The 72,089-nt window shown below is 35.1% G+C and overlaps 1 protein-coding gene across 2 annotated transcripts; it reads left to right on the top strand.

Moving 5' to 3' along the window:
- The first annotated feature begins 28,157 nt into the window (after nt 1-28,157).
- On the top strand, nt 28,158-46,613 carry LOC131609146 (E3 ubiquitin-protein ligase BRE1-like 1). Of its 2 annotated transcripts, XR_009285964.1 has the most exons (20): nt 28,158-28,691; nt 29,671-29,832; nt 29,955-30,039; nt 33,383-33,610; nt 33,703-33,864; nt 36,626-36,819; nt 36,909-36,992; nt 38,506-38,625; nt 38,737-38,923; nt 39,017-39,177; nt 39,259-39,330; nt 40,944-41,020; nt 41,280-41,474; nt 42,551-42,623; nt 42,755-42,841; nt 43,456-43,593; nt 43,669-43,871; nt 43,957-44,122; nt 45,907-46,130; nt 46,244-46,613. XR_009285964.1 is itself a non-coding variant. In XM_058880803.1 (19 exons), the coding sequence occupies exons 1-19, from the start codon at nt 28,581-28,583 to the stop codon at nt 46,036-46,038; spliced, it is 2,637 nt and encodes an 878-aa protein (XP_058736786.1). In that variant the 5' UTR covers nt 28,159-28,580; the 3' UTR covers nt 46,039-46,613. The 2 variants fall into 2 exon arrangements, 1 of the variants encoding a protein (XP_058736786.1); XM_058880803.1 differs by having other exon boundaries at nt 28,159-28,691; nt 45,907-46,613.
- Nucleotides 46,614-72,089: the final 25,476 nt, after the last annotated feature.

Below are 72,089 nucleotides of genomic sequence, written 5' to 3'. Positions count from 1 at the left end.
TAAGGAGGTTTGCTGCCAAATTCTTTCTAAGCAATGGAACCTTATACAAACGCAACCATGACTCGACTTTACTTCGTTGTGTAAACAAGAAGGAAGCAGAACAGATCATGGAAGAAATACACAATGGTGCCTTCGGTACTCATTCCAGTGGACATACAATGGCTAAAAAGATCCTTAGAGCAGGTTATTACTGGTCTACCATGGAAACAGACTGCCATCATCACTCCCGAACATGTCACAAATGCTAGATATACGCTGACAAAGTACATGTACCTCCAGTTCCATTAAGCGCCCTGACGGCTCCTTGGCCTTTTGCAATGTGGGGTATTGATATGATTGGAGAAATCAAACCTACTGCCTCCAACGGACATCGCTTTATCCTGGTCGCTATTGACTACTTCACAAAGTGGGTAGAAGCAGCTTCATTTGCTTCTGTCACCAAGAATGTGGTGGCCCGGTTCATCAAATACAATCTCATTTGTCGGTACGGCATCCCTGAACGGATTATCACGGACAATGGCACAAATCTAAACAACAGAATGATTACTGAACTTTGCACACAGTACAAGATCAAGCATCGTAATTCTTCTCCATATCGACCAAAGATGAACGGCGCGGTGGAAGCTGCCAACAAGAACATCAAGAAAATCATACAAAAAAAATGACAGTAACCTACAAAGACTGGCATGAGATGTTGCCTTTTGCCCTTCATGGTTATCGCACATCTGCGCGTACTTCAACAGGGGCAACTCCATTCTCCTTAGTCTATGGTATGGAGGCAGTTCTTCCAATTGAAATTAAGATTCCTTCCCTAAGGATTATGAAAGAAGCCAATCTAGACGAAGACGATTGGATTCAAACACGGTTGGACCAGATAAACTTGATTGATGAGAAAAGGCTCGCAGCTATTTGTCATGGTCAGCTATACCAAAAGCGTATGATCAAAGCCTTCAACAAAAAAGTCAAAAGTCAAGCATACCAAACTGGTGGCTTGGTTGTCAAACGCATCATCTTACCACAAGGTGATCCCAGAGGCAAATGGACTCCCACCTACGAGGGACCATTCATAATCAAGAAAATATTCTCCGGCGGCGCCATGTTGCTTACGACCATGGATGGCGAGGATTTCCCACACCCTGTGAATGCTGACATAGTCAAAAAATACTTCTCTTAAAAAGAAAAAAAAACAGCTCGCTAAGTTGAAAACCTGAAAGGGCAACTTAGGCAAAAAATGAGCGTCTCGGTGGATTGAAAACCCGAAAGGGCGGTCCAGGCAAAAATTAGAGACTAAACAAATATTATCCCGGTAGGCTGAAAACCTGAAAGGGCAGCCTAGGCAAAAGTTAGGGAATGAAGCATACAACTGTGTTCCGTTCATCCGCCTACTCACCATCAAGATTCAACACCTCAAAGACACCGATCAGTCCAATCACTTTCTTCCAACAAGTGAGGGATGAGATGCTCGAAGACAGATTGGCAATAGCAGAGTTGAAACTTGACTGGATCGTTTTCACATAGCTATTTATCTTCATAAATATTTTCCAAAACTTTCTGACAATTTCCTACTTCTAGGATTGTTGTCTCCCTGTGCTAACCAGCCTATCATGGCTCTTTTTCAAAAATCAATGCAGCTTAGGCTCAAATATCACCATTTTTCACTTTTTCTGTTTTAAATACGTAAGCGTCCCAATGATAATTTTGAATGAGCATGTGCATTTGAATATGATTGATGTTTACCAGGAAAAACAGGAATAGCATTCAGGAAATGTCCCAATTATCTGGACATCATTCCATCAGAAGAAAACCACCAAGAGAAACGCATTTCTCAGCAAATTCCTCAAAAAGATTTTCTCTTCAAAAGAAGTCTTATTCCCCAGCAGGGTTGTTCCAGATTGCTATCTTCAGAAGGTGTGATCCCCGCACCCGGACTTGGTCAGATAGTGCATCGGAGGATTATGCATCTTCCTCATTCCCATTTGAAAGGGCATCAGAACTTCCAGCTACCTTTCATTCTCAAGAGATATTCAAAGATCCTTCAACAGAATACCAGGGTTCTCAAAGAATTTCCCCAGCCAAGGGTACTCAAACAAGACAAAAGATCATCAACGATCACAATATAGTCATATCCAGATGACTGGCGGAAATTTATTTTCCCAAATAAAAGCTCGACATCTCACATTCATATTCACATTCACATATTCACATTCATACATCATATTCATACATCATGCATCATGCGCATATTCATACGCATATTCATACACAACATCACATGCATATTTCTCCGGGAATATCTCACATTTACATGCATCATAAACATTGCATATCACTAACTTGATTTTTCAGGTAGACGGATATCTTCAACAAAGATGTTCTCAATCACATGCAGTGTTCACCTGAATTCCATGAACAGTTCTCTCAGATATAATCAAGCCGAAGATTCATTCTGATCACTTACCAACTCAAAAACAGACATCACAGATCTAAAGTTGATACCTCAGACGGTTCCAGAACGATCTAGCATCAAAGATCTAAAGCGATACCTCAGACGGTTCCAGAACGATCTAACATTGCAGATCTAAAGCGATACCTCAGACGGTTCCAGAACGATCTAACATTGCAGATCTAAAGCGATACCTCAGACGGTTCCAGAACGATCTAACATTGCAGATCTAAAGCGATACCTCAGACGGTTCCAGAACGATCTAACATTGTAGATCTAAAGCGATACCTCAGACGGTTCCAGAACGATTTAACATTGCAGATCTAAAGCGATACCTCAGACGGTTCCAGAACGATTTAACATTGCAGATCTAAAGCGATACCTCAGACGGTTCCACAATGATCAACTTCCAAAATCTAAATCGGAAAAACTTTGGACAAGTTCCGTAACGATTATCCTCCAAGACTTAAAGCGGTAACCTCGGACGGTTCCAAAACAGTCAACACAAAGACTTTCAAATCCTTCATCAAGATATAATCAATGGATTCATTCTGATGGACAAACCCTCAACCCATTTACCAGGTGGCATCTGAAAGCCCATCTCAGGTAATGTGTCAATCTGCCAACAACATTTCGCAGACGACATTCAAATGCAACTTCCAACATCTCTTCTGATCAAGGTAAGTGCAAATTTTCAGGGCATCTAAATATTCAATCATCTTCTACCTTCAGATTTCAGACAATCTCTTCAGGTTTAAGAAGATTGAATAGGGGCAACTGTTATACCCCAAAATTTGCCCACATCTTTTTTCAAGAAAACTCCAATCTGAAAATTAAGAGTCTCATATGATCATGGATTTTTATTTCAACAAATATCCTGACATATGAAATACTTAGTTTTTAGAATTTTTCTTATACAGTAATTTGGCCTGCAGTTGAATTTATTCTTACGCAAACGCCAAATACTGTTTATTACTTCACACATGCTATTTATTTATTTACAGATAAATAGTACTGACACAATTGGTACAGAGTTAAATCTTTTTGCAGGCGCAGAATCAGGAAACTCAGACTGTACTGGCATACAGTAAATATTAGTTATTTATTATGTCTGTGTTTTTTTAACAAGTCATGTAAATAAACTTTCATTTTTCACATAAAACAAAAACAAAAACAACAAAAAAGAAAATTAACTTTGACTGTTGATTTTTCACTTTAAACTGCTGCGTCAATACCTGAACAGTCAGTTGACAGCCAAACTGCTGGCAGTACAATTCTCAGTGTTTTGTACCATCAATCAAATCAATCTTTCACAATTCAAAATTCCAAGATCTTTGTGCTAGAAGTCTTCTGAATATCACGCGATTAGTAGAGACTCAACACTGCACAAAAATCAGGTACGCTTAACTGTCTCCTACACAAACAGTCCCTAATCAGGGTTTTTCTTGTTTTTACAGGAGCAACAAGTTTTTGAGAGCTCAAATGGATTTCATACACATCCATATATCTCAAAGTACCATCATACAAATTTTCAAACTTCAATTCACTCAGACGCACCGTCAGCAGCTCAAACAGTCAACAGACGACCCGTTTGACCAAAAAGTCAACAGACAGTCAAAAATGAATTTTTTTGTCAAAGTCCATATTTTGTCAAAGGATTCATCATTTGATCATTGGATAATCAAAATTCATCAAGGAAAGATCAAAAATCAACAAAACCCTAAGATTCAAAATTAGGGTTTTTGCCTGAAAAGTCAACTCAACTTTAACTGATCATAACTCTCTCATCCTTCATCCAAAAAATTCAAACCAAATCTTGTTTTGAAGGAAATTTAATTATCTTTCAAATGCCATTGATCCCATGGTCATTGGATTCACCATTTGAAAAATATGATCAAAGACATTACAGGTCATTTTCAAAGTCAACAAAAAGACACTTTTTTCAAAAGGACACACAAGGAGCACCAAAAATCATTTTGACATGAGACCAAAGACATTGGTTAGAGGACTCTTTGAGGTTTCCAAAAAGTGCAAGATCTCCTTCATATGACAAAAATTGAGGGATTTACACCTTGTTGAAGTTGGCTAAATTTTGGGAAAATACATGAAATCAACATTGCTCAAAAATGTATTTTTTCCAAATGGGGCCAAGTTTTCAGCATTCAAACATCATTTCCATGATGTTATGGGCCTCCCACGACCAAGACAAGGCCCACACCTTTTTTATCCATTTTTGGCATAATTTTATCTTATTTTAAGATTAAATTAAAAGGAAAATGGATGGATAATGGGTAGCTTGATTTCCAAGCATGACTCACCCAAGGAATCTTCATCTTTCTGCAGAGAATTGAAGAGCAAGGCAGATGCATTGAAGACAAGAGGACTTGGTCAATAATTCAAAGCTTTTTTAATATAAAAAATGCAAGAATTCCACAAAGGCAACTAGTTGCTTTTTAGCTTCAATTCTAAGCACTCAATGCTTATAAATAGGCTAGCATGCTTCAGTAACATAAGGGGACACGAATCAGAGACAAAGCCTTGCTCATATACACTTGTAATCACTTGAAAAAATTCAAAGAAAATTCAAATTCGAGTTTTTAATTTCAGTCCATTTCAATACAAACTAAGCACTCAAACATCATCTCTGAGCTTCACTGAAACAATTCCAATCATTTCCAAGTCTTAAACCTCATTGAATCGAGCTATATAGGCCACGGTTTGTTCAAACTAAAACCAACTTATATCTCATAACACACGCATATTTAACAAGATGTAGATGCATAATTGTGTTTGGTTTGAAGCTCTGGTCGTTTCTGGAGCTTCAATTGGATTTTAATGGCTGTTTGTAGCATATACCATTTTAGGGTTTTCTTAGCTCAAAATTAGGGTTCTTCATTAGGGCCAAAATTAAAACAAATTAAGGGCAGGGTTACATTCAGTGGAACAAGACGAATCCAATGGTACCATCGCGCCTGATTTCTATGCTCGTTTACCCCTATTCGTTATTTTGCAGGTATGAAGCTCATCAATTACAGCGCTCTTTCATAAAAGCGCTGTAAAAGGCCCTAGCGAGAGGTTGAAGATGATGAGGTGTCCCCACCTCATTGGACAGCCAGCGCGCGTACTTTTTTAAAATTTCCTCTAATTCTGTGCTTTGCAGGTGTACTGATCACCACGTGCCTCAATTTCTTGACCATCTGATCTCATTTAATGAATCATCCAACGCGCCAGATCAAACAATCCTTATCATGGACCCTCAATCCAACCACACATGATCAGTATCCTTTTATTTTCTATTTTATTTTAATTTCTTTGTTAAATTAATTAAAAATAGTTTTAAAAATCCAAAAAATACACAAAAAATATTTTTAGACTTCTAAAATAATATATTATTTTCTGAAATAAAAATATTTTATTTTTCTTCAAAATTTCAATATTTTGCATAATTAATTAGTATATATTTATATATTTGCTTTTTAATTATTCTAACCAATCAAAAAATCATAAAAAAATTGTTCTTTATGTTAAATATTGTTTATATATTATAAACTAATTTTGTACATATTTTGAATAATTTTATCTTTAAGTTTTAATTATTGGTATAATTATTTGTATAATTATGTTTTAATTAACTTAAATCAATTTCAAATCAATTCCAAAAATTCCAAAAAAATTAGTTTTGTTTTAAAATTAATTGACAAATATTTTGTACATATTTTAAACTTAATTTCTAGGTTTAAATCTATTTTCATCTTTTTTCTTCATTTTAATTTAATTAATCATGCATTAATCATAATTAAAATAAATCATAAAAAATCCAAAAAAACATGCCTTTTATTTTTCTTGCAATTTAAATTCCTAGATAAATGTATAGGATGTCAAATTCATGTAAATAGGCTAGTTTACATTTCCTGCACAATCGATGTAATAGCGTAGATTTACTTTCAGCATTTTACATTTCCGCATTTTAATTTCCAGCAAATATAAACTGCGTGTATGTCAAAGATAAAATTGAACCGTTAGATCACTAACTTCAAAGATAAAATATCTGAATACAAACACAATCACACTTGCACCTCTTAAGGTAATCCCTTCTCATTCTTTTCAAAATCAAAGTCAAAATTCTACTATTTTGAGTACAAAATCGAACCTTGCGTTTATATCCGGTGAAAGGATAGATTTTTAAAGGAAATAGGATAAAGACCTTACAACTCAGGGTAGACCTCCTAGTTTGCTTGCTCAAATCAAAACAAACAAAATTCTCATACACTGTTGTTTTTCAAAACAAAACTTTCAAAAAAAGACAATACTTTGTATACATCCAAACACGGATTATTACAAAGTTAACGTTCCTTTCAAAACATCTTTCGAAAGATAAACAAGCATTTTGTATACATCCACACACGGATCATTACAAAATTCAATTTACAAAAGTATTTGAAACCACATATGAGCAATTTCAGAGCAATTGAAAAGTGATCAAAAAACAAGTGAGCTAAGCAAACTTAAGAGCCCATGGATAACCATGGATACAAAGGGTGCTAACACCTTCCCTTTGTATAACCTACCCCCTTACCCAGAATTTCTTAAAGGTCTTTTTTCTGTTTCTTTTATAAACCTTTCCTTAATTGGATAAAATAAAAGGTCGGTGGTGACTCTGTGAATTTTCAAAAATGCGAAAGCATTAAGCGATAAAAAAGAGTCAGTTCACGTATCTCTACAGAACAGAGGTATGGCCCGGGATTAAAAAATCGGAGGTCCACAGATACCTTTTGCTTATTAGAATTTAATTGTTTTGTTACATAGTTTAGTTCTAATTCTTAGATGAAATGCCATGAAAAACAATATTCTTGTTAGATTTTATTTTAGAATTCAATTAGAATTTTGTTTCTATAATTTTGCGTGCTAGTCTTGTTTATTTACGAATTTTGGTTCTCATTTCGTTTCATAATGCAATTGTGCGACTTTGTTCGCGTTTTCTTGTTATTTCTAATAAGTGTGTTAGCTTGTGCGAGGAACTTTGAGCACGATATCTGATGGATGCGCTTGGCTTTGTGTCTCGCTTTATTTGTGGGACACGACATTATTCTCCTGATTGCTTTTCGTTCGTCTCCCTGTGCGAGTCACGATTCATATATGCTTGTTGTTGCTTGCCTGTTGCGACTTTTTCTTGCAGGTGTATTATTCAGATGTGCCAATACACATTCCGAATTGACGCGCGATTTATATTCGTGTTGTCTTTGCACTTTGATGATGCTTATTTCGTCTATCAGATTTCTGATGCTTGATGTTAGCTCGTTCACGCGTTCTCTGGGTTTCTTAGTTCTGCTTGCGTTGCTAGCTCATTACGGATTTTCTATCAGTTCGGTATGGTCTCCTTGTCCCTTTTACTTATTCTCGCACCATATCTTGCCATGAGAAGTAGGGTAGGCATGCAGCATCATATTTGCCATGAGAAATAGGACCTAGGCATTCATCAGGCCAAGCCCTCGAAAGAGGCTCTGTTTTTGTTTGTTTATTATTTCCAGTCTATTTTTCTTGTTCACCCGTCTCGGAGGACTTTCCCCGTGGACGGGAGCTTCGAAGGACTTTCCTCGTTAGCTAGAACGTTTATTTTTTGTCTTGTCCAACCGTCTCGGAGGACTTTCCCCGTGGACGGTGGCTTCAGAGAACTTTCCCTATTAGCTAGAACGTTTATTTTTTGTCTTGTTCACCCGTCTCGGAGGACTTTCCCCATGGACGGTAGCTTCGGAGGACTTTCCCCGTTAGCTAGAACGTTTATTTCCAGTTATTTTCTTGTTCAACCGTCTCGGAGGACTTTCCCCGTGGACGGTGGCTTCGGAGGACTTTCCCCGTTAGCTATAACGTCTCCCTAGTTCCCAGGTCACTACTTCGGTAGTTTGCTTGCTTTACCAGCCGAGCTCGTTTGTGTGTTGCATTTGCATTGATTACTACTTCGGTAGTTTGTTTGTTTCTCGAGCGGAGCTCGATTGTATGCCATATGGTTGTGATGCTTGTTCACTATCTCCTTATCTGCTATGCCTGTTATTATGATATCTTTGTGATGCTTGTTCACTATCTCTTTATTTGTTATGCCTGTTAGTATGATATCACTTGTGATGCCTGCTCACACACTCGCATTCGTGTATGCCTGTTACATGTTTGTCTTTCTATCTACGATGCATGTTCGTATGATATCTCTGTGATACTTGTTCGCATGTTCTTATCTGTAATTCCTGTTCACATGCCATGTTTGCTAGGATCTTTGTGATGCTCCTTGTTTGCATGCTCCCTTAGGGTGCTCGGTTCCGTTTCGCTAGGAGACGCGAATCGAGATAGAAACAAAAACTTTTGAGCCGAACTACGGCGCTTTGATATCTCCATTGCACGTTGGAGGTACGTAGGCACAGGGTATGAACGCCCTAGCGAGCGAACTTTTATTTTTTTTTGTTCTGTTCAACCTTTTTCCTTTATCTTGTTTGCCTACTATTTGCCTGTTTCCTGTTATCTGCTTATCTTTCCATTGCATGTTTTCCTTATCACTTTGCATGATACACACACACACACACCCTTCGATTAAAAAATGGCAAGAATGGATCCTGTGGAGTACCACAGACGGGAGGGGTGCTAATACCTTCCCCTCACGTAACAGACACCCTTACCCTTTCTCTGAGACTTGTGTTATTATTTGGTTTTCTTCGATATTTTCCATTCCTGTGTGTAGGATAAATATATGTTCGATGGCGACTTCATTGTTTTGTTTCGATGAGTTTTCCAGTTGCTTCACCCCTGCAATATTTTTTTTTGGATTACCCCCGTAAGCGTGCAATTTAAACACCAAATATGGGGGAAAAATCAAACAAAAAATATTACAGGGGATAAACTTTACATTTAAGGAGCAAAAGAGATAGTATTTTTATATTTTAAGGGGGTGTTTAAAAAAAATATTACAGAGAGAAAAAACAAATTTCGCCAATATTACAATTTTTTATATATTTAACCCTATAATATGTGTATAAGCAATTTATATAAATTAAATTGGTAAAGTATTTAATAATTTTGTATTCTACATTTAAAAAATGAGACTATGTTAAAATGAAAAAAATGATTATTATAATTCATATATATTATTTAAAGAGAAAAAATAATATTTATATACTTTACACTGTAATCAATAAACTGTAATCAATAAGAAACATGTATTTTGTCAAATTATACTTTTAACTTTAAAATGATAATATAACATCATAAATATAAATTTTTAAATTAATTGTATGTGTAATGAGTATCTTTAAGACATTTTTTCATTCCACCCCATGAGTCTCTTACGCACCACCGAATTGATAAAAATGTCTTCGATTTTCCGTAGATGCATCTTCGGAAGCACCTTTTTTTTGTTTAACGTTGTTTTGTTTCATAGTTCCACTTACAGAACTCTTCCATAGATGCATCTACAGAACAAACCCATACTAAAAAACCAGAACAACAACATTTGTAACGATAAAAGATCCATTCATTGATTAAAATCGGCATTGATTAAAAGATACACAGAAATTTCCAACAGAAAATTAAGAAAACTAAGAGATCTAAAAAATTACAAGAGCTAAAACAATGTCATCTGATCCATGCATCATTATAACGGAATTAACATCGCCTTCCACGTCATCCCACCAACGTTCATTTTCTCCGGTATCAGACGAGGTCCGTGTTCTAAGCCTCTAGATCTTTCTGATGACTTCGTCGGGTTTGTACCCCCCCTCTAAAAAAGACATCAGAGCCCTCTTGAGTTGATCGAAGGAATGGATGTTTCAAAATTTAACCGGCATGGGGGGTTTGACGGGAGAGAAAACAACATGTCCATCCCTTATAAGATAAACCGGTTCAGGATCAGGACACTTGGATGATGTTTGTTGCCCTGAACATGGCCTTACGTGAGCCATTTTTATGTCTGTGTTTGTGTGTAATGCAACCCTAGAAACCCCAACTTTATAGAAGCCTTTGGTGAATATGGACCACACAATCTGTCACAGAATGTTCCGTAAATATATCCACTGAAGGTTCATAGATTTCTCCGTTCCGTAGATGCATCTACGATAAACACCCATAATTTTAAATATCAGACCCTTCCATAGATACATCTACGAAAATTTCCCTGTTAGTTTTTTTAACATTATTCAATGCAATAACAGCAGCAACAGTAGTAGTAGTAGTAGTAGTAGTAGTAGTAGTAGTAGAAGGAAAAAACACAAAAACATAAACACAAACACAAAAAGGATTATATTTCAACGTCATAGAGTGCATATATTACACTTTGAAATTAGAAAAATACATCAAAAGAACTGTTGCCAACTAAATCTATTGGAGGTTCTAATATTGACTTTTCGGCATTTGATTCCTTTTTGATGTTGTTCAACCTTTCGAAATTGTGCATCCTATCCACAAAATGATCCGACCACGTATTGACTGCTTTGGTATGATGAAATGCTTATTCTGGTGACGTAGGTGGTATGTAACATCCTGGTTTCAAGTAAACTTGCACAAAATGTTTCGATTTTGCGAGCCATCCAACACACATAATACGATCATTTGGATTTGTAGGAGGTGTAGTGCGAAGCGGAAAAAAGGTTTCCGAAAAACCATAACGCATCAAGTCAATGCATACCATGTCATATGCGCATGCAATAAGATATCCCATTTTCGGGAATCTCATCCATTTTGAAGACAGTGAGTAAGCGCCCAACCAAGGAACAAGAGCTTCGTGAACCGATTCAAATATATCTTCGTCTCCAAATACCCACGTGAACGAGTTTTTATGGTTCATCAACTATTCGATAAGTTCATGACGGATAAGCTTATGGTCATCTTCTCCCTTACCAAGCAAAGCCGATACAATCCGGAATCCGCAATTACCGTCCCCTACCACATTGACGATCCGGTCGATGTATTTGTGCATAAAAATTGGCATCTCGTCGATGAATGGAATTTTTAAAGCAATATGCACCTCTTTGATTGATGGAATTTTTGGAGCAATATGTACCTCTTTGATTGATGGAATTTTTGTTGCAATAGGTGTGGGAGTCAAAACTTTCGGAGCAATAGGTTTTGGAGGCGGTTTGCTAATGTGAGCTCCTTTGTTTGAATTTTTTTGAGATTTAGGAGTAGGTGAGTCGGGAAAGAGTTTGTCGACGTGCTCACAATATGAAGGAGACTGTGTAGTCAAGTTGCCATTCGGCGTAGGCTTCACTTTCTTCGGAGTACCCTTTGTCTTAACTGTTGAAAAAAACAACTCAGGGATTGTACCGTAGATGCACCTAAGGAAGTGTTCTTCCTCAACACGTTCCATAAATGCATCTACGGAAGCAGCGTAACTTATTTTTCACACAAATTAGTTGCATAATGTGAACAATGTAGTGGTTAAAGTTGAATATTTACCTGAAATTCAGACTCCTCTTGTGAAGGATAGAAAAGTACTTAGAAAGGGGGGTTTGAACAAGTGTGACTTTAAAAACTCTTAAGATAAAAACAATGAACACAGTTATTTTTATCTTGGTTCGTTGTTAACGAAACTACTCCAGTCCACCCCCTTAGAGTGATTTACCTCAACTGAGGATTTAATCCATTAATCAATCTTGATTACAATGGTTTTCCACTTAGATACCCTCTAAGTCTTCAAGAGTATATTGATCACAACTTGATCACTCTAGGAAATCACCACTTAGAAAACTTCTAAGTCTTCTAGAGTCTACTGATCTAACTGATCACTCTAGGAACCTTTTACAATCAATGTAAAATAAATGTTTACAAGAGTATGAATTTGCTTCTTAGAAAGCTATAATCACAACAGTGATATTTCTCTTAAGTTCTAAGCTTAACACTCACTAAATATTACAAGAGATGTGAGGTTGAAGATGAAGTTCGTGAGTTTTGAATTTAGCAGCGTTTCAGTATTTTTGCAAGAGTTGTGTTACTACTTCTGATCATAACTTCCATATTTATAGGCGTTTGAGAAGATGACCGTTGGGTTGCATTTAATGCATTGCGTGAATAGTACAACACTGCATTTAATGTTTCACACTTTTGTCAACTACCTCGAGCCATGTTTTTGTTGCTTTTACTGACTTTGCCTTTTGTAGCTTCTAACGTTCCTTTTGTCAGTCAGAGATTAGACTTAATAGCCTGTCATCTTGTACTTGCTTCTGAACTGAGATTGTAGATACAATGTTTGAATATCAGAGTCATTTAGCTTGGTGCAGAGCATCTTCTTGTCTTCTGACTTTGAAGTGCTTGAGCGTGATACCATAAGAACTTCAGTGCTTCTGCTTCTGACTTCTTTTTCTTCTGATGCTTCATAGACCATGTTCTGATTCTGCTTGACCATCTTCTGATGTCTTGCGAGAGCATGTTCAGATGTTGCAATCTTGAACCTTCTGAGTCAGTGCTTCTGAGCGCTGAATTGTGCATACTCTTTATGTATTTCCTGAAATGGAAAATGCAAAGGATTAGAGTACCACATTGTCTTATACAAAATTCATATATATTGTTATCATCAAAACAAAAATATTGATCAAAACAAATCTTGTTCTAACAATCTCCCGCTTTTTGATGATGACAAAAACATATATAATTGATATGAATGCAATCAGAATATCAGATGACAAAAGACAATTACACAGATATAGCATAAGCATATGATCAGAATGTGTGAATATGTCTCCCCCTGAGATTAACAATCTCCCCCTTGAAATAAATACTAGAAGAATTTATAAATAAAAGAATTACCTGAGTATTTTTCCATTTCAGCAGAGACGTTCACTTTGCCTAGAACTTCAGAAAATTCAGAGCTTCTGCTTCTTGCTTCCATAGGACAACTTCAGAGCTTTGAATTTCTTCTTTGTTGCCATAACATGCTTGATTGAATCAGAACATTCTTGAATGTATTAGAGCATCATCAGAGCATCTTTACATCCTGAAATGTTTCAGAACATACTAGACAAAAATATCAAATCACGAATGTATCGGAACATTCTCAAGAAAGAACATGTATCAGAGCATTTAAGAGAAGAAAATGTATATGAGCATATTCTACAGAGAGAATATCAGAACATTCTTCTTGCTTCTGATCTTGAAGCTTCATAGAACTAAGCTTGCTTCAATTTTCCAAGAACATGCTTCTTTATAGAATTGCTTTTCCTCATGTATTTGCTTCTCATGTTGAGCTTTTTCAGAATATCTTCAATCTTGCAAAAAATCTCAAAGACATAGAACTTGCAAATAATGTTAGGAAATGTTGATACTTAATCCCAGCAACTGATATAATAAACCAAATCAATTATCATGTTTCTCCCCCTTTTTGTCATAACATCAAAAAGCATTAAAAGATTCAGATGATAAAAGACACATAAAGTGAAGAAAATAAAGATTTCATTAATTAAGAAATATATCAGAAGTACACAAGGGATAGAAGCAGATGCAAGAAAACAGATGCATAAAACAAGAAAACATCTAAGACCAAGATAGACTACGAATAGCCTAGCTTATTAGCTAACATGGCCAGAAGGTTTTTAATCTCAGTGGAGTCTTCTGTCTGCGTCTTCATGAAAGATCTGAACTCATTGTGTGTATCCTCATGCTTGTCCAAACGAGAAGCTAGATCAGTTTGATTCTGTTGAAGAGCCTTCATGGTGTTTATCAGCACAAAAGGTCTAGCAGAAGAAACATCAAAGCTATTGTTCATGAGAGGAGGATTCTCAGAGCAGCATTGACCATGAGAACATCGGCTTGATTTTCCTTAGCAGGAGATTGCTCAGCAGGATGATTCTCAGCATCTTGAGTCTCAGTATCAGCTTCTGATTCAGAAGCAACTTCAGCATAAACAGGAGCAGGGATAACATCATCTTGATTCTCAAGGGCCAGAAGGATATCAGCCAAATTCTGTGGAGGTGTAGGAGCAGCTGGTTTTGATGGATATTCAACTTCTGGATATACCATACTTGGTGCTTTAGTAGAGGGATTTTCCCTTAACCAGTTGAATATGGACTAAAAGTCTCCAGTCAGAACATGATAGTTAGGCTTCCACACGACCATAGCAAGAGGATGCACCTCTTCAAGCTCATCAGAATATTCCTTCTCTTCAAGAGATTTCCAGCTCCTGATGGGGTGATAGTACTTACCATCATCTAACTCCAAAAAGTAACTAGAAGGTCCATATGCATCAGCCAAGCATCTCTTCTGGATATTCAGAAAATCAGTCTGAACATCCTTGTCAAAGATTTTCCACAACTTGCCAGTAGCAACATGATCCATCTTGGAGTCATGAGCAGCTCTCAGAGTATCCAACCCTGTTCTGACCTTATACATTAGCAAGTCATAACAAGTATCAATAGAGGGTTCAGGAGGATTGAAGGTGAAACGATAGTCAGGGTAAAGAAGACTATAGGGTTTAGATTCTCTTGAGAATAGAGCAGAGGTGATAGAAGAGGTTAAGGAGGATGAAGAATCTGCGCTGGAGGTGGTTGAGAATATATTTTCAGAAGGAATTTGGGGAAAGTCAGCATTTAGTGGTTGAGGGTTTAGAACAAGTGTAGAAAGAAGTGGACGGTTTCTTTTTGTGGTGGTAGAAGAGGATGGAATTTCAGAAGGAGGTGGCTTTTTCTGAGGGGGAAGGTCAGAAGAATCTGTATGGTAAATTTTATGAATGAGCTTCTCAAACTGTTCAGAGGTTATGGGTATTTTGAGAGACTCTGTAGGTTTCTTCTGCTTCTTTGCTTACTTAGCATCAGGTCCTTCTTCTATGACCTTTCCTTTCAGCTTCTTTTCTTTCTTCTTCTTGTCTTTCTTTCTTAAATCATCCAGAGATGGAAGAGTTCTTCCTCGAATCCAGGCAGGATCAACAGAGGTTTGAGCTTTAACACATGACTTCAGATAGCGTTTAACAGATTTTTGTCTAGCTCTTCTTTGAACATGTGAGAGAAACTCACAACAGGAGTTCTTCTTGTCAGAATATCTGGAAACACTTTTGGAGGAGTGGTGACCTTTTCAATCAGCTGCATCCTTTTTAGAGACAGAGCATTCAGAATACTCCCTCGGATAGCAGTCAAGTTCTGAGGCGAGCTAGCTTCTCTCAAAATATCTATCAAGCCACTCTCAATCAGAATATCTGAAATCATTCTTCCAAAAGGAATAGTATTCTTCTTGAGTTTGGGATGCTTCTGACGTTCTTCATCTCTTGATTCTTCAATATTTGTCTTCAGATGTTGAAAAAGAATATGTGGTAGATTGACCCTCATGCCTTTTTTAATGCAGAATGATATATACTTCTGATCCTGATTGACATAGGTAGTAGAGTTTGATGGTTTTCTATGATAGAGAGATCCCAGAATGATCTTAGCCCATACTCTGCAGGAAGGCTTCAAGTCAGTAGTGTAGGGAGAGGCAATACCAGAAGAAAAAAACTCTCGATCAATTTTATCCCAATCAGTTCTTCCGTGAAGAGCACCAGTGGTTCCATCTATACCATCAAGACCATACAATTTCCTTATCAGCTTCTCAGTCACAACAACTTCATGCCCTAGCACAAAGGAGATGATGGCAGTTGAAGTAACCGTAGCATGTGTCCAGAATTCCTTAACCAATAAGGGATAAACTGGTCCAATCAACCTTTCAAAGAAATTTGACCATCCTTATACTAGCATTGCAGTTTTGGTTTTGAAATCATGTGCCATAAGATTTTCAAAATCCACCATTGTTTCGCAGAGAACCTCCAGTTCATCATAAGTAATCGAACAAGACTTCAAAGGAGGATTTGTAGATTTATTTTGTTGAACTTGATGTGACGATGATGCCTTGCGTTAAAAATTTGAAGATGAAGCCATGGATACACACTGAGATTAGGGTTTAGTAACTAGGGTTTATGCAAAACGAGAGAGATGAACAAATATAGACAACGAACAAAGAGAGAGAATGGAAAGAGATGAAATGTTATGGAGATGAGTTTATATAGGCACGGATTTGAAATGAAATGCAATATGATTCTGAAGGAACAAGATTACAGAGATTGAATCAGTTAGCATTTAATGATGAGTGACGTTAGGGTAAAACGTGATATTTGAAATGATTTGCACAGTTACCTAGGGCGGCGTCTCATCAACAACATGCATGCTTGTCTAATTAGAGTGAACACGTGTTCATCTTTTGGAATAGTTGGTGACAGCTGTTTTGCTTTAATAGAGATTCTGAATCAACTTAGACATATGAAACGTTAGGAATAACAGAATTAGAATATCTAACTGATCAACATTCAGAACTTCTTATAAGAAAATAAAACTGATCATTTCAAATCTAATCCATATATCAGAACTTCTCATCCTTTCATTCTGGGCATAAATCCATACTGATATTTTTCAGAATGAACTTAAACATATCTTCAGCAAGGGGTTTTGTAAAGATATCAGCCCATTTATGGTCAGTATTAACAAATTTTAAAGATAGAACACCCTTCTGAACATAGTCCCTAATGAAATGATGTTTAATCTCAATATGTTTAGCTTTGGAATGTACGATTGGATTCTTAGATAAACAAATAGCAGAAGTATTATCACAAAAAATAAGAATGTTACTCTCATATATCTGATAATCTTCTAGATGACTCTTCATCCAGAGCATCTGTGTACTACATCTAGCAGCAGCAACATATTATGCTTCTGTTGTAGAGAGGACAATTGTAGCTTGCTTCTTGCTGTACAAGGAGATCAGGTAACTTCCAAGAAATTGACAACTTCCAAAAGTACTTTTCCTTTCAACTCTATCTCCAGCGTAATCAACATCATAAACTCCTACTAAGTTGTATTCTTCAGATCTTCTGTAGACTAAACCAACATTAGTAGTACCTTTCAGATACCTCAGAATTCTCTTAACAGCTGTTAAGTGAGATTCTCTAGGATCTGATTGGAATCTTGCACACAGACAAACACTGAATAAAATATAAGGTCTAGAAGCAGTAAGATATAGAAGAGATCCAATCATACCTCTGTAGAGCTTCTGATCTACCTTCTTACTTACCTCATCCTTACCTAGAACACACGTTGGATGCATAGGAGTTTTTGCTTCTTTGCTTTCTGAAAGATTAAACTTCTTCAGAAGTTCTTTCACATACTTGGTCTGATAAACATAAGTTCCTTCAGAAGTTTGATTGATCTGGATCCCAAGGAAGTACTTGAGTTCTCCCATCATGCTCATTTCAAACTCAGCCTGCATAGACTTAGCAAACTCCTTTCTAAGTGTAGCATTAGAGGTTCCAAAGATAATATCATCAACATAAATTTGGCAAATTAAAAAAAATCCTTTTTAAAGGTTTTACAAAAGAGAGTAGTATCCACTTTTCCTCTAGTGAAACCATTATCCAGAGGGAAAGAACTTAATCTTTCATACCAAGCTCTAGGAGCTTGCTTCAGGCCATATAATGATTTCTTTAATTTGAAAACATGTTCTGGAGACTTAGAGTCTTCAAAACCAGGAGGTTAGTGGACATAAACTTCTTCATCTATATAACCATTTAAGAAGGCACTCTTAACATCCATCTGATACAGAGTGATGTTATGTTGAGTGGCAAAAGAAATTAATAAGCGAATAGATTCTAACCTGGCCACTGGTGCAAAGGTTTCAGTATAGTCAATACCTTCTTGCTGACTATAGCCCTGAGCAACCAGTCTGGCTTTGTTTCTTACAACTTCTCCTTTATCGCTTAACTTGGTTCTGAAGACCCACTTAGTTCCAATGATGTTAAATCCTTTTGGTATTGGAATAAGATCCCAAACATCATTCCTTGTAAACTGATTTAGTTCTTCTTGCATGACAATTATCCAATCAGCATCCCCCAGAGCTTGATCAACAGAAGTTGGCACAATAAGAGATACTAAACCAAGTTGACATTCTGAATTGTTCTTAAGAAATGCTCTTGTTCTGATAGGATCTTCTTTCTTCCCAATGATAACATCTTCTGAGTGAGCAGAGTTGAGTCTAGAAGATCTTCTGATAGTTGGCTCTTCAAAAATTCTAAGATTCTCTAATGAAGCAGCAACTTGATCTTCTGATATTTTGGTTATGGGTTCTTCAGAGTCTGAATTAGAGATTTCTATATCTGCAAAATTCTCAAACTGCTTTGGCTTTTCTAGACCAAGCTTATAATCAAATCTGATATTCATTGATTCTTCAACAACCAATGTTTCAGTATTGTATACTCTGTAGCCTTTAGAGCGTTAAGAATATCCAAGAAGGAAACACTTCTGTGCCTTAGAATCAAACTTATGCATACGATCTTTAGTGTTCAGAATATAACATATACATCCAAATGGATGGAAATAAAAAATGTTGGGCTTTCTGTTCTTCCACAATTCATAAGGAGTCTTATTAAGAATAGGTCTTATAGAGATTCTATTCTAAATATAACATGCAGTGTTTATTGCTTCTGCCCAGAAATGCTTAGCCATATTGGTTTCATTTATCATGGTTCTGGCCATTTCTTGTAGAGTCATATTCTTTCGCTCTATAACTCCATTTTGCTGTGGAGTTCTAGGGCAAGAGAAATCATGGGCAATACCATTTTCTTTGAAATAAATCTCAAATAATGTGTTCTCAAATTCGCCACCATGATCACTTCTGACCTTTATGATTTTACACTCTTTCTCAGATTGGATATGAGTGCAGAAGTCAAAGAACACTGTATGAGACTCATCCTCGTGTTTTAATAACCTTACCCATGTCCATCTGCTATAGTCGTCTACGATGACTAATCCATATTTCTTCCCTCTGATTGATGCAATTTTGACTGGGCCAAAAAGATCAATGTGCAGAAGTTCTAACGGCCTAGAGGAAGAGACAACATTCTTAGACTTGAATGCAGGTTTGGAAAACTTCCCTTTCTGACAAGCTTCGCAAAGAGCATCTGATTTATATTTCAGATTAGGGAGTCCTCTGAACAGATTAAGTTTGTTAATTTGAGAAATCTTTCTCAAACTAGCATGACCTAATCTTCTGTGCCAGACCCATTGCTCTTCACTAACAGACATAAGGCAAGTGACCTTCTGGTTCTTAAGATCTTGAAGATCAATCTTGTAAATGTTGTTCTTTCTCTTGCCTGTAAATAGGATTGAGCCATCCTTCTGATTAATAGCTTTACAAGACTTTTGATTAAATATTATGTCATAACCATTGTCACTTAACTGACTTATGGACAATAAGTTATGAGCTAATCCATCTACTAGCAGAACATTAGTTATGGAAGGAGAGTTACCAATACTTATGGTTCCAGAGCCAATAATCTTGCCCTTCTAGTTCCCTCCAAACTTAACTTCTCCAGAAGATTTAAGCACCAGGTCTTGGAACATAGACCTTTTTCCCGTCATGTGCCGCGAGCACCCAGAGTCCAGGTACCATGACATGTTTTCCTTTGTCTTCTTTGCTGCCAAGGATATCTGCAACAGGGATAATCTTTTCCTTAGGTACCCACAATTTCTTGGGTCCTTTCTTGTTAGTTCTCCTCAAGTTCTGATTGAACTTGGGTTTAGCATGAATTGATCATACAAGGGCTTGTATGTGATTTTCATATCATCCACAGATTCAAGTTTGTATGGGGTTTCACCCTCATAGCCTATGCTAACTCTCTTGTTTCCACTAACTGCATATATCATATAGGCAAGTTGACTTCTTCCAATACCTCTAGATAGAAACTTTCTAAAACTCAAGTCATATTCTTTAAGAATATTGTTCATACTTAGAATAGACTTTTCTGAACCAGAAGATGATTCAACATCTTTGGATAATTTTAAAACTTTTTTCTTTAGTTCAAAATTTTCTACTTCAAGCTTCTTAGTTTCAGATTCAAATAGCTTCTTCAGCTTTTTGTATTTGATACTAAGTTGAGCCTTGAGTTCCAGAATTTCAGTTAGACTAGAAACTAACTCTTCTCTAGATAGTTCAGAAAACACCTCTTCAGAATCTGAGTCTGATGTAGATTCTGATTCATCATCAACAGTGGCCATCAGCGCAATGTTTGCCTGCTCATCTTCAGATTCTGATTCTGATTCTGATGAATCTGAATCATCCCAAGTTGCCATAAGGCCTTTCTTCTTTTGAAACTTCTTCTTGGGCTTTTCCCTCTGAAGCTTTGGACACTCACTCTTGTAATGTCCTGGCTCCTTGAATTCAAAGCACGTGACCTTTTTTTTGTCAAATCTTCTGAGTCCAGAAGATTCTCCTCTATCAGGCCTTTTGGAATTTCTGAAGTTCTTGAACTTCCTTTGTTTACTCTTCCAAATTTGGTTTACCCTTCTGAAGATCATAGACAATTCATCTTCTTCTTCTGATTCTGACTCTTCAGAATCTTCTTATTCAGCCTGAAAAGCGTTAGTACATTTTTTATTATTTGATTTTAAAGCAAATGACTTACCTTTATTCTGAGGTTCATTAGCATCCAGATCTATTTCATGACTCCTCAGGGCACTGATCAACTCTTCAAGAGAGACTTCATTCAGATTCTTAGAAATCTTGAATGCAGTCACCATTGGGCCCCATCTTCTGGGCAAGCTTCTGATGATTTTCTTGACATGATCAGCCTTTGTGTATCCCTTGTCAAGCACTCTTAATCCATCAGTTAGAGTTTGAAATTTTGAGAACATTGCTTCAATGTTTTCATCATCCTCCATCTCGAAGGCTTCATACTTCTGGATTAATGCAAGAGCTTTTGTCTCCTTGACTTGGGCATTTCCTTCGTGAGTCATCTTTAAGGATTCAAAGATGTCACATGCAGTTTCTCTGTTTGATATCTTCTCATATTTAGCATGAGAAATAGCATTCAGCAGAATAGTCCTTGACTTGTGATGATTTTAGAATTGTTTCTTTTGATCATCACTCATTTCTTGTCTTGACATCTTTACTCCACTAGCATTTACAAGATGTCTGTAACCATCCACAAGTAGATCCCATAAATCACCATCTAGACCAAGAAAGTAACTTTCCAATCTATCTTTCCAGTATTCAAAGTTTTCACCATCAAATACTGGTGGTCTAGAATATCCATTTCCATTTCCATTGTTGTTTTGATCATTAGAAATAGGTGTAGCAGTTGATGCAGCTGTTGAAGGATCAACCATATTGACTTTGTGTTTTTCTCCCTGAATCTTTTTCTAACACGGTTAAGTGCTTGCACCTAGAACCGACGCTCTGATGCCAATTGAAGGATAGAAAAACACTTAGAAAGGGGGGTTTGAATAAGTGTGACTTTAAAAACTCTTAAGATAAAAACAATGAGCACAATTATTTTTATCCTGGTTCGTTGTTAACGAAACTACTCCAGTCCACCCCCTTAGAGTGATTTACCTCAACTGAGGATTTAATCCACTAATCAATCTTGATTACAATGGTTTTCCACTTAGATACCCTCTAAGTCTTCTAGAGTATACTGATCACAACTTGATCACTCTAGGAAATCACCACTTAGAAGACTTTTAAGTCTTCTAAAGTCTACTGATCTAACTGATCACTCTAGGAACCTTTTACAATCAATGTAAAATAAATGTTTACAAGAGTATGAATTTGCTTCTTAGAAAGCTATAATCACAACAGTGATATTTCTCTTAAGTTCTAAGCTTAACACTCACTAAATATTACAAGAGATGTGAGGTTGAAGATGAAGTTTGTGAGTTTTGAATTTAGCAGCGTTTTAGTATTTTTGCAAGAGTTGTGTTACTGCTTCTGATCAGAACTTCCATATTTATAGGCGTTTGAGAAGATGATCGTTGGGTTGCATTTAATGCATTGCGTGAATAGTACAACGCTGCATTTAATGTTTCACACTTTTGTCAACTACCTCGAGCCATGCTTTTGCTGCTTTTACTGACTTTGCCTTTTGTAGCTTCTAATGCTCCTTTTGTCAGTCAGAGATTATACTTAATAGCCTGTCATCTTGTACTTGCTTCTGATATGAGATTTGTAGATACAACGTTTGAATATCAGAGTCATTCAGCTTGGTGCAGAGCATATTCTTGTCTTCTGACTTTGAAGTGCTTGAGCGTGATACCATAAGAACTTCAGTGCTTATGCTTCTGACTTCTTGTTTTTCTGATGCTTCATAGACCATGTTCTGATTCTGCTTGACCATCTTCTGATGTCTTGCGAGAGCATGTTCTGATGTTGCAATCTTGAACCTTCTGAGTCAGTGCTTCTAAGCGCTGAATAATGCATACTCTTTATGTATTTCCTGAAATGGAAAATGCAAAGGATTAGAGTACCACATTGTCTTATACAAAATTCATATATATTGTTATCATCAAAACAAAAATATTGATCAAAACAAATCTTGTTCTAACATCTTGCTCCCTTTGATTTGTTGCACCAAAAAGTTTGAGTCTTGGAGTGAAATAAGGTATTGATGATGTAGGGTTTTTAGGGTGTGGAATATGGAGAGTTTGAATAAATGAAACAATGGAGGGAGTGATCATGCTGGTTCAAACTATATCAAACACTTCCGTAAATGCATCTACGGAATAATATGGCGCTAAGCCATTTCGTAGGCACACCTACGGGAAAATTCCTAAACTGATTTTGTTTGTATATTCCCCCACATATTCTAGTTTATTATACTTCCTTAAATGTATCTACGGAAGAAATCAATTTCTTTTGGATAAATGGGGTGTTTCCGGAAGTGCATCTACGAAAACAGGGGGTAAAAATGAAATTTTGCGCGGTGTGAAAGAGATCTATGAGGTGCATTGAGAAATTGTCATCTTTAAACTCAGATATAAAATAATACTATTTTGACTTAAATAGTCAGTTGGTCCCTGTAAGTTATCGCGTTTTTTATTTTCGTCTCTGTATCTTTTTTTTCTTGAAAATGATCCCTCAATGTTAAAATCTTTTTGGTCTTAGTCACTAAAGTTAAAATTCGCAGGAAAATCTAAAGAAAAATTCGCAGGAAACTGTCACACCCTAAATTTTGACCTAAGTTTTTTTTATCTGATTCATTCACATTAGCATTGATCAATTCATCTACATCAAGAATAAGTTTCGACTTCACATATCACATTTCAAGTTAGTATAAAAGTCGCGATGTATTGTCATCTTTTTTAGTAATAATTTTTATTTTTTGCATCAAAATCATTCATAATCATAATTTTCATCTTGAATTCAATTTTTACCATTGTATAATTTTCTTTTATAAATCAACTTGCATTTTCCTTTCAAAATTCTATTTAGAATTGATTTAATTTATTTAGTGTAAGTTAGATTTTTAAAAGAAAAATTATAGGAATATTGCAATTCATACATTAAGGACTTTCACACAATCTTTTGCTATTACATTTGAAATGAGGCCCATCCCACATCCATTGGCCCATTATACTACAAGACAAAAAAATTGTTGTTGTTGTTTCTTCAAATGCAGGAGCGTACCACCACCACTTGCCTACTCCACCAGTCTGCAGCAAATTCAAAAATTCCACTATCATTGTACCATATCACAGCTATTGTCCCCTTGATCTTATCCTGAATTCCCTATCAAAATTCTCATGAAAACCCTAATCTCTTCACTATATAAACACACTCTACACAAGCAAGAAGGGGGGGGAGCCACATACAATCATCTTACAGAACTTCTGCCAAACTATTCCCAAAACCTCTTTCAAAAACCTCAAAAAACACTCTCTGCAGAAACTCTCAAATACACTCCTAAACCTCTGCCCATCTTCAATACACCAACCATCAATCAACCACACCTTCCACAATAACCCTTCAACGTACACCCTCCATACCTTACCAGAACCGCAACACAACTGTTACACCTTCAAACCACACATCACTGAATCATCAACCTTATCTCACCATATTCAAACCTCTACGCCACAACCATCCCAAAGCTAACCTGCGTTCACACATCCTCATGCTAAACCTCACAAACCTTCAAACACTTCAAACCATAACCCTCTCAGCCACCCTCAACCTATCAACAACAACAGCAACACTCGAACCATTGCACCTCTGCAACACACACACCCGGTTCAACATACACACAACACACATAAGTAGAGAAGAAGACGAAGTGACAGAAAAAAATCATCCACGGAAGAAAAAGAAATACCTGTTAGTTTGTTATTTCCACATATTTCGCTTTTTATTTCGTTTTCAAATAACCTTGTAGTTGTAATCTCTGAAATCTTAATGAATTGGGGATTAGGGTTCTGCAAGGGATAAGGGTATTTTTTATGTGTGTTTGATTCTGTGCTGTCGTGATGTTTTGTTTGGTTGACGATTGAACTGTGAGAGACGAGAGCAATCGTGAGAATCGCGAGAGAGATATCGAGAGAGGTGGAGAGTTCAGGTATCCTTGTTGTTGTTGTTCTCGTTCCCAGAGAAATCAGAGGATATCGTGTGTGGAAAATAGAGTAACCAGGGTTTGCTTCAACCCGGTTCTGCAAGTTTAAAGGGTCTCGGGTTCATTGACCCGGTCTGAGTCTGACCCATTTTCTTGTTTCCTCTCCACTTAAAATCCGAACTGGGCCTGTGACATGGGCCTAAGTTTGTCTTCACTTCACCACCAATCAGTTTCAGCACACCCCCGGTGCTTATAAATTTGAACGGGCCTTATGCCATTGCTATAGCCTATCTCAATTTTTATTTATTTATTTATTTTAATATTCGTTTTGATTTTTATTTTTCATCTTTTGATTATTTTTTTTTTTATAAAAATCTAAAAAATGCATTTTCATCTCATAAAAGGACCGGAATATCTTCTTTAGATGTATGATTAGGATTTTTAAATAAACTTTGACTCAATGCCAAGTCTTTTTCAAATTAATCCCCGAGTTTCTTGACTTCTATCACTTTAAATAATTTCACAATAAATCTTGGTCAATATCAAGTATCTTTTCCAAACATCTTTTGTCACGATCAAAAAAAAAACTTCAAAAAAAAGTTTCTAATAATCGAATTGAGTTGAGTCCACAATGGATGAAAAGAAGGGTTTGTACGTACTTGTACAAGTTGTTCTAAAGCATTTGGGCGATGGCCGTTAAGCCTTTGTTTGAATGCTTAGATTCTATTAAGGACCCATTCAAACTCGATTTGCCTCTTTCTTTTACAAAAACTCTAAAAAATAATTTCAACTCATCAAATCATTCCTTTCCTCGCCCAAGTGCGAACCTTCTCATAACAAATCTTGGTCAATACCAAGTTCCTTTTTTCAATCAAAATTGCTTCTTACAATCGAACCGAGTTTTGTCTACAAATGGATGAATTTAGAAGGGTTTGTACGTACTTGTACAAGTTGTTCTAAAGCATTTAGGCGATGGCCGTTAAGCTTTTGTTTGAATGGTTGTGTCCCATTAAAGACTTCTCAAAACTCGAATCGTTTTAATCTCTTCAAGCATTTAGGCGATGACCGTTAAGCCTTTGTTTGAATGCTTGTATCCCATTCATCAAGCTCAATTTAGCAAATAATCTTTCAAGTATTTTAGGCGATGGCCGTTAAGCCATTGTTTAAATGCTTGAATTCCACTTTTTCATAAAACAATTTCAATTCAAAATCATCTTTTCTTTGCCCAAGTGCAAATCTCGCCCAAGTGCGAACCACATTCAAAAACTCATCTTCTCGCCCGAGTGCGATTAGACCCATTAAAATCTACCAACAAATTCATAGTTCTTTCGAACTACAATCGCTCTGATTCTTCCATTGAAGATATGTAGGCACAAAACTCAATTGTCGTGGCGAGCACACCAATAAAAAACATAAATTCGTAGCCCCGAACTACGAACGCTCTGACTTTCCCCATTGGGAATACGTAGGCACAAGATTCAAATATCTTGGCGAGCTCAATAATAAAAAACCCAAATCCCGTTTCTTTCTTGTCCACATAATAATTAGAACGCAAGTAGATAATAAGCTAACAATTGATCGCAAGAATAACTAAATGGGTCCCATCGAGTACGATGGAGGTAAGGGGTGCTAATACCTTCCCCTTACTTAACCGACTCCCGAACCCAATTTTGGTTGCGAAGACCATCTTTGTCCATTTCATTTCATTTGTGGGTTTTGTCAATATTTTCCCATTCCCTTTGGAATAAATAAAATTTGGTGGCGACTCTGTTTGTTACAATTTCGTGGCGATGATTTTTTGACCCACGACAGAAACCTGCAGATTTTCCTGCGAATCTATAATATAAGAAAATTTATTGTTATGGAAATCACAAAAATACCCTTTTGTTATCTTAGTCTAAATTATAAATTTAAGGACAAAAAATGTCTTTTGTTGGTTTTTCAAACTCACTTTTCACTTTCCAACTCACTTTTACTTTTTTACTTTTTACTTTTTCACTTTTTCACTTTTCACTTTTCCAACTCATTTTTCACTTTTTACTACATTATTATTATTTCTAATAAATTATTAATCAAAATGTTACAATATTGAATATTAACGGGAACATAAAGTTACTATTTAAAATAGTGAGTATTAACGGGAACATAAAGTTACATATCACAATATTGAATATTATGGGAACATGAAGTTATTGATCACAGTATTGAAAATTAACAGGAACCTGAAGTTAATGATTAAAATAGTAAATATTAACGGGAACATGAAGTTACTGATCACAATATTGAATATTAACGGGAATCTGAAGTTACTGATTAATTAAAATATTGAATATTAATGTGAACATGAAATTACTGATCAAAATAGTGAATATTAACGGAACATAAAGTTAATGATCACAATATTGAATATTAACGGGAACATAAAGTTACTGATCACAATATTGAATATTAACGGAAACTTAAAATTAGTGATCAAAATCTTGAATATTAACGGGAACATGAAGTTACTGATCACAATATTGAATATTAACGGGAACCTGAAGTTACTGATTAAAATATTGAATATTAACGGGAACATGAAGTTATTGATTAAAATATTTAATATTAACATGAACATGTAGTTACTGATCAAAATATTGAATATTAACGGGAACATGAAGTCTACTGATCTAAATATTTTGAAATTAACGACAGGAACATGGAGTTACCGATCAAAATATTGATTATTAACGGTAACATGAAGTTATAAAAGGTTGTTTAGACACAATTTAATTTTGGTGCTTTCAATTTTCTTCCTGAATTTTTTAAGACACAATTTAATGTTTATTATTCTTATTTTTTTCCACAAAATGTTAAGTACTTTTAATATATATTTTTTCTATTAAAATTATATATCTGAAACAAATGTGTTTCCGTACCAGAACCCGTCCGAACGCACGAGTTTGTTACTAGTTTTAGATTTAGGGACTACAACCGGAAAAAATTCAATATTTAAGGATTTTATCCAAAAAAAATACAGGGACAAAAATTAAAAACACACTAACGATCAACCGACTATTTAAGCCTACTATTTTTTTGATAAATAAGAATATTTTTAAATAATAACTTTAACTTATAAGACTAAATATCATATTTATTAAAATATGATATTTCTCAATTTGGTATTACCATAATTATAAAATTTCCGAAAAAAGAGTAAAAAGATACATATTCGTATAGAATCACAATTAATCAACTCAAACATGCTACATCCGTTTCGTTCACTCACGCGATTCACACATTGACCCCTTCCCACACGCATGAACTCACTTATGAAAAAGTACCCTCCAATACTCATCCAAATTACACTTTTACCATTCTTCCAAACAAAAATACAAAGTACCCACTTTAGTTCTCTCTCCCACTTCGTGTGTTTCTCAGAAAGAGAGAATATGCAAAGAAAGAACTTCTAGAGAGAGAAACAGTTAGGAGAGAGAAACAGATTGAAACCTTGTTGCAACAAACTCTCAAACTAGATAGATAGAAAAAGAGTAGTTTAGACGAGTTTATGTTTTTTGTTGTGATTTTTTTTTTCCAGTATTTTGGGTTTTTATTAGGTTGGGTTTGAATTAGGGTTTTTGGAATTGATTGATTAGGGTTTTGTTTTGTAATTGAAGTTTCTGATCGTGTTTAGGGATAACTTTGGTAGTTTGTGAGTGTTTTTTTTTCAATTTAGCTTTTTGAATGTTTTGTGATGAGTGAAGCTAGTGTTTTCTAGGGTTTGTGTGTGGGGTTTCAATGGGGAGTATGGGTGAGTATGCTAGAAAACGGCGTCACTTTAGCTCCTTGTCACCCACACCTGAACTTGCCAAGAAGTTACCATTCTTGCCTGTTTCTGAAGATAAAAAGGTAGCTAAGATTTCAAGTTTTTATATTTTGATGCTTGTGTTTAGTGTGGTTAATTGTTGCTTTTTGCTTGAATTTTACTTGTTGATTTATGTATAATGATTAAGTGGAAATTTGTATCTGTTAAGTTTTATTCTGAAAGTTGCTTATGTTTGATTTTACTTGGTTGCTCATTTATTTTTGTTTGACTAGATAGCTGCTTGCTAGTTCTTTGTTCTTCCATGAAGTCAAAGGTTTTTAAATCAAATTTTTTGTGAAAAATGGTTATGATTTTATATGATAAGTCATATCCTAAACCAATTGTTCTCGATCTCTATAATGATAGAGACCAGTAGTTTCTAGTACTAATTTTTGTAGTTGATCTGCCCTAGAGGTAAGACTTGTTTGATGTTTACCAAGTTATTTTACCGAAACACTCCCTGTCATCTGCCGAGTACACCTATTATCCGTCGGTTTCCCTTTTCTGGTTTCATTTTGCTTAGAATATAAGAAAAAGTTTTATTACGGCCTATCCTTTTGCTCCCACCATTTACTTTTCTAACCTAGGAGTTTAGGAGCCAAACTATGTTGTTGATTGGGAATTGATGAATTTGATGATTGATCAGTTACTCTTAGTTCCAAAGGTGGTAGTTTTACTAGTCTAAAGACTGGAAATTCTTTAACACCCTTAAATCATTCAATCCCGTGATTAGCAATGAACACTGCTGAGTAACTAGAGCAACAATGAGTGATTTAGTTTCATTGTTTATGTAGGATGATACTGATTTAGTTTCATTCCTTCATAAATTATTGCATTTGTATATATTTAATAATCCAAATCTTGTTAAAGATTTTTACCATATGGTAATGAAGGTCACTATATGTCATATATTTAATGCATCAGATAGATTTCATTTATGGATCTACCATATAAGCTGAGCTGTGCTAATAAGAAGTGTCACTATTTGTATTTGAACTTATGCATTCTCTTCTTATGTTTTAGCTTGATATTGCTGTACTTCAGTATCAAAATCAAAAGCTTACACAGAAATTAGAGACTCAGAAGTTAGAATATGCAACTTTTGAGAATAATTTTTTTCAACTGAAGGAGAGGCAACAGTCATATGATTCTACTATAGCAGTAGTCAAGAAGTCTTGGGAGCAGGTAGTTGGTTCAATTTCATTCTGGCTTCCTTCTGTAATATTATATGATTACCTTACTTTTTAGTTTTCTTATTGATTAACATCACTATGGTATACTAATTGTTGTCCATCTTCTAAGCATAGCTGGTTAATGATTTAGAGTCGCGTTCTGCACACACAAGGGAGTCTAACCGCAAAGCATATTCCAGATTTGTATCAAGTACAGATGGTGAGGATCATTTGCTCACGGCCTTTAATTTCTTTTGTTTTCTTGTTAGAAGAATATGTGATTTAATTATTTGTTTAATTGCATGTATTGCCACAATGCATTTTTTATGTTCATTAAATTTGAGCTTTGATTTTTCTCTTTGGCGGATAGGATTAAAAGTTTAATTTAAAGTTGCCTGATTATATAAATTAAGGGACATTGATTGCTAGCAAGTTCATTCTTAATAATATTTTGAAGAGCTTTCAGTGTTGGGTGTAGATTATCAATGCAAACACCAGTTGTATTATATACTTTACCCCTCGGGGTCTTCATTGTGGTCCTTCATGAAGTTACTTACAAGTTTCATTTTGCGTGCCCTATAATTTGAATTTTTGTCAGTATAATCATAAAAATAATTTAAACTACAATTTTGGAATCTTTATTTATTCAACAAACGAGTTAATCTATTTGCTTATCGCTAAGAAATATTTTCCAAGGAGCCAAACGACTTAATCTAATAGCACAGTTTTTTATACCATGCAAAAGCTAATTGTAGCTCCCAGTTGCCTTTATGTCTTGTAGAAATCCTGTTGGAACCTTAATGAGGTCAATACTTTGGCTTTTTGAAATTTTATATGGCCATGATGTTTAATTCTCATTAGGAAATTTTTGCTGTCCTATTAGGGGTTCAACTATTTGGGACGTGAACTTTATGCTATACAGGTTGTATTCGGTGGTTTAATAAATAATGATTAAATGTTGCTTCTATGATTTTACCACAGCATCCCGTGTTTGGCATTACTATTCATAGTGATTGTAATTCCTTTAAGGGTTAGAGCTTTAATTACAGTAGTTCTCATTTAAATTTGGACGTGTATAGATTTGATTGTAATCTGATGTTTCTTTTACAGAACATAATATGGAAATTTAACTTATTCACCAAGTTTGCTCATTATTTTTGTTCAAACCCAGCTCTTGACCTGGGATACATTTTTCTTGACTACTGATTTGTTTCTTTCAAAGTAAGGCATGTTGCTTTTCTTTTTTCATTTGCTGGCTTCGTTAGAAAATCTTTCTTATATATACCTTGTTACATCATGCCTTTGGTTATCAGTTGAGTCTTTCATAGTCACCGGTGTTTGTAATCTAATCCCCGGCTAACCACCAAGTACCGATCCAAGTTTCCTGATATATTGGCTTTACTCCTTGAATCTAACCTTAGGTTGTTAATGCGTAAAATGTTTGCTGATTTGCTAAAAGGATGGAAGCTAGTAAAATGGAATTGGATGATTTTAGGTTCTATTGTTCTAACTGTTTAAATTGGCTAGGATGGAATTGAATGGAACTTGCTGAATGCATTTCATTTTATTAAACTGCATTCCATACCCTTTTTCTTCCTCTCCAGTATTATGTGATGGAACCATCTTTTCTTCCTGTTACATTATAAAAATATTCAAACAATGGAATTGTCATTCATTATGTTTCATTTGAGTCCATTCCATTCCAATAAAGAAAATTTGTGATGGTCCTCCATCTGCCATCGATAGGTTAGGGTGTGCTTAGAAAGGTATTGTGGAGTGCCGCCCTGTTAGAAAGACGGTTTGATATAATTGCCCATATATTCAAGCAAATAAGGATATCTAAATAGAAAGATTTGACTTAATACTTATACTTATGATGGATGAGTGGACACTAAACATGAATGGATTAGTAACGAAAAGATTAGAGAGCAGGAAACACCTACTGCAGAAAATAATAGTCATGCCTTAGGTGATTTTGTATACATGGAGAAGTCTTGTGGAGGTACTTGCAAGTGGTTTAAGGTAGAAAGAGACTTAAGAGTTTTATAGGTAAACTATTAAGGAGGATTTAAATCTAAATCGTTGTCACCAAACATGCTTTATGATAGGACAGTTGACATTGTTTACCTATGTAGTTGACTCAACTAGTAGTAAAAGGCTTCAATGGTTGTAATGAGATTTTAGAGCAGCAATGCTAGATGCGTGCATGTATTATGTCATACTGCTTGCATGGAAATACTCACTGGTCCTTTGATTCCACGACCACGTCCAAAATAGCATTTCCACACCAAGCAAAACACTAGTATAATTAATAGCCATTCATTCATTTTTTCAATGTTTAGAACTATCATTTATGCCTTCTGTTAGTTGTTTACTGGCTATGAAGCCAAGTAGTGTGCAAGAAGTGAATTATTTGGTGCATAATTGTATAACCTTGAAATATTTCCAACAAAACTAGCACTGTTTTCACCTTGATTTACTTTATTGTTTAAAAATATATAATAGGAAACATTATTCACTTATTTATTGATGTGATTACTAGGAGACCAAATGGTTAGCTTAAGCTCATCACACATTTTCTTTTATATTATTTTTGGTAAATCTTTATATTCACTAATAACTAATAATGATAGTAATCAAGAGGTCCACATAAGTTAATGTATTCCACTGTGGATGAGATTTAAGTGAAAACAGATGATTAATTCCTGAAGGGTTCTTCCTCTGTTATCAATAGCATGCTTTATCATCGTAGAGCAGAGGATGTTTGCAATGTAAAATCAATAGGGTCTGTGATAGTATACTGTCTTGCACACATCTTTTGCAACAGTGAGCCCTTCAAAAACCCAGTGGTGCTTTCAGGAAAAGTTCCATTGGTTTGTTTTCCCCTCCTCCTGCGCAACCTATCTTTGTTGCTTTGTTTTCCATTCTAATAATCAATATCAAGTTGGTTGGGGACCACAATGTTGCTTTGTTTTGGGTCAGTTGCTACGCGCTGCCGTTCTGGTTGGGAATTGATGATTATGGGTTCTACCCTGTTACTGCTTCTTGTTACTATTTTTCGGTTACAAGAAAAAATGCAATAAGTCGAATATAGATAAAATTTATGGACAATTTGAATATTTTTCAAATTTTTTTCCTATCATGTTTTCCCTCTTCACTTCTTCCTTCCTTCAAACAAGCAGAAAATTTTAATTTCTGAAGTTCTCATTCTGTTGTATTTTCTTTGGTCATTCCAAATATAGTATCACAATATAAGTATTTTAAGATAGTTTTATATGCAGCAGAAAATCTTAGATGTATATGTTCTTAGGTTTATATTTCAATTATGCTTCATAATTCTTAATGGAGTTTTTTAATCCATCAATACTGCGTTCTACTCAAAGAGGCCTTTGGAAGTTTGAATTACCTTCAGTGATAAGTGCTTCAATACCTATCTTTCTTGAGGTTACAGTTTCTTTGCTTAAATTGCTGAATTTTTTGATATTACATTGGGATATGACATTAATTGTTTATATGTCGGGGAAGTATATCAGCTAATGAGGATTCTTTGATTTGTTTGCCAGATGGTAGTTCGTCTTCTGTTCAAGATGTTTTTCTTAGCCGACTTTTGCAAACTGGTGCAACTGAAAGTTCCTCATCTTCTCACTTCGCAAATGAGATGGAGCAACATAGAGAAATTACTGCTGAAAAAGCTAAAAGCATTTTGAATAATATATTGACATTTATTAATAACTTTCGGTGTTTAAAAGATGGATTTCATACTGCACTACTGAAAAAGCTTCGAGGAGATGGTAATCTATAAGTGCTTAATTATTGTATGTGATTAAGCCTTATTCTCAAAGTGAAGTCTCTTATCTTACTTGGTTACACTGCCTGTTTATAGTTTCATGTGGGCAGATGTTATCCAATGATCTGGAGGTGGAAAGTAAAAACTTGAGATTGACATTAAGTGAACTTCACTTAAAGCACAAGTCTTTAGCAAGTGTTTTCCGAATTCAGAGGGATCTGGATGCAAAAAATAAAGCCGAGCTTAAACAATTAAAAGGTAATTTCTCTCTACTATGATCTTAAGCAATCAATCTTATCCTCATATTGTAAGATATACCATGAAATCTATAAAGTGACATGTTTCAAGTACAAAATAGAAATAAAGTTGAAAAGTGTATAGAAATTTCAATGGCTGTAGAGTATGCATATGAAATCTATAAAGTGACTTGTGTACTTGAGTTATATTTTTGGTAAGAAGTTGAGGGTTTAATATGTTTGATACTCCCTCCGCTCCGTTATAAGTATTGATTTTTGGTTACTTCTTAATTGTCGTTTTCAAAGTTCAAGGTAGTATTAGTTATGGTTTTTGTGAGGATTATCCCCAAAGTAATCAAACACAATATCTTATGTAGGATCGGTAGCTGGTAGACTGGCGTAAGATCGTATAATTAGGATCGTAGCACGTCACATAAATTCTGACTAAAGCGCAAACTTGTAATTTCACATATACCCCATACAGAAATTTCAATGGCTGTAGAGTATGCATATGACCATGGTTGTGTTTACTTGAGTTATATTTTTGGTAAGAAGTTGAGGGTTTAATATGTTTGATACTCCCTCTGCTCCGTTTTAGGTATCGATTTTTGGTTACTTCCTAACTGTCGTTTTTAAAGTTCAAAGTAGTATTAGTTATGTTTTTTGTGAGGATTATCCCCATTGTAATCAAACACAATATCTTATGTAGGATCTGTAGCCGGTAGGCCGGCGTAAGATCGTAAAACTAGGATCGTAGCACGTCACATAAGTTCTGACTGAAGCCAAAACTTGTAATTTCACATATACTCCATCCGTTTAAAAATGAATGCTGTTTAAGGTTTTTTCACATAGATTAAGGAATACAATAAAGTAGTCCAAAGAAACTGCACTTCTATTAAATTTAACTTATTAATGTGTTGGAAGATGTGTAAATAATAATTAACGGTCATAAGTGAAAAAATATCATTCATTTCTACATTGAAAAGTGAGAATTAAATTCATAAACTACACTTATTTTGAAATGGAGGGAGTAAACACTTACAAAAGCATAAAAAATTATAATACACGGTCAAAATAACCTACAAAATCACAATATTCAATCAGTTCCATAAGTTAATAACAAAATGAAAGATAAAACAGAGTAGTTGCAAGGAGAAGATGTTAAACAAAATGAAAACAGTGATGAAGGACGGTGTCGCAGGGAGAAGAGGACGCCGTCGCAATGAGGACGGTTGGGGGCGACGATAGCAGATGGGTAGGACGGATTGTTGTAGTTGCAGAGAAAAATGGGGAAGGGGAACGTTGAAGTCGCAGAGAAAGGGAGAAAGCCGTCTGTGTTTTAGGGTTAGAGAATGGAACTCAGAATTTCATTTTAATTAAACCGTTTTTTCAAATAAAAACCTGACTTGGTCTGAAAGGCCCAACAAAATATTCCTGCTAAAAGATCTAGATCCCGACCATGCCTGCTACCAAGAACAGTTTTGCTGTGATTTTAGGATTCTGCGATCCTACGGCCCAACACACAATCTTGACTAACTTGATTATCTCTCTATTGATGAGAGGGGAAAAGGGTGAAATGAGATAATAAGTAATTAGGGGTATTATAGGCAAAAGAAAAATTATTTCTTGAAAATCAACAAACTTTATTAGCTTCCTTTAAATGCCAATTAAAAGGTAGTATTTTTTAGGGATTTGCCAAAATCCCGGTTGATTCTTGCCTGCTTTGCATGTGGTATATAATGCATCTTAATTAAATGACTTGGGATCTTTCAATAGAGTAAAGAAGAAAAAATTTACCAATCGTTAGTTGGTCCAGTGGTGATTGGCGCTGGACTTGGTAGGGAGAACCACGGTTCGATCCCCCGCAACTGCGATCGGAAGGGGGCTGAACCCACTTGTTGCCAGAACTGACCCGCGAATCGGATTAAACCGATGGTGAAAAACCTAAGAAGAAAAAAATCAATTATGGATATGATAAGACATCATTTGAAGTAGTAAAAATTATAACCTCACAAAAAAAGAAAACAGGACTTCAAATTCAACGGAAATAACAACTCACCTTGAGCTAAACACTGGAGTTATGTCATAATAGGGTGTTAATTCACATAAAATTTGAATGGGCAAAATTGCCTCCTTGTCTATACGTCATTACTTTTAAGTTCAAAAGATGTCAAGAAAAATTGTTGGAAAGTAGGGCACACGCCAAAGCAGGTCAAGGAAAACAACACGCACTGAGCTTGGGCATTATAAGCACATGTTGGTGGGTGAATAGACTCTTTTGCCTTCATCATTTAGATTAATAGCAGTGGGTCTCTTGCCCTTATACTATCGCTACAGAAGAGGCGTCTATGACTCACTCTTTGAGTGGGTGACTTAATTAAGTTTTTATTTTGTACAGGGTGCATTTTATGCTATATTTCACAATTTGAGATTCAAACCATGATTTTGAAAACCATGAACAAATGTATAAATAGTAGATGGTCTTAGGTCTATTAGAATTCCAATGGCACTTGAGCAAACTTAACTTTAGGAAAGAGGCTGGATATCATACAAACTGAGACCTAATAGAAGAATTGAATGATTTTGTTCATTCAAGTAGAGTAAAGTTTGAGTGCATAGGAACATTTGTAACATATATTATATAAACTATTACAATTCTGTTTGTTCTCTTTCTGAGGACAAGAGTGAAAAATTAATTTACTCCTAATAGTAATTTAAATTATGCTTTGAAGGTTGGCATTTAATATAAAATTCATTTTTCTTGCTCTCAATGACTTACTTAGGAGAACTGGAAAGCATGGTCTCAGAGTTAGAAGAAAACAATCACAAACTTGCAACTCTTATGGTAGAAAAGGATGCAGCCAAAGGGGCAGTTCTGCCAGTATTAACTGTTGGGAATACACACATTCCTAATGATAAGATCAGAGACAAACAAAAGGATTTACAAGATATGGAATCTACTTTGAAGGAGCTACTGGTATAATTTCTGATTTTTTAAATATATATTTTTTTTAATTTGGTTGTGTAATTTATTGGATATTTTATCTTAATTATTGAATTTCTTAGAACCAAGCTTCAACACGATTAGTGGAACTGAAAAGTCTTCATGAGGAAAGAATAAGGTTATTGCAGCAGTTGTGTGATCTACAGGTTTGTTTTCATTGTTTAATTCTCTACTTTGGTATTTTCACCCATATAGTTCCCTATCCCGCATCTGGAATCTGTCATGTAATATATTTTATATTTGTTAAATAATTAATGCTATATATGGACTATTTTTTACACCAATACTATACAGACTATAAGTTAATAAAAACTAAAAATAACAATTGAGTCTGGTTATTAAATAATTTAGTCTAGACATAGTTAATACTATACGTATACATTCTATTTAACTTCATATTTTTGTTACTATTTTATGAAGTATATACCCACTTCATAGTCACCGAATTCGCTTCCCTAACAAGGGAACTGTGAATTTGTTTGCTGGTACTGATTCACAGTACTTTTGCGGTTTGGTTCATCCAAATTCGTCTAGAATTTGCAGAAGACAACATAGCAGAAAGATGGAAGAGAGAACCGTAAAAAAATCTCACAGGTTTTACGTTTCCAGTTTTGAATTCCAGCTTTATTATTGCATATGAAGCAAGAAATCGGAAGGGGCAATTTCGTACTTGGTTTCCACACCCATCCTCTGATGAATTGCAGTGGAGAAGAACTGAAGGAAAGATGAGTGAAGAAGATGAAGGGTTTCTTTTGGAAGAAAAGAAGATGAAGGGTTAATTAATAAGAAACTCATATTATTTTTTTAAGGAAGGGACTCATTTATTTGGTAAAGATAATGTAGTGCTTTTTGACTGAAAAACTATTATTATTTTTGGTGACTGTCGGACAATCCATTTTCATGATGACTTCAGTATTCTCATAAAAATAGTGGCCAGTTTAGTATTTAATTATTTGTAAATTGATTGCTGTTTTTTAAATGAATGTTAACTACACTTATTATTTTTTTTTTTTTGAAAAAATGTTAATTACTCTTCTTGATAAGACATGCATAGATACCTGAAGTATTAATAGTAGTAAAAAAAATATTATTTTGAAATATGGAATCAAATCAGTGGAGGAAAAGAAATAATAATATGGTTCTGATTCTAGGCCCAAACCACTTATCACTTATTAGAGGCCCATGATTCACTTTATGTAAATAAAAATAAAATAAGAATTTAAACCCTAGCTAACAAGAGATACACGTCGTGAGTATTAATGTTGAAGAAGGTTGGAAGTGCTGAACTTGTCAGAAAATGCGAAAGATGATCGGAAAACCTGGATGGAGTGATTCCAGAGTGGAAAGAAGACTGTCGAAAAAAGTGAGGAAGTCTAGTTTACCTATTGTTTTTGAGCGTGCTCTTCCCCTTTCCTGGTATGATCTGTAGCACGCGCCCAACATTGTGATTTGGGCAGCGGCCTCTATGACCGAACCTTGAATATGCGGCGTTACTGCTGCAGTACAGTGTCCATTCTGCCCGCCTCTATAGTGCCACTATTTAGCACTATTGACACCCTAGGTTTTACTATTTTTTATTATTATGATGTTATACACATTTGTTTGTATATTTTCCTTTTCTATCACAGCATAATTTTTGACTTCAAATGATTACATCAGAACACATTGAAGAATTTGAAGTGTATTACCTCTTCCCATGCGTTCCAATTGGTTAAAGATCAGATAGAAAAATCAAAATCGGAAGTGCAGGAGTATCAGGCCTTATATGAGAAACTACAGGTTGTTACTGGTCGGTAGTTTCATTTGTTCCTTGTGATTGTTATCCCATTTGCTAGGATATATTTCTGATGATGACATTCCTGCTCCGGATTATGCTATATATACTTGTAGGCTGAGAAGGATAATCTTGCATGGAGGGAGAGGGAGTGGTACATTAAAAATGATTTAGCTGATCTTTTTCAAAGATCTGTGACTGTTTCTGATCTTAGAGTTGCTGATATACGCACTGAGATACAGAAAATTATCAAGCAAAAAAATGTGATTGAAAACAAGCTTAAAGAGGAAGCAAGAGAACAGGGTTGGTATTTCCCCTCTTTTGCTTGTAAAGCATGATATTCGACTCCTTTATGGTTATAATTATTGATGATGCATTTGCCTGCCTTCGCTTCAGGAAGGAAAGAAATTATTGCTGAATTTAAATCTCTGCTTTCTTCGTTTCCTGAGGAAATGGGATCCATGCAAAGTCAACTTAGCAAGTATAAAGAATCAGCTTCAGATCTCCATTCTCTGCGTGCAGATGTGCATTCTATTTCCGGTACTCTTGATCGGAAGGTTGGTGTTTGCTTACATGAACTGTACCTATTGGCAACATAATATCACAGTTCCTTATGAATGTTTGTTTCTAAATACCAGGTAAAAGAATGTGACACATTATCTGTTAGGTCTGCTGGTCAACTTGCTGAGATAAACAGACTGCTTGCTGTGGTATGTTGATCTTTTTGCTCTTGGAAAAAAAACAGTTATACTGGGTTGTTATTCTTCAAACTCGCCCCGTCCTATTTGTAATCTATTGTTGTTTCTTGAAATTTCTGTGACGTAGATGCCAGTATTATGTACCAATCATAACATAAAAAGGTTCTGCAATATAGCTTGTATTTTTATCATTGAAAGGTGTCATTTTTCCTTATTATTATTGAGTGTAAGTTACATGTTGTTAATAGTCTCTTAGTAGTGACTTTATGTGTAGGCAGCCGACACGTAGCTTCCAATTTCTTTGGGCCTGCAACCTTCTGCAGACATGGTGTTCCTCAAATATACCAGACTATGTTGAACAAATCTATATTTCTTTTTATCCACCTTCAATTTATCTTGTAATACTTGGAGGACCTTCCTCAAGTGAGTGACATGGATTTCCACATTTCGGCTGTAAATGAAAATGCCATCAAAGAAGTCCAGTACAAATTTCCTAAGAAGTAGCTTGAGTATTTCATTCGTGAATGATTGGAATGTAGATGGTTCCCCCTTTTTTTCAGAATATCAAGTAGATGGTGCACCTGATATTCCAAAAGTCATTACCAGACACATAGCGCCCTTCACGTTGTCCAAATAAAGTCTTCATAGCATCTTAGAAAACACTTTAGAATGCCTAGTTCAGAGCCCTATAGTCCACACAAAATCTCCACCTGTCATCCTTTTCCTTTACCAGGTTCATTGGACTAGAATATGAGTAATACATGTTCTAATAATGCTTGCTACCAATGCCTTATTCACTTAACCTTTCAGTCTCAACCTTTTGGTAGTTAGGGTACCTATTGGGTCTAATATTACGGGTATGGCTTGTGGTAATCCTTTGGGTGCTTTCGAAACATCTTCAACTCATGCCGAACCTCTTCTACAGCCTCTGACATTTCTTCTTTGCCAGAATAACCTGTTATGGCATTGCAGTCAACAATTAAACTCTGATCTTGTTTATCATTTTATTGAAACTACAGACACTATAGTCTATGCTGTATCAAAATATGCATTGTAATGTTAGGACCTGTGATCCGATTCTATAGGTTTTCTCTCATTCAACATTTTTCATTTGATAATAAATATTGATTGATGCCTCTATTATTAGTTCTGTCTTATGAAGAATAATTTTAATTACTATTTATAATGTATGTCAAGTCATATAAGTGGTTGCTGTCAGGTTTGAATGTATTGAAGGATAGAATTATCTAAGTTAGTAGAAGCCCCACTGTAACAGGTCTAAACCCTGTCACACTGAAGCGTTCCTCTCTAACTGAGCTGTGATCTAACTAACTGACTGACCGTCAGTCACTAAACTGGTTATAGCCAATCTCTCCCTATCCTTTAGGCATCCTTTAAATGGGATTAACCTCTATTGTAGTTGCAACAGATTTGATTCAATCAAATTTGAGAAGCTGAATAGAGCATTATGTTCATACATCTCCACACTTTCTGCATCTATGAATAATTGCAAATTACAGTTTTAGAAATTATATTAGTATGAGTATGAAGGCAGATAGAGGTGACTCTGTATTCCGTCTTTTCCTTTTCTTGTTATAATAAACTTTCCTTTGTTTTTGATACAGGTTCAAGATTTGCGAGTGACTCAGGATGAGATGAAGTTGATACTGCAAATGTATAGACACGAGACGATTGATTCAAGGTTTGAGTTTCAATTCTCAACTTGAATTCATATGATCTTCGAATTGTTCTAGTTTGTATTTTTTAAAACTTGGCTTTAACATTACAAGGAATATTCTTGACGCACAATTTCCAAAACTTAAGATAATAAATTTTTTGAAAAATGACATGTAAAAGCTATGACCATTTTTGTTTAGCCAATGACGAGGTAAAATGATGTGTCTCATCCTTAAGTGCATGAAGCAGGATATGTGGAACACTAACATAAATCTATGTCTCAGGGATGTCATGGAAGCAAGGGAAGCAGAATACAGAGCATGGGCACATGTTCAAAGTTTGAAATCATCTCTTGATGAGCACAACTTAGAACTTCGAGTTAAAACCGCAAATGAATCAGAAGCCAGATCACAGCAAAACCTTGCTGCAGCTGAAGCTGAGATCGCAGACATGAGACATAGATTAGATGATTCTAAAAGGTTAATCTCCATTTAAGTGTTATTAATTGAGAGTATCCTCTAATCTGATGTGCTACTCAGTTTTTTCCAATTGTTGCCTTAAGACACATATATCTATTTTATTTGCCTTGTGCATCTTTGATGAAGTGTTGCAAATGTTTGCATGTACTTTTGCTCTTCTATCTTTTTGGTTATTTGGTTTTGTTTGTCAAGAATAGAGATAGTTTATGATAGTTGGTTCATATGATCTTTTAATTTGTCCTCTCCTATCCTCATTATAGATTCATTGAATGAATTTTTTCATACCTAGTCTCTATTGATTATGGTTTCTAGAGTTGTTATTTAGGAAACATGGCCTCATATTTTTTATACGCTTTTCTGCAAAAGTTTTTGCATGCTTCCAATTATTGAAACCAAGTTACTTTGTCGTTTTTCCGTAAATGTTCATTATATGTTGAAGTTATAGGTTTTGGATTAAAGGAGAGAAATAACACGTACTTTGAATATTATTGATGATAGGTTCATACTAACATGATACAAAAGAATAACACTAGCCCCTATTTATAAAGATACAAGACTCATAATCATAAATAAACAAGAAAATAAAAAAACACATATAATGTTCATACCTAAGTAATATGGAAACTGTTAAGAGTTCAAAGTAGAGTTCAAATTTAAGAAGCTATTGTTTTTTATGTTTATGAGTACTTCCATCAAATCTTCCAATCCAAGGACAAAGATGGTTCAGGATAATAAGTCTTAAGATGGTTCAGGATAATAAGTCTTAAGATGGTTCAGGATAATAAGTCTTAAGAAATGTATCTACAGTCATTCTCATACCTTTGGAAGCATTGGAGTCTCTTCAGCAGAATAGTGACTTACGTTACACTTTGCTTTTCTTCGGTTGATGAATGCATTTTTAATTTTTTTCCGTAAGTAGACTCAAAATTGATGCACACAATGTGAAAGCATGTAAAAGATTTCATGAATCAATGTTTTCGATCTTCTGTTTTCAATTGTATGCTTTAGTTCTACGGTATAATTGCTAATAGTAATCACAGATAATTTTTCTAACGCATGCTGTTTGGTCTTTTCAGGGAGATGTGTAAAATGTCTGATATGTTGAGATCTAAAAATGAAGAAAATGAAGCCTACTTATCTGAAATAGAGGTTGAATTTCTTTTCTTGAAGGAACAGAATTCTTTCCACATGACACTTTTGTCTAATTATTCAGTTTGTAAAATTTTTCCATTTTTTACAATGTTACTATTTACCTATCTCGGCGGATGATTTCCCTACAGACTATTGGACAAGCATATGATGACATGCAAACCCAAAACCAACATCTGTTGCATCAGATTACTGAGAGAGATGATTACAATATTAAGGTATTTATCTTAAAATAGGTTGCACTGATATAAGTGTAATTTGAAAATCATTCTAATTTAATTTAACGTTTTTATCATTTTCATATAAACAAGACTCAAGTTTCAGTTTGGAAACCTGTAATTAGATATGGATAAGAATTTAAGATTTTTTCCGAATTTACGGAAAAAAATCCTCTTCTCCAGCTGTTATCGATAAACAATAGAAGATGAGCAGACAAGAATACGATGAACTAAATAGAAATGAAATTGAACAAGCTGACTAAGCAGCTCTTCAAGAGATGCATTATGTTGGGCATGCTCTCTTTTGTACTACAAAAAATTCCTTGCATATCAAATTTCATTCAATAACCATCAAAGGTTGTATGGTTGAGGGCTGACTGTAAAATCAAATGAAATATGGAGTATTTTAATTTTAAATTTGATTTCACAGCCAAAGAAAATTCTGGATTTGGGCTTGGTTCATGTCATATTGAAATAATCAGATATTATTTGCCTAGAGCAAATTAATTGAATTTGTGAATAATTATTTTTTACATGTGTATTTATGTTTTTTTATGGTGATATATGCTGTTTTTATTGGTTGCATTTTGATGTATGTTGCACCTCTATTGTAGCTTGTTTTAGAAGGTGTAAGGGCTAGACAAAAACAGGATTCTTTGATTTTGGAGAGGCGATTAATGGAACAAGAGAACCAGCAATCAAATGTATCCTTGAATTTATGCAATACCAAAGCTGCAAGAATTGAAGACCAGGTAGCTCGATCTTGATATAAATCATACGTTGTTAGTTGCGAATTTGGAATTGATTTCTGTTTACTTGATATACAGTCGAGGTTTTGCTCAGATCAGATTCAAAAACTTGAGGACAACAAACTTCAAAGTTCTGGCTGTTTGGAAAATACACAAAGAAGGCTATCAGATATTAGACCATCATCGCAACAGGTTAGGGAATCAGTGGTGGAACTGCAAGCTAGAATTACCAGTAGTCGGGTAACTCGTATGGAGTTACAGACCGAACTTGAGAAAGAAAGGTATTTAGTCTAGAATATATTCAAGTTATTCTCTTCAAATGTTACTAGTGCACAAAAGTTATGGAGTTTGTCTTTTTGTTACTAGGTTTGCCCAAAAAACAGTAGAGGAAGATCTGGAGGTTGCTAGGAGAAACTTGTCACAACTTAAAGCACAAAATGAGGATTCCTCGGTAACTGATAAGCTTCAACAGGAACTTGGAGAGTACAGGGAAATTGTTAAGTGCAGTATCTGTCGAGACAGGACAAAAGAGGTAACTTTTTCATTCCTGTTTGAGCTTTTAGATGAATTTATTGAAGTTTGTTAAGCTGCAACTGATGCTGGAGTATCAACAATGGGATATGCCTCAGTTGACTAACTGAGCTCCCTGTGGCCCTGTGAGTGGAAATCCCACGTGGAACATCATGTGTTTAGTGTCAAGCTGACGTCAGAATTGGAGTTACCTCCTTATAGGTTTCCTTTATTTTCCCATTTAGGAACACATTTCTTACATCAAACTGTTGCAACTCCTAACCATAATTGGAAGCAAGAGATCATATTACCCGAATTTTATTCATTTTGGAATTTGCAGTTAGGACAAACGTCTCTAAATAATCAATTCCGTTGGGTTTTTGTGAAACCTATGGCTACCAATCTTGCTCTATAAATCTTGATCAACCCATCAACTTACTTGACTATATACGACTCTAAGCCCATTTGCAACCAAAAGCTTTTTCCCTTTTGCCAAAGTAACTGACTCCCACGTTTTTATTCTTCTCCAATGTCTCCAACTCTATATCCATGGTCTGTTTCCAACTTTTATCCAGGACTACAAAGAGAGTTTTGGGTTTGTGAGCAGGTATGGTGGCTGTTTGGTACACTTATTATTTACTGTTTGGGTTTCTATTTCATTGTGAGGGTGGGTCTCTACTTCATTTTGAGTGATTGGACAAATATCCTGTAATGTTGAACAATCTGATGTTAAAAAGTTGGACTGTACTCTTGAGCGTGCATTGATTCAAGAATGGCTTTTTCCCTTTTCTGGAACACCATTTTTTTTCCAGATCTTGTATCAATTTCAGATTCATGTTCGGTTTCAGGCGATTAGAATAAAACAAGGTTGTTTTGATTTAGGCTGAGGTACATATCCTTAACTTCCCTTAAATTTTACCCCTGAAAATATTCGTGTGAAACAAGCTTCCTCCCCTGGAAAGGGTGCATCCTGTTACATCTCCAATGCCAGTCACAATTACAAGTGTACGATCTGCAGTAACTACTTATTGCTAGGAGTAGGGGAGAATCCAGAGAACTATTTAGGTATCATAAGGCTTGTGGCAATGTAGTCTTAAATCCAGACTAGGGTGAAAGGGATTTTTAAGAAGATAATAAATCTAAACAAAGGTGAAAAATATGTTTTACTCAGCCTTTTTGATCCACTGATAACCAGCTTAGATACCACTTGATAAGAATCCAAGTCCATGACGAATCCTCAATTATAAACTAGCTATTAAGGGGGAAGAACCAAGCCACATAAATACTCCACTGAGCATCCTCAATTATTAGGCACCCCATAATATTCAAGTCCCTATCACTCTGCACCATGTGCACTTTATTTTTATATTTTCCTGTGTAATATTGCAATACCTTTTTCTTTTCGCATTCTGATATTTGTCATTATAAATTGATTAACGTTTGAAGTTCTCTATCTTCCCCTTTCTCTTTTCATTTTTAAGATTAATTTTTCTATGAAACCAAATGAAAATTTATGGTTTCAGATATTTTTTGGGTGTATGTTTGTCTTTAATAAACTTAATTAAGCCTACAGTTGCATTATTTTAGATTGATATCAGTTCCGTCAACAAGGAAGAAATATTAATCCACAGATACTTCTTATACTTGGATAAAGCTACCATGTGATTTCCCCATTTCCTTAATTTATTTTGCTGCACTACTGTATGGTTGGATTGATTGTAAGCAATATGATCTATTGTGAATTAAAATTTGGAAAAATATATCTCCTTTTTGGGTGTTTCCTCATATTTTCAAATTTTTTGTTAGGTGGTAATTACAAAATGCTACCACTTGTTCTGCAACTCATGCATCCAAAAAATTGCTGGGAGTCGGCAGCGCAAATGTCCCCAATGTAGTGCATGCTTCGGGGCCAATGATATTAAGCCGGTTTATTTGTAACTATGTTCCACCGCTGAGATCAGGAACATTGGCAACAATCCTTGAGTGCCCTGTCTCCTTTTCTTTTGTACCATAAATGATTCTTTTTGCCGGTACTTGAAGTTTCTTAGTACCACATGTACTCTTTCTTGAATATGGGATGTTTGGCACTACTTTCATCGAAAAGAATTTGAAGCCACCAGAAAAGTGAAATCTGCCTTTGCAGGTTTATCATAATTCTTCTTCCAATGAGATTTGGAGAGGCCATGAAGGTTGTTGCTCTTTGACTGTACAATTAATATTTCAAAATATTGGTTGCCTGAATTGGCCATGATGGCTTTATGCCTTGGAAATTAACTCATAAGAGAGTAATGATCAATGTCTTACTCTTTAGATCAATAGTTCTTTTTGCTGCTGCTATGGCAGAAGTTCAAATTTTTGCTTCAGAGAGGCTTGTGTTGTACTTGTATATATCTTAGATTTATAAGGAGTTCGTTCAATTTTGGTTTATTATAGCTTGTAATCTTATACATGATATGCCAAAATATCATTGTAATTGATGTGTTGTAATCTATGAATGTTCATTTTATCTTTCATTATAGTTTTTATTCTAGATTATATCTTCCCGCTTGCATTTTTTTATATTGGTAAGTTGTTGGACTCTGAACCTTTCAACTCTGTTCAAAATGTGCAACTTGTTGAAATGGCTGTAATTCTTATACTTACCAATATGGGGTAAGTTAGTGTTTTAAAAGATATAAATGCGTTTTAGAGAAATGATTTTTTTTTGCCTATATAGTGGTGACATGACAGCTGATAGATATTTAATTATTTAATTGTTTGATTGAGGACTAGGTGAGTAAAAGAAATATGTCTGAAAGTCAATTTGAATGAATTTTAGTTTTCCTGAAGAATATTTTCGTAGTTGTACGTAGGGGTGGAAATAGGCCAGGCCAATAATAGAGGCCTATAGGCTAGCCTATATAGGCTCAGGTCAGACCACATTATTTTTAAATAGAAAAGACCTAGGCTTCTTTATAAGTCTATTTAGTTTAAAAGGTTAGGTCTCAGGCCCTTAAAAAAGCTTTAGCCTATTTAGTTTAAAAGGCTAGGTCTCAGGCCCTTAAAAAAGCTTTTTAAGCCTGCCTATTTAAATAAACAAGAATATTTTTTTTATGATCATTATATTATGTTGTACTTTTGAATTAAAATACATAAATAAAGTATAAAACTTAGTTATCTTGAAGAACTTGTGAAAATAAGATGAAAACACCATATGAACATTATTTTCGTAAGTTTTCTTAAGCAAATAATCTCCTAGAATTTATGCAAATACGTAAGTTAAAGTAAGTTAGTCTATTTAAACATTATTTTAATTGCATATTTACATATGTCTAAAATAAATAGGCTTTTATGTAGGCTAGAAGGCTACCCAGGCCTTAGAAAAGGCCAATCTCAGGCCTAAAAAATAAGCCTACGACAGGCTACAGGTCAGGCTTAGGCTTCGGTTTTTTTGATAGGCCAGACTTAGGCTTGGCAAAGCCTAGTTCGGCCCAGCCTATTTCCACCCCTAGTTGTACGTGAGAATACAATTGACTTCTTTTAATTGCTTTTCACATAGAAAGCATATTCGTTTTAAGTTATTAGGGAATTTTTAAATGCAACCCATGATTTTAGTGTACCCTGAAAAGAAATATATTATAGTGCCCCTAGATTTCTAGATGTAACTCTAGACACATTAAACGTTTACCGGAAAATCAACTTTTTTGGAGATGGAGATGTATATTTGAAATAATTTTAGATGGCTTGATGTAGGAAGGCTAGCCACGCGTATTGAAGAAGAAATCACGAATCTGAAAAAACATTTTTAAATTTAAGAAATTTTTTATTTTAATATTTTAGCAATTTCTTTTTTTATTTGTTTTATTAAATTCTGTTTGCGATTAAAAGCCTATAAGATTCATTAGGGTTTCTTTGTTTTCTGTATTTAAAGATCTTTGGCATGACCATAAGGATTATCTTTCATTATAATAGAATCCAAAGTTTTCTTTATTCATGGTGGACTCCAGAGCTTATCTATAGGCTTGCGCTTGCAACCCTGTTTTCATTCAAGGTTTAGTGCTTGCTATTCCTTTAGGGCTTCCGACTGTGTCAGTTGGTATCAGAGTTAAAATTTCTCTTATTCTTTTTGTAGTTTGACAACTATGGCAGATCAACTGGTGACCAAAGCAGATCTTGAGAGAATTACCACGACTTTTACTGCGGCTCTAACTACTTTGACTGAATAGATGGCGAATTTAGCAAATCAGGCGAACAACGCCAACAACAATGAAAATCGGCGAAGAGACAGGAGAGAGGAACCACTTAGGGTTCTACAAGGTGAAAGCCGTGTTAAAGATTTGAATTCTGATGAAGAAGAATCTTACGAGGAAGAGGTTGATCGCGGGAATCTATAGAACAACCATGACAATCGAGTGAAGGCTGATATTTCATTATTCTACGGAACGATGAGAGTGGAGGAGTTTCTTGATTGGCAGATAGATATCGACAGGTTCTTAGACGTTATGGGCGTCCCTGGGAACAAGCAAGTCAAGATGGTTGCGATCAGGTTTAAAAATACTGCATCTCTCTGGTGGGATAAACTTGTTATTCAAAGGCAGAGGCAAAGAAAGGGGCACGTTAAAACTTGACGAAGAATGAAATAGTTGATGCTGGAGCGGTTTTTACCGCATGATTATGAACAAATTCTTTATAAGATGTACATAGAGTGTGTTCACGACAAGAGAACCTTGAATGAATACACATCCAAGTTCCTGCGCTTTTCTGAGCGCAATGAATTGGGAGAATTATATAGTCAAAAAGTGGCTCGATACATTAGTGGCTTAATGGGATCCTTGCAAGAGAAGATGGGTTTACAGAGTGTATAAACCGTAGCTGAAGCATCCAGTTTAGCTTTGAAGGCATAATTGATGGAAAAATATCCCCGAAATTTCTCGTATATTAAAAGGTACTCACTCCAAAGTAATTGTGAATCAGCAGGCGACAAGAAAAAGAATGCAACACTCAGGGATTCCAATCCTGGGAATGTGAATAAGGGAGCTAGCAGCTCTAGCGGTGTGTGGTAGGGAAAAACACCAATTCAGAGGCAAAATAATCCATATACTAGACCCAGTATAGACACATGTTATCGTTGTAACGGGAGAGTCCGACAAGGATAGTCGCTACTATTGTGGAAGAGAGGGAGGGAGATGAGGAAAGATAATATCCTACAATTAAGAACGATGAATATGCCGATGTTGAGTTTGCAGAGGAAGAATCTGATGAGAGGGTAAATTTGTCTTGCAGCGAATGTTACTAGCATCCAAAGACGAAGGCAACACAAGAATTTGTTCAAAACACATTGTTCTATCAAGAATAAAGTGTGTAACCTGATTGTGGATAATGGCTGGATGGAGAATCTAGTGTCGCAGAAATCGATAGATTATATAAAGGTGTCCATAGAACCCCATGGGAAGTCATACACCCTCGATTAGGTAAGCAAGGGCTCCCAAGTTCGAGTAACACTAGCCTGTAGAGTTCCTATCTTCATCAAAAAATATTATAGGGAAGAGGTACTTTGTGATGTTCTTGATATGGATGTTTATCGTATTTTACTTGGTAGACCTTGGTAGTTTGATAATGATATCACTTCGAGGACGAGAAAACGTGATGATGTTTACATGGGGCACACACAAAATTGATATGGCTTCAGTTTGACACTTTGATATGAATTCAGGAGGAAAGAGGTCTAGTTTCTTGGTGACAACGAAGAGTGAAAAAGGAGTTTGATGAGGCTGTAAAAGAAACTGGATGTTTCTGTCCAGTGGTGATCAAAGGGTTGATGAATACTGTAAAGTAGGAAATAACGATTCTGAAAGAAGTACTAGAGATCCTTGAGGATTTCAATGAGTTGAGTGAAGAGGAATTACCAAATGATTTTCCTCCCATGCGAGATATTCAATATCAAATTGATCTCATTCCAAGGTCTAGCTTACCAAAACTTCTTCACTATCGTATGAGCCACAATGAGAATGAGATTTTAAGGGAGCAGATTGGAGATTTGTTGAAGAAGGGATTTATTCTTGAAAGCATGAGTCCATGTGCAGTACCAGTCCTTTTGGTCCCTAAGAAAGGAAATCAGCGGCGAATGTGTGTTGACAGTTGAACCATTAATAAGATTACTATCAAGTATCGATTTCCAATTCCCCGTTTGGAAGACATGCTTGACGAGTTGGCTGGTTCTAAGGTGTTCTCGAAGATAGATTTGCACAGTGGCTATCATCAGACTAAAATTAGACCCGGAGATGAATGGAAAACAACTTTCAAGAGCAAAGAGAGATTGTATGAGTGGTTGGTGATGCCCTTTGGCTTGTCAAACGCACCCAGCATATTCATGCAGTTGATGAATCAAGTTTGTGCCTGTTTACTGGTTCTTTTGTAGTGGTTTATTTTGATGATATTTTGATTTATAGTAAGACCAAGACAGAGCATTTGCAGCATGTGAGGCAAGTGTTGCAAGTGTTACAGGAGAACTAGTTGTACATTAATATGAAAAAAATGTACATTCAACACCAACAAGTTACTTTTTCTAGGCTTTGTTGTTGAAGAAAAGGTGAGTGCTATAAGGGAGTGACCTCCACCTAAATCCGTGACTGAGGTTCGTAGCTTTCATGGTTTGGCCACCTTCTATAGGAGGTTTATCAAAGATCTCAGTACTATCACTACATGTTTGAAGAAAGGGAAGTTCAATTGGGGGTTTGAGCAAGAGCATAGTTTTGCATTGATTAAGGAGAAGGTATGTACCACACCAGTATTAGCACTTCATGATTTATATAAGGTGTTCCAAGTTGAATGTGATGCTAGTGGAGTGGGAATATGAGCTGTGTTATATGAGGAGAAGAAACCTGTAGCCTTTTTTAGCGAGAAATTAAGTGATGCCCTCCAGAAATGGAGTACTTATGATCAGGAATTCTATGCAGTCTTTAGAGCCCTACGTTAGTGGGAACATTATTTGGTTCAAAGGGAGTTCATTCTATTCACTGACCATCAAGCTTTAAAGTTTCTTCATATCCAGAAGGTGATAAACAAGATGCATGCTCGGTGGGTGAGTTTTATGCACAAGTTTCCTTTTATTATTTAGCATAAGTCGGGGGCTCTTAACAAGGTAGGGGATGAATTAAGTCAAAGGGCTTCTTTGCTAATTACCTTGGCATAGAAGATAGTAGGTTTTGAGGGCCTGAAAAATGTTGTATGAAAATGATGTTGAGTTCAAGGAGTTATGGGCCAAGTGCAATGAAAAATATCCTTGTGCAGATTTTCATATTTGAGATGGCTATCTTTTTAAAGGGGATCGACTATGCATTCCTTACACCTCTTTAAGAGAGAAGCTAATTAGATACCTGCATGGTGGTGGTCTTAACAGTCACCTGGGTAGAGACAAGACCATTGTTAGCCTGGAGGAGAGATATTATTGGCCACACTTGAGGAGGGGCGCTAGTACTATAGTTAGGAGGTGTTATAGTTGTCAGGTTTCTAAGGGTCAGTCTCAAAATACTGGTCTTTATATGCATTTACATATTCCTGATGATATTTGGCAAGATTTAGCGATGGATTTTGTGTTGGGCCTGCCTCGTACACAACGAGGTGTAGATTTTGTGTTCATTGTAATAGACATATTCTCCAAGATGACTGTAAGAAGACTGCTGATGCGTCTAACATAGCCAAACTCTTTTCAGGGAGGTTGTGTGTCTTCACGGGGATCCTAAGTCAATTACTTCAGACAGGGACACCAAATTTCTCAGTCATTTTTGGATTACTCTTTGGAAATTGTTTGGAACCGCGTTGAACCGAAGTTCTACAACTCATCCTCAAACAGATGGACAAATTGAGGTAACCAACAAAACTTTGGGAAATATGATTAGGAGTGTTTGTGGTGATAAGCCGAAACAGTGGGATTTAGTTTTGACTCAGGTCGAATTTGCATACAACAACGTTGTGCATTCAACTACAGGGAAATCACCATTCTCCATGGTCTATACTTCTGTTTCTAAGCATGTGGTTGATTTGGTTAAGTTGCCTAAGGCGCCCGGAGTTAGTGCGGCGGATAAGAATATGGTCGAGGAAATGATGGCTGTTAAAGAAGCTGTCAAGGCTAAGTTAGAGGCTACTGGGAAGAAGAATAAAGCAGCTGATGACAAAAGCAAAACAATCAAAGTTTTCAATGTAGGAGACGATGTGATGGTGCTTCTGCGCAAATAGAGGTTCCCAGTTGGTACTTACAGCAAGCTGCAGCCACGCAAACATGGTCTGTTCAAAGTGACATAAAAGGTCAATGATAATGCTTATGTGGTAGCCCTCCCAGATGCCATGAATATATCTAATACCTTTAACGTTGCTGACATTCATGAGTATCAAGCAGATTAGGCTCTTTATCAAGAAGATAATTTGGGGTCGAGTTTTTAAGAAGTGGAAGAGATTGATGTAGGAAGGATGGCCGCGCGTATTGAAGAAGAAATCGCACGTCGGAAATCATTTTAATATTTAAGAATTTTCTTATTTTAATATTTTAGCATTTACTTTTTTTATTTGTTTAATTAAATTCTGTTTTGGATTAAAAGCCCATAAGGCTCATTAGTGTTTCTTTGTTTTTTGTATTTAAAGACCTTTGGCATGACCATAAGAATTATCTTTCATTATAATAGAATCCAAAGTTTTCTTTATTCCTGGTAGACTCCAGCGCTTATCTATAGGTTTGCGCTTGCAACCTTGTTTTCATTCAAGGTTTAGTGCTGACTATTCCTTTAGGGCATTCGACTGCGTCGTGGCTATTTTTAGAAATTTGCGTAGCAGAAGGCAGAAAAACATAATTTAAAAACACCAACTGAAAAAAATAAAAATACTATTGATATCATAAAATCAGCTAACATAGATGAAACATTACACTTCAATATTCAGGTGGACGTTGTAACATCTTGATAATATCATCGGTTGATCTTGAAACTGTCCCATCCAGCTCAATAAGAACTTTTAATTCTAAACTTAAAAAAGTTGTCCACATAGTCCGTAAATCACCGATCGTCTTCAGCTCACAGTTGCTGAACTCAAGCTTCCCTTCTTTTTCAAAGGATGTCAAACAATACTCGATCTTCATAATTTTGCGATTGTTGTCATATGGTAGAAGGTCTTGCAGTGTGTATTGCAGATCTTTAAGAAGGGTGTACTCGGCGATCTTAAATTCTCTTGACGGTGTATTGCCGATAAAGTGAACATTTCCAACATGCCAAATGATGTTCATTCTGGTTTTTGGCACGAAACAATATGTCAAGTGAGCTTATTTATAGTAGTTGAAGGCTAACATGAACCTCACAAATCCTATCTGATGACAGAAACGTTCCAGATGTGTAACTCCAGAACCACCCTTTATTCCTTTATTCAGGAGATGTATTTTTGGAATCTTCTCTAACATTGCAAACATAAATAGAACAGGAAGAAACTTGTATTGAATGCAAATTTTTGTTGATAAACTACAAAATGTGTATATTAAACACCATAACACATTAATAAATTGTCAGTTACAATAAAATGATAAATAACTACTTAAATGAACCAAAATGATTGTCACCGTACAAATCTATAGGTGGTACCCCCTTTAACTTTTCTTTATTTTTCTCAATCTTGCTCAATTTGGTGTACTCTAGCTCCTTTCAATAAATTGGTCTGACCAAGTCTCAAATTTGATTGTATAATGAGCAGCCCACTCTGGTGATCTAAAATGGCATAGGGCATCCCAATTTAAAATAAAGTTGAACAAAATGTCGCGGATTTGAAACCCATCCAACACATAAGATAAGATCACTAAGATTTAGTGGTGGAACAATGCACAGTGGGAAAAAGTTTACGAAAAACTGTATCTTGTTAGATTAATACATACTTTGTCATACTCATTTGCTATGAGATTTTCATACCCAAACTTTTGACCCCTCTGAGATGTCACATCTCAACTACTTTATCAAACTCAAAACAAACACCCAGAGCAATCACTTGTTCACCAAGTACTCAAATCAAGTTTTCAAGTCAAAAGATTCAGGAAATGGGTCAACCAAATATGGAAATGATCCTCAACATAATCATATGTCTCAATATGTTTCATTCATCCACCTATGATCTCCAATTTCAAGGCATCAAGCCTCAAATTCATCAGGACAACCAAATTAGGGTTTTGAGCCTATCAGGGACTGAAATCAGGGCTTTCATTTGGGAAAACTCAAAAGGCTTCAAATCATGATCCAAGGATCCCAAACATCTTCAAATTATTCCTACATCAACCTCCAATGGAAGATGTACTTCAATTCAGGTTCAACAGCTATCAATTTCATCTGGTCCACAATTAGGGTTTTTTTTGACCTAATTCACCTGGAAAGTTTACTTTTGACCAGGACAAGATCCCATGGCTCAAATCATAGCTTAAGTACATCCATAACCTCATTATAATCCACTAACAACATTCAATTGAGGAGGAGAGCTTGTTTCATTTGAAATCTCCAAGAACACAGTCCATCTGGAAAAAGTCAACTATTGCAGATCACCTTTGACTTTTTGGAATTTTTGGTCAACCATGAAGATCACAACATATGATTATTGAATTTATTTGATCAAAGAAATCCAAGAAAATCAATCAAGAATAAAAAACTTAACAAAAGTCAGTTGGAAATTTAAAAAAAACTTAGAAAATTTCTAAGAGTTTTCAAGTGTTTTTCTCTTAACTTCAAGGGCAAATAATTTCAAATTTCACGTACAAACTGAAGGCTTCCAACTTGAAACTTGTAGATTTTGATCCAATGAACAACTTTATCACATAAAATTTCTTCAAAAAGTCAACCATTTAAGAGATATAGGATCCCAAAGTGCTTGCAAAACACTTAAAGTGATAAAAACCCTATTTTTTCTCAAACTTCATGGCCAATTTTCACCAACTTCCCAAATGATTTTGAGGTAACACAAAATAAATGGATTGAAGTACATCATCTTAGATTTACAAAAAGTATTGGATCACCTCTTAATTCAATTTGAGCAAGCAGTTATGCATGATCAAAGTAAGGCATTGAAAGATGGATTTTAAGGCATGGCCAACTTTGCATTTGGTCAATTTTGTGCTATTGCCTCTACTAATTGGTACACCATAACTCCAATAATATCATAAGGTATTTAAGGGAATCAATTGCATCATTGCATCAAGATTGGAGAATATTCAAAAAATCAAAAACATGTGATTATGTAATGATTACAAATGGGAATTTATGGCCAAGTCGTGATTCACCAAAGGAATCTTCCTAAGACCAATGGGAAGGATTCTATGCATCATAAATGACCTATAATCTCTGATGGAATCAAGGGCTAGGGTTTGATCAAGTGGAATCAATAATTCCATCATTGCATTTTCAAAGATATTTCATTTTCTTCACGGCTAAGCTACTATTCAAGTGACATCATCAAGCTCACCTCACTCCCTCAAGAACTCAGATCCCTTACCTATAAATAGAGGGTTCATTTTTTGTTCAAATCACGCCAAATCAACTTCATTACTTGCTTTATCCAAATTCTCTCTCTTTTACTCATTTTTCAAAAGTTCATGGAGTGAAGAAGTTAATTCTTCAAACCAGAGCTTATTCATTGAAAGTGAGTGTTCTAACATCTCTAGGAGGTTGAATGAAAGTGATCCAGGCCTTCATTTTAAACTTGGAGCTTAAGCAAGTGGAGTCGAGTTGAAGAATTCAGAGGGTGTCAATTCAATTGGAGTGCATCAACATCTTCCTTAGGGTGTAAGGAAGCTATCCAGATGACTGCAACACATATGTAGCATCAGAATCATTATCTTCCATTTTCACTTGGAGCTTGAGCTAGTGGAGTCGAGCAGAGCAATTCAGGGTGATTCAAGGTGAATTAAAGAACCCTTTAACATCACTAAGGTGCCAGGAAGCTTTTGTAATCATCAAATCACTGCTCGGAGTTCTCTACCATAGCCATCGATCTCCAGTTTCAGAGGCAGGCTTTCAAACCCTAACTCTCTTATTCTTGTACCTATTTCATTAAAGCTCTATACCACTTTATTCTGCATCATGAGAGGATTAAAAGCCCTAAATCATCATTCATTAATTCATCAGCATCATCATTTAATTTTATTTTTAAGAATTAGGGTTCTTAGTGTTCATTCAGTTAATTCTTAAATTATACTTAAAATAAACGAATTCTGAGTACACCATCATGTTCCTTGTTGAAAAGTGAGTGAAAACCATGTTTGGATCATCCCATTTGGTTGAGAAACGAGTGAGATTGAAAATTCAAAATCCTTGAAGCTCGAGGTTGAAGATGAAGATGGCGCGTGTGTTTTTGAAATTCCTGGGGAAATTTAGAATATAATGATTTGAACACGTGTGTTATACAAACTGAGCGCGTAGCTCAGTTGGCTAGGTTTTGGGTTATGAACCCCAAGGGCGTGGGTCCAAGCCCTTGTGAGACCAAACCATATTTTTTGCCTATATTTTTCACGATTTTTCTTCACAACTTCTGTCAATTAATTCACCTACCAAATTAAATCATTTTCACTTTATTTTTTACACACTCTTCATTTATCATATATATTTCATGATTATTAAAAAAAAATCAAAAAATATTATTTATTTGATATATTTTTATTAGGTTTAAAATAGTGTATTTTTAATACTTTAAAATATGTCTTTCTTTAGATTTTCAAAAACCTAATATTTTGTGAATGTTTTTGTGAACAAACCCATATTCTTTATATATTAGTCAAGTGTAGACTTTGTGTCTTCAATGAATTTGTTTGTTTTATCATTCAAAAACTATTTTCCTCAATTCCCGATTAAACAGACAATTAGGGTTTTCAATCAACAAAACCCTACATCCTTCAATCAAAGATCAATCTTTTAATTCATTTTTGGGCCTCTAATAGAGTGTAAGTCCCAACCCCCTTTCTTCATTCTTCCTTCAGTTCAAATCAATTTCAGTTCAAAACAATTTTAAACGTATCTTTCAACTGTTTTAATCAACAGTAATCAATTCATTTTGGGCCTCTTGATTTTTTAAAGAGTGTAAGACCCAACCTTTTTATTTTTGTACATATTTGTCTGTTTTAAAACTTTGTCTTCTGTACAAAACTCCCTCACCTGTTTTAAATCTCTGGTACTAGGAGGAACATTATTCTCGGTGAAATTGCTTCTAGACCATTTGGGTCCCTCTTTTGAGGTATAAGACCCAAGCATTATCTTCTTCTATTTTCATATGTTTTTTCAAAACAAAACTTTGGTACTAAGAGGGGCATTATTCTCTGTGAAACTGCTCTTAGACCTTTGGGCCCCTCTTCTTAGGTATAAGCCCCAAACTTCAATTCTTCTGTTTTCAAACTCTTAAACAGTTTTCAAACTCATTCTCATCTATTTTCAATTCAATCTTTCAATATATTTTCAATTCAATCTTTCAATCTATTTTCAATTCAATCTTTTAGTCTATTTTCAATTCAATCTTTAAACCGTGTTTTCAATCAAATTTCTCATCTATTTTCAATTCAATCTTTCAAACTGTTTTCATTCAATCTTTCAACTATTTTCAAATCAACTTCTCATCTGTTTTCAATTCAAATCTTCTAGGCTTCTCCTTGAGTATAAGTCTCAATCCTTCTTTTCTCATCTCAGATTCTTGGGCCTCTATTACAGTATAAGACCCAACACCTTTTGTACATACAGTAAATAAATGGGCTTTCTCCTTGAGCTATAATATCCAACACCTTTTCTTTTCTTTCCAATAAAACATTCAAATATTTTTCAATAAAACATTCAACTGTTCAATAAAGCTCTGTACATATATCCCGAGCCTCCTCTTCACCCTGGTAAGTGTTTATAGCTTTCATTTACTACTTTAAATACTTTGTCAAATATAAACTATAAATATATACTGTTTAAACCTTCGCCAGAGAAAAACCTTATGACAGATAAACATGTATATATATATATATATATATATATATATATATATTATAGGACTATGACCTTGGATTGAGGATTACTTCCCGGTGAAGCCTCTCCTGATTAGAATAACATAAATTCTTGCCACAAGATGAATTATTCCCGGTGAAACATCTTGAAAACCCCTAGATCAACAATAGGGCACATCCACCCAAGGGGAGTTATTCCTGGTGAAACCTCTTGCCCTTTTTGCTTAGAGCCAAACTAGTCAGGCCAACATAGCTTTCTCTTGTGCTATAACAAGGACCCTCGATTAGCCTCCTCTTGGGCTTACAATGCAAGGACCCACAAGCTTCTCATAAGCATCCCTTCAGCTTCCTCTTTTGCTTGTATAGAAGGATCCTCAGGCTTCCTAAAAGCACTGGACATGTCTTTAGTTACCTTTACTTCTGTGAGAATCCAAATCCTTCAAATAAACAATCACAATCATTCAAGTGTTCACTCAATCTCTGTATTGAGATCCTTTCCCCTACAGAGTAAAATAAATGGAAAGTCTCAACTCTCAATACCTCTGTTATCCCTAGTTCATTCAACCTTTATGAACGAGAGACATGGACAGTCTCTGTCACCCATCTTTTCTTCAAAAGAGTCAAGAGAATTCAAATCCCTAAGTTTGTTTCCCAACTGTGTCAACCCCTGGAGTCATTCCTCAACAAAAGTCAGCCACAACCTTGGGCTTTGTACACGACTGATAAACATCCTTTTTTGAGTCAAAAGATTCAAAACCCTTGGATCTTTCCCCTTTAATTCAGCCACAACCTTGGGCTTTGTACAAAGTAGAAAATAGAGTCATCCATAGTCTCTAGAAAACTTGACTCTCCAAGCAGAGTTAGCCTCAATCTTGGGCTTTGTACAAGACATAAAAACATTATTCTTCAACTATCAAAGGAGTCAAACCCCTGAATTTCTACCCAACAGAAAAACAATATCCCCTAGTAGGATTAGCCTCAATCTTGGGATTTGTACAAGACACGAAAACAATTGTCATTCAAATATACAGTCCTTCAAAACTCCTCAAAGAGTCTGCCTCAATCTTGGGCTTTGTACAGGACACACATTATCAAACAATCTTTCAAATACACTCCCCACTTTAGTCAGTCCCAGTCTTGGACTTTAAACCAGAAACATCTTTGTCCCTTAGGAGAGTCAAGCTCAACTACACAGAAGAGAAAGAAACCATAAATCCCCTCAAAGATAACCTCAATCATGGATTTTCATCAATTCCCCTCTGAGTCAGCGTCAATTCTAGGCTTAGTACATAACACCTATAAAACCCTTTAGGAAAAAAAACTCAACAGAGTAACACTCAGTAGAGTCAGTCTCAATTCTGGGCTTAGTACAAAACACATAAATCCTCCAGTAAAAACCATTCTCCCAGTGGAGTCATCTCCCCTAGAGTGAGTTTCAAACTGTCATTTAAGACTCAAGCTTGGGCCTTGTGCAAGCCAGCCAAGTTCAGATCTTCTATACAGAAAATAGACATGATTCATCTCTACCAAAGATACATTTCTCTTATTTTACCACACTTAAACATACAAAAATTGTCAATCACTTTCAAAAAATTTTCTCATTTAGATTTACACAAGATGCACTGCTATATATATATATATATATATATATATATATATATATATATATATATATATATATATATATATATACATATATATATATCTGTTGACTTCACGTCTAGACTGTCATCTCTCTCTAAACTGGTTGAAAATTGTTCTTTCATTCAAAAGACTGTGACTGGCATACTTGCTTTATCCAAGTAAGGTCCCATCTCTTATGAAATGAACCTCCTTTTCTGTCACTTCAAAATGTTTGTGGTGGAATAGTATAGATATCTCTCTGTAAAGATGACAACTTGTCTCTTTTCTGTAAACATAGATCATTCAAGCTTTAACCTTGAGCTTTGAATAAGGCACATAAGTTCAATCCATTTCCCTATTAGTTTCCCGAACTACAAAAGCTCTGACTTCCATTAGTGATATGTAGGCATGAGATTCACAAGGAATCTTAGCGAACAAACAAAACACCAAAAATAGTCAGTTCATCTGTCATTCTTCAGTTCATTCCCTCTCCTAACATAAAGGAGAAACTTTCCCAATAATCAAGCAACAAATAAACCAAATTCAAACACAAACAGCAGAAGGTTCCTGTAGAGTACTACTGATACTTAGGGTGCTAATACATTCCGTCTGTATAACCAACCTCCCAGATCCCAGAAATCTCTATTAGGTGAAATCCCCACACTTAGACACTTAAGGTAGATTGAGATCTTTTTCCCCTTCCTCTCTGTTAGGATAAATTAAAAGTTCGTGTAACTAGGAAACATCCCTCAGGGTTGCCTTCCTCTTTCCAAATTTTGCGTGAAGGGTTGTGCCTACCGTTTCCGAAAGAAAAGGTTTTGCACAAAAAAAAAACCACTGTTACAGAGATGACCCATCTTATGGAAACGCATCCATTTATCCTTCGGTGCAAGTCCACTAATGCAAGGTACAAGAGAGTGATATATTTCTTCAACTTTCTCTTAATTCTTGAACACCTGTGTATATAATTCTGTATTGCTCCTTAAATCTTGGATAAGAGCATGTCAGACAAGTCTGTGATCCTCTTCCTCTTTACCGAGTAAAGCAGAAAAAACCTGAAAACCGCAGTTACCGTCACCTTTGACATTAGCGATTCATTCAATGTAATTGTGCATAACAACCAACATCTCCTTAATGAATGAGATTTTTGGCGGAGGCAGTGTAGGAGGTGGTTTGCTAATGCGAGCTCCTTTAAAAATACTTTTTTGAGATTCCAGAGTCGGTGAATCGGGAAAAGTTTATCAACGTGTTCAAAATATGATGGACTCCTCATTGTTGAATTGCCACTTTATGTAGGTTTGACCTTTTTAGGCGCTCATTTTTTTTACCGGTTGAGAGGGTGGTTTCAAGTCTGTGGTATCCGAAAATGCAATCTTCCTCAATTTCTCTTTGATGTGGAGTTTCGTATTGTCATCGACCTTCAAAAATATTTCTTCTATGGCTCCTTATTCAGTCAAGATGAAGATATTTGACTTACCATCTTTTATAACACCGTCATAGTCAAAGCCGAGCCTCTTCCAATAAATGCAGACTTTGTCCATTTGTATCGGGCTATCAAGTTTCACCTTCTTAGATATAACACAAGCACATGGGAGACCATAGGTTTTCACCAGTGTACAACCACGCTTTGAGCTATTCGAACCTAAATTACCACCTCGTTTGGCTTTATGAAAATATAATTCAGAGCTGATTGAGATATGTTTCTGACCAACTAGAATATTGAGTGTTGTATTTGAACCTGTGTTCCAATACTACGACTAAATGATATTTGTATCTTATTATGCTGATTTTGTATCATTTTGTTCACAAATTCCTAATCCGCACACAAATCATCCTTGTTATTTCCCAACCAATTCTTCAAACAAGTATGAGCATACTCAACTCGGTTTGTTGCTTTATCTCCAAGGTACTTAACCTGATCAGTCCAAGCAAAAACATTATTCTCCTTTACTTGTCCAAAATTGTACTTTCTACATATTCCAGTAAATCGGGATATTTCATGCTCACCTTCCTAAAATGTATAACAACATCAACATATAGGTATTTAACCCGACTTCTCACATTCTTTGTAATATGATATCTACAAAGTAAAACATAAGAAGTAGGAAATACATTTGCAACCAAATTCATTAAAGCAATATCATAGTCGGTAACAATTACTTTAAGCATTTCTTCTTGGGCCTTCAACATTGACCGACAAACATCTAAAGCCCAAGCAAAATTTTCCTTTTTTTCGCACCCTAGAAATGCAAAACTACACTTTCGATAAAAGAGTGACCTTTTTTGTTTCAAATGAACTTTACCTTAAATTCTACTTCCTTTATCTCCTTTTGATTTGATAAAACACAAGAATGGAGATTTGAAATGAAGTTGATCATGCAGGCTTCTGTTTTAGAAATTTCACTTTTGATTTTCTGGAGATGCATCTCTGGAACAATCAGACATGCAAAGGTGACAAGATTCCAATTTCCCACACAATTTTACCGGAGATACATCTTCGGAATTATTACTGTAATGGTTATGGAGTAATTTATTATATCACATTCCCAGAGATATATCTCTGAGATATTTTTTAATTTGACTCTAGGGTGACACCATATTTGCTTGCTTTTGTGTGATGCAAATGATGCGTTTGAAAATATATTTTCGGAAATAGAGGGGAAATTTAGGGTTTTCAAAAGGTTCTTTTGAACTATATAGGATGTAATAAGAAATTCCTAGTTATTATGTTGACAATAATCATAGGTTTTAATTATCAGGTGTTTGGACCATGAGTTATTATGTTGATAATAACTATGAGTAATTTTTGAATAGTTGCTATATGATATTATTTAGAATATAATATCTAATTATCATGTTGGTGAATTCAACTTAGGGTTATGATAGTTAAAAGATTGTTATGAGAATAAGTTGGTTAGTTACATACGAAGCAAGTTACCTCACACATACACATAAATACTCGAGTTTGTAATAATTTGAACCCACTTAATTCATAATATTATTTTAACTAATGTATACTTTTATCTTTGAGTGCAATTATAGATCTTGCATTAACAAATTGGTATACAAAGTCTTTTAGTTCTTGAACTTAGAGGTCAAGAATTTCAGAATTGTTAATCACATTTGTTGCAATGATGAATGGGGACAATGTCATTCCCAATTCCCTTCTAATTCTTGATGGCATGAATTGTGAACAATGAAATAAACAGACAAAATCTCTCTTTGCATTTCAAGATACTCTTGAAATGGTTATCATTGGCGTTTATAAGCTTGCAGCAAATGCAACTGAAGCTCGATGCACTTTTCACAAATATTCTAAGAAGAAAGATTGCAAGGCGTCACTTTTCATTTAATCAACAATTGATGGTGAAAACTTTGATAGTATTGTTCATACCGAGTCTGCAAAATAGGTATGAGATATTCTTGTCAAATATTATGAAGTAGGTGATAAAGTCAAAAGCATAAAGTTGCCATCTTTACGAAGGCAGTATGATTTAGTACGTATGGGAAATAATGAGAAAATTGCTGGTAATGTGTCAAAGGTGAAGAATTTTGTTCACTTTGAAGAAGAGTTGGGGTGAAAAGATGACAGACAAGATAGTCATTAATAAGGTGATAAGAACCTTGACTTCTTATTTTAATCATATCATTGTGGCTATTTAAGTTTCTAGTGATTTGTCTACAATGAAGTTGGAAAATCTTGTAGGATTATTAGAAACCCATGAATTGAGAATAATTGAAAGAAGAGGTGTTCAAGAACCCATTCAAGCTTTGCAAGCTCATGCATGTTGGTTCTAGAAAGTTCAAAGGAAAAAATGAAAAAGGCAATATCAATAAAGGTTCTTGGTCTTACTCTCAAAAGTAGAAGAATGCTGAGAAGCCTAAATCCTCTAAGAGAGGAGGAGGGACTTCAAATCATAAATATAAATTCGATAAGAAAATTGTGCAATATTATAACTATGAAAAATTGGGTCACGTAGCGGAGGATTTTCGGTATAACAAAGGAAAATGAGCTGCTAAAGATAAACATGTCGATGAAGTGACAAATGGCACAAGGGGATTGAACTGGTTCCAAAACTACAATCTATATGTCTACAGTCTCAGATGATTATTCTGATTCTGAAACTAGGTTCTTGGACAAAGAATGCTCTAATCATATGACTAGTCATAAGGCATGGCTAATCAAAATTTAACGATACAAGGAGAAACAAGACCACACTTGCTGATAGTAGATCATCACACACATAAAAAGAAGGTAACATGGTCATCAAAAGAAGTAATGGTAGGTCAACAATTATTGAGGATGTACTATATGTACCAGGTATGAAATGCAATATTTTAAGTGTTGGTCAACTTATTGAGAAAGGATTCTCAATAACAATGAAGAATGAGGTCCTTGAACTATTTAATGCAAGAAATAAGCCAGTCTTGAGGTCTCCTTTGTCAAAGAATATAACCTTTAAGACTTTGATCAATTCCAAAGAAGTCAAATGCTTGCAAACTGTGGTCGAGCGCAAACATTTTCGGTTGTGGCATTTGAGGTTTGGCAATTTAAACTTCAGATCACTCAATTAAATTTTTGCACAAGAAATGGTGATTGGTCTTCCAAAGTTTTCAATGCTTAAGAAGCTATGTGAAGGTTGCTTGGTGGGGAAGTAATCAAGGAATGCTTTTAAGTTTTACTTGCCTATGAGATTATCCTGCATCTTAAGAGTTGTTCACTTAGATGTCTGTGGTCCTCTTCAGGATCACATTATTGGTGGAAACAAATTCTTTGTCTCTTTTGTCGATGAGAACAACATGCTTTGGGTGTACATGATCAAACACAAAGATGCAATAAAGTCTTCAAAAGATTCAAACTACTAGTTGATAATCAAAATGAGAATAAGATTAAGACTCTCAAAACAGATGGTGGAGGAGAATATACCTAGATGTTTAAATAATTTTGTGCAAATCATAAGATCGATCATGAGGTTACAACTCCATACACCCCTTAGAATAATGGTATAGTTGAGAGAATGAATAGAAGCATATTGAATATGGAAAGATGTATGTTGAAACAAAAGAGCATGCCTAACTCATTATGGGGAGAAGTAGTCACAAGTGCTGCATATGTGTTGAACATGTGTTGTGTCCAACAAGAAGATTGAAGAACAAAGTTCCAAAAAAAAAGTTAGAATGGTAAGAAACCATATGTACATCATCTTAATGCGTCTGGTTCAATTTTCCACAAGCATGTGCCTGAAGCTAGAAAAAAGAAGCTAGATGATAAAAGTGAAGCAATGATACCTATTAGTTACCACAAATTAGAGCTTATAGATTCCTTAATATAATAACAAGAAAGCTTATGATCAGTGACAATATCATTATTGATGAAAATGAAGCATGGAACTAGGCATTTAATAACATAACTAGCCACCCTTTGATGAACTCAAGTTTGGAGGAGTTAGATGGAGAGTAAAATGAAAATCCACCAAAAGAAGTAGTTGAGAATGTTCATGATGTTGAAGATGTTCTGAATGAAAGACCTTAGAAAACAAGATCAGTTCCAACAAGATTTGAAGATTGTGAAGTGAAAGATGATAATGAAGTTATAGAAGATGGAAACTTGGATCATTTTGCACAACTAGAAGATGCTGCACCGATTAACCATAATGAAGCCTTGAAGAATGAAGTATGGAAAGCTGCAATGACAAAAGAACTAGCAGTTATTGAAAAGAACAATACACGACAACTTATCTAAATTCTAACTAACACAAAAGAAATTGAAGTCAAATGGATGTACAAGATGAATCATAACCCTGATGGCTGAGTTTCTAACCAAAAGGCCAGGCTAGTGACAAGAGGATTTGTTCAAAGAGTAGGTCCTATTGCAAGGTTATAAATAATCAGGTTAGTAGTAGCTCTAGCTTGAAAAACAAATTGATCAACATTTCACCTTGATGTGAAATATGAAGTTGCATGTTCCTACTACATTCAGGGAGAGAACCTTTATACAGTTTTATTGCTTGTCTTATCCCTTCTGTCTCGTTTATTATTGTTTATTGAGTCTCCTTCAAGATTGCACATCTCTTAATCCAATTTTGAATCCATTCATTTTAGCATGTATAATTCAATTGATAGTATTTGAGTTTGATTATGATGCTTTTAGTCAATGGGTTGAGTTAGTGGAACAAGAACCACATATATTGTTGATTCAAGTTAGGTTGAAATATGTGTACGAAATTTGCTATTTATGATCAACTGGAACTGGTGGCTGTTATGATCAAGTGGATCGTTAAAATATGTGTACGGAATTTTCCAGCATGTAATTTTATTTAAATTAAATAATATTAGTTTTAATTTTTTCTTTCCCAATTTTTCTATTATTACTTAATTATGAATTCCTTAAAAAAATAAAAGAAAAATGAATACACAGGTGCTGGACCAATTGACGACGCATATATATAACAATTGCTCATAGGCGCTTATAGATCTGGCGCATTGATGGTGTAGTCGCTAGTGTATGTGGCGCGTAGATGTATTTTTGAATGCATACGTCAGTATGTGTGACGTATCCTCTTTATTGTGATTTTTTTTGTTTGAAATATAATTTATTTTGATATATTTTAAAGAAAGATGGTTATTGTAGTAATAAAATTGTAAAAATTGGTTATTATTAAAAAAATTCGATCCTTCAAGCTATTAGCATTTCTATGAGTTTCTATGAAACAAAAGTAAAATTATTTAATCATTTTTATTTATACTTTTTTTTTATATCATTTAATAATAATGATTAATTGAGGCTAAAGAATATCCAGCTCCCCTATCAAGGGTCCCATAAACACCACTAGTGTAGGCCATTATCACATCATTTACTAATTATGTGTTTGGAAACAACCAATTTCACAATAAGCCACCGTGTCAAAGCTAAACCTACCACTTAAAGCTTCACCATCAACTTATCTTTACATGATTTAACCTTGTTACCAAACATATTCTAAAGAAATATTCACGTCCATATCAAAATTTAAATTTACACTTTCATAAAATATAAGATTCTTAAATCCTCTCATGACATTATTATTTCTTGGATTGCAGAAAACTACAGCGATTAACGTTTGTTATTAATTAGTCTACTTGTTTTTTTTTTACTTAAATTTTTGTGGGGAAAAGCTGGCAGTAATGATTGTACTATGAATACTTAAATGATTGTGACATATTATAATGTAAATAGTGTTCAAATATTAATTTATGTCAAGAAGATCTAGTATTTGATTGTGATGATATCTTCTTTCTGCTTTTGTTTTTTCTTTCTTTTTTCTGTGACGTCGTTAATCACTTGAACTCTTTCAATAATTCCAATAGTATAACAGAGTTGTTTGGCTTTTTCTTTTGTGTGATTTTTTTCTTTAACTATTATATTGTGAAATATTCATCTATTAGCCAATACTTTTCTAGTTTTCTATAAAGAGTACAGTTTGGTCACGTTTAAGAAGTTTTTTTCATTAACATTGTTTTTTATTTTCCATTTAAAGACTAGAAATTAGATGTTTAGCTGACTAGTCGTTTGCCGATTTGATAAGATAATAGGCTAACTTGCATTTGTGATAATGATTACATTTTCGATCAATCGACTTTGCTGAAAAAGATATGGTCTATTTCTTCGCTGCAAGTTCTTATTCTACTCTAGAAAACTATCTAGGGTTAAAGACATGTTTGGGCCAAACACAAGAACAAGGGCTCCCCACACTTCCCACCCGTCTTTCCACAACAAAACAATTGTGTCTAAGATATGTTTGAGCCAGTTGGATTTTAAGTGTGAAAGTTGTGCAAAATTTCACATTACTTGATTATGGAGGAAATGTTGAGTTTAAAAGAGAGGTGACCCATATCCTCACTGTCTTAAGGTTTTGGATGAATATATGGTGTCAATGTCTTTTGTAACCATGAGCTTTTGCCCCATTAAGACTTCTGGACTTTTCTCCCCGAGCTTCCCCAACAGAGCCAAACGCAAGAGTAAAGGCTCGCCACCCCTACCTTTCTTTAGTGCCTACGTGTATATGACTCATACTCAACAAAATCACTTCTCGCTAACTATGTTATATACTTCCATATCTTCCAACCACTACGTCTTAACCATATTATTAAGGGAATATGCATTCATACACATTCTGTGTTGAGTCAACTAATATTTTTTCATGTGATTGAGTTGATGCCAAAATTGTACCTACAAAGATGATCGTGCAGTTGTGAACTACTCATGTTTTTCAGATAAATATTTAAAATAATTGACATTTGACCAAAATTTTGTCATTCAAAATGATATTATAATCTCTCTCTCTCTCTCTCTCTCTCTCTCTCTCTCTCTCTCTCTCCCACTTTCTCTACCATGCCACACACACAGACACAATCATAATCAATAAGGATTAGCAAGTGCTAAGTCTAGAACGAAAACACAAGTTCGCAAGAAACAAATCTGTCAAATAAAGATCTAGAATCCACCAGAAAGAGAATAGTCTCTTATTTTATTATAATAAAAGGTGATCCCGGCAACCACGTCTCAAAAGTGTTTAAATACTGAAAAGAAACCCTAATGTGGAAATTATACAAAACAGAAATAAAATAGAAAATTGTAGAAAATATTAAAATGTTGTTTTTGGGCCTAAAACGAACTCAGATGGCTTAGAAAAGCCTTATGTCATGTGGAAATCGTGAGATGTACTCGACAGTCAATTCCATATCTCAAAAGGTACAATAACAATCATTCTGACATCTAACGCCAAACTTACGCAAATCGTATCGAACCTTTCTGACGTGCGACTTCTTCTTCGATCCGCACAACCAACATTTCTTCATCAGTTTCATCAACCACTAAAGAAATCGACCACGAGATCTCTTATTGATAAAGAATCTCATCTTCTTGATACTCTTGGATGTCAGCAATATTGAAAGTATTGGATATATTCATGGAATCCGAGAGAGCTACCACATGAGCATTATCATTGACCTTTCATATCATTTTGAACAGGCCATACTTGCGTGGCCACAACTTACTGTAAATACCAACTTGGAACCTCTCCTTACTCAAAAACACCATCATATCGCCTCCAACATTGAAAAATAACTTTCCTGCATTTATCAGCAACTTCCTTTGTAACACCCCGAAATTTGATTAATTTATTTAATCGAATTATTTGTGTTTTATTTAATTATTTAGTATGTGATATGATTTTAATTAAATAAATTATAATTTTATGCGTATGTGATATACGGTAAGGTGTAGTGAGAGTCTTGGTGGGTAAGTAGAGTAATTAGAAATAATGAAAATAAATAGTTATTTTTAATTGATTAAAATAAATTGAAAATAATGATATTTGTAGAGTTGTAGGTCAAAACGGAATAAAGAGAAAATAGAGAGATAAATTGCTTTATGGGAACCCATGATTAAGAGCATATTTAGGAACCTTTTATATGTGATAAATTGCTGTTGGAATGAGTTTTGCTTGGCAAAAATCAGAGTTGGGTTGGTGTTGGGATGTGCTGAAACGCACAACTTTTTTTTCTATTTCTGGTGTCGTTCGCCGGGCGAGCCAATTGTTCCGCCGGACGAAAGTGCCCTGTTTTGTCAAACTTCTAAACTTCATAACTTTTGATCCGTAACTCCTTTTTATGTGCCGTTCGAAGCGTTAGGAAGCTAATGTGATTATATATATGATAGGATTGGAATAGTTAGAACTTGATGGATTAATTACGATGTTGTTGTGTAAATAACATGTAATTATGTGTATGTGCATTATGAATTGGCGAGTTGTGGATAATATTTATTGATATGTACGTGATGTGATATTCATGAAATTGTGTGAATGAATATATGATATTGGGTGAATTTGTTGTTAATGGTTACTTGATGTGTTTTGTACAATTGATGGATAATTCAATGTGTGAATTATTGTTGTAACATCCCGATTTTATTAATATTTTTATTAATTATATTAGTAATTGTACTACTTGGTATTTTTAATAGTTATTTATTTATTTAGTTATTATGTGATATAATAATTATTTGAAATATTTAATTGTATGTGTGTTTGTGTTATTTGGGTTGATTAAGTTGTATGAGAGATATAGTCAATTGGGCCTTAGTAGTAGAAACGTAATAGATGGATTATGGGTTAAGCCCATTAAGAGAAAAGAGATAGTAAGAGTAAAAAATTAGGGTTTTAGAGTTGGAGTCTCATAACTTATTTTTGGGGAGAAAGGAAAAATAGAAAAGAGAAGAGAAATAAGGGAGTAGCACTTGAGAGAAGAAGAAAATTATGGAGGAAGCCTTAATTTTCGCAACGAGTTTCAGCATAGAGTCACCTTGGCAAATCGGGCATATCTCTGAATCCAACCGTTGGATCGTTGCGGTACTTGGACACAACGTTCCTGACTCATAGAGGTAAGTTCTGACTGGAGCGATTTTGATTTTGAGGGTTTTAAGTTCGTCTGATAGGCTGATTCGCGAACTAGTTTTTAGGCGTGTCTCCAATTGATGTTAGAAAGAATTTCTTTTGGAGAAAAGCTTAGAGCTATGGTGAAAGAGTCCATATTTACCAAGGTAAGGGTGGGGTTCGAATTATATAACCAGGAATATGATGATTGTATATGGGATTAGGGTGTATTTAGTTTTCCGGAATTAAATGAAAATTGTAGAGGTAGTTCGTATATGCTAGTAGGTGATTGTGATCGGCTTGTTTTGTGAATTATGATGAGTACGTTGTGTTGTTATTTCTGTGTGATTTCTGAGCGACGTGTATATTGTTGTTGTTTTATGCGAAGTTGCAGGATGTTTCAGTGACGATGTATACCTCTATTTATTGGTATAGCGACGATATAGGCTTATGCCTTTGTGACGATGATGTTGTTTGTTGTGTGTGTTTGTTGCATTCATATACATATGCATTTTTGGTGACGGCCTGGATTGGCAAATTAGTGATGAAGGCTTATGCCTTGATGCCTCTGTTAACTGGCAATTGGCGATGGGGGCTGAAGCCCTGGGTACCACATGCATGTGCAGTTGTAGAGTCTCATTATTTGTGGCATGAGTGTGATTTAATTGTGACGTAATGTGACTTGAGTTGTTGTTGAATATGACGATGTGAAGTGAATTTTGATAATGTGAAGTTGTAATTATAAGTTGTTATGCTAATGACTTGTTGTGACAGGTACCGTCTGGAAGATGAAAAATAGTTGTTATAACTATTATTATGTTGTTGTTGATTTTGTTATTATATCTGTACAATTTTAAATTGTTGTTATAGCTGTCGTCTGAAAGTTGTAAAGTGATAATTTTGTATGATTTAATTCTAACATATTAATTATCATACTTTTGTTTATAATTTTTCGATATCTCACCCCTTCTGAATGATGTTTCCCTACCATGGGAAATTGATAGGTACTCAAGATAGCGATGAAAATTTGAAGTGATTTTATGAAGTCTTTAATTGCTGTTATTCGAGTTGGTGTCCTGCTCTGATACGTAGCACTCGGGGGGATAAAGCGATTGTTTTATTTATTATTTTGTTTGCTGAATTTTTAAGTGAGTTATGTTTTAAATTGTAACTTAAAGTTACCGTGCAATGATGCTACGACTTGATTTGAATATTTATGAAGTTTGATGATTCCGCTGCGAGTTAATTATTTAATTTGAAACAAAGTGATTTTTGAATAATGATTTAATTGTCCGTTTTAAGTTACGTGCTATGTATCTATATGAAGGCAAATAAGCCATAATTGTTTTTGAATGACGAATATGTGATACCTCAAATGAATGTTGTTTGGAATTTATACTCTGATTTTTATTATAATTACCGGGTAGATTTGGGGTGTTACATTAGTGGTATCAGAGCAGGTCGGTCTGTCCGACCAGAGTTGTCTTATTGTTGTTTATCCCTTAGTACGTGATAAGTGTGTACAACACTGTCGGTACTTGCTGTTTTTGATTGCTTGTTGCAGGAGTTTGTTTGGAACTAAGTTAGGGAGAAGCTGTACTCCTCGGTTATGATTCGGTTGTAAGTTGTTGGTGCTTCGGTAGCGAAGGACACCTGAATATGGAAACAAGAATTGCGTATGCGTTTGGTGTTGAATAAGTTGCTAGGGATGATGAAGTGAGATTGTATAGCCAGATGTAAGCAAGTGGTAGCTATTGCTACGTTGTAAGATGTTTCAAGATATTGCTAAAATGGTTGGCAAGTTAGTAAGGATTATGTTGCAATCATATTAGAAGATTGATGGTATAAGTACTAGATTTAAACCCTGACCGGGTTGTCATTTGATCGAAGGATTGGATGTGAAGGATGTGTTAAGTATGGTGATGTCGTATAGATTTTCGAGGACGAAAATATTCTAAGTGGGGGAGAGTTGTAACATCCCGATTTTA

The sequence above is a fragment of the Vicia villosa genome, linkage group LG6 (assembly GCF_029867415.1).
Source record: "Vicia villosa cultivar HV-30 ecotype Madison, WI linkage group LG6, Vvil1.0, whole genome shotgun sequence".
NCBI lineage: Eukaryota > Viridiplantae > Streptophyta > Magnoliopsida > Fabales > Fabaceae > Vicia > Vicia villosa.
This window is presented reverse-complemented; position numbering and strand designations above follow the sequence as displayed.

Excerpts from the sequence above, each read along its gene's own strand:
- LOC131609146 (XM_058880803.1), top strand. The coding sequence starts at position 28,581 with ATGGGGAGTATGGGTGAGTATGCTAGAAAACGGCGTCACTTTAGCTCC. Across the intron at positions 36,993-38,505 it reads AGCAGTTGTGTGATCTACAG|AACACATTGAAGAATTTGAA; the intron begins GTTTGTTTTCAT and ends TGATTACATCAG. Across the intron at positions 41,021-41,279 it reads CACGAGACGATTGATTCAAG|GGATGTCATGGAAGCAAGGG; the intron begins GTTTGAGTTTCA and ends TCTATGTCTCAG.